This window comes from Talpa europaea (genome assembly GCF_964194135.1).
Source record: "Talpa europaea genome assembly, chromosome: 10".
Lineage (NCBI taxonomy): Eukaryota > Metazoa > Chordata > Mammalia > Eulipotyphla > Talpidae > Talpa > Talpa europaea.
In genome coordinates, this window is record NC_140077.1 from 77,958,765 (window position 1) to 78,030,853 (window position 72,089).

Consider the following 72,089-nt stretch of genomic DNA (forward strand, 5'->3'; position numbering starts at 1 on the left):
CATAGATGAACCTTTGGGCATCTTCTTCCAGATGCCACTCAGATACTTCTTGGTAACATCATCCAAAGCCCAAGTGAGCTTTTATCAGAAATATATCAATGTTTTTAGCATCTTCCACAGTTACAACAACAGCCTGGGCAAAGATCCTCCTCAGATAGCAGGCCTTAGAAGCAACTTTAACCTCTTTATTCATCAGTTGGATCAAAGATATGTTATTTAGAGAAATATGAAAGTCCATTGGGGTATCCAGTTCCAGAAAAGAGAGGATTAATCCATCATGAAGAATTGCTCTGGCAACTAATTTATCTCCACAGTCAGCTTATCTAGTGTTTCCAGAATTTTTCAGCTACCTTGAAATGAATAACTATTCTTGCATCATTTAACCCAACTAGAGCTAACAATAAATTAAACATTGTAGTTGGGCCAACATTGAAGCAAACTTTTGGTTTTTGTCACGATCATCATGGTACTGAGGGGGATATACTTCTGTGTCTGGTCTTCAATCCAGGTTATTAGAAATTTATCTTTATCTGATCTCTCCGAATTTTGTTAGTCTTGTTGCTTTTAAGTAAGCATCCATCACTTTGTTCTTGTTCTTCAAGATAGTAGATATGGTGGCCTGTGGCAAGTGAAAATCATCACTGATTTTCCACTTGTGTGGTCCCTAATCACTATTAATTTTGTTTCCAAGTTAATGGCTTGACCTAGCTTTTTACTAGCACTTTAGCAACAGATTTTGTATGCTTAGGGGACATGGTGAACAAACAATATAAGATTAACTCAAGCACAAGGGAAAAACAATGATATTTAGAGAGACACTGTAAACACAAGATATATGAGGTTGTTGCTGGCATAAAATGCCATGACATTAGGATGACTACAACATCACCAGGCAATAGGAATTTTGAAACCACCTCTGTATATGTGGTCTATGATTGGTTGAAATATCATTATGCATAAATTACACAAAATTATATCATACAATTAGCATTATGCACGTGAGTGTATTATGTCCTTTAGCATTTAAGAAGGCAGATCAATTGAGATTTGTAAAGAGAATTTCTTTGTAAAAACCATTGGATTTCATTCCAAAACTGCCTGCTCTTTTTTTTAACAGTGGCAAGTTAATACTAAAAACGTGATATTCAGTGTTGTGTACTGCTAAGTTCTAATGTCTTCTCAAGGAAGAAAGCAGAGAAGGAAGCAATCGTTCTCTTGACTACTATCAAGGCACTAATCACATTCATGAGGGCTCCACTGTCATGACTTCATCTAATCCTAATCACCTCCCCAAAGCCCCAATTCATAATACCATCATCTTGGGGAACAGGGCTACAGCACATGGTTTCTAAGAAAAACAACCATTTAATCCATAATATGATAAATCAAGTTAAAAGGTAATGTGTAAAGAACAATTTAAATATCAGGAAGTACAAATATCTATATGTGGAGTATAAAGACTTGTAAGTCATAAGAAAAATACAATAAGAAAATAGGCAAAAATATAGACTTATCAAAATAAAATAAACACATATATGACTACAGTGAGCATTGAACCAACAATCACACATAAGCAAAACTTCAATGTTTGTCTTCTCGTTACAAACATAATTCAGTTAGTTTTCTACTTTATAACACAACAGCAATGACAATGACAACTAATATTTATGGCATGTGTGCTTTGTGCTAGACTTTTTTTGAAAACTGTATGTAATATTATCACCTTCATTTTTCACATGAGAGAGCCATAGCACAAAGCAGATAAAAGTGGTGGAACAAGAAGTCTAACCTAGAAATACATGACTCCAGTGCTTCATCTGTGTGCACACAGCCTCTGCTCAGTTTCAGGACCATATTTTATAATCTGTGTTCATAAACCTGACCAGATGGCACATGAAGTCATGAAGTACATCTTGAGTCACAGGATAAGTTATGTTTCATATGCTTTCACCATCATAGTCAATATGTTACAGGTCTTAAATTATCTCCTGTAAACTAGATTATCAGTCATATTTATTAGAGTTATAATAGAAAATGCCCCTATTCAATATCTGTGCTGAGGTTTTACATGTTTTTTATTAACTACAAAACAGGTATTTCCTTGGAAAATTTAATTAAAATTTTATCCTAGTATTTCTTCACATATAAAGTAGGTGATCAACATATTTTCCTATTGCTCAGATGCTGTTATAATTTTTACCTTAGAAAAATCTAGATGGTTCTGACAATTTAGTATACATGTTAGTTACACTAACTTTGTCTTGACAAGTTGAATTTGGTTGCAATTCACATTTATTGATATCCAGCTTCCACTGACAGCAGAAATCTATGCATATTTGTTAACAAAGTAAAAAAGATACAACTTGATTAGGGACAAAATAGTTGACCCTTCCCTATTGAGTGTCATAGTCTCATCTTTGCAGACATCTTGTATAACCTTGTATAATTTTTCTGAACCAAGTTGTGTAGATACTTTTGTCAGTAAATACAGTTTGCAAGAAAAATATTCCTTTGGGTCTTTTATTTCTGGGTAGAAGTTTATCTTGAGAATTAATGAACAAAGAAAATGTGGTGTGGGGAGCTGGTACTCAAAAGAAGTATGTTAAACAATTAAAAATAATCTAACAAAAATTTATAGTGAGTAGAGCATTGAATTAGTATCAGATTACTCAAGTTCATTACCAAGCTCTATAATCTTAGCAAGTTGTGGATCTACTCTGAACTTCAGTCTCCATATCTGAAATGTGGGAATAATAATATTATTTACCCCATAAATCAAGTACTATTATAAAGACTTTGTAAGTATTCTATGAAAACCACTTAGCAAAATATAAAACACATATAAAGTACTTTAAGTGTTACTATTTTTTTCATAGTACTGTAAACACAGTAAATATAAATATTATTACCATTATTGTTATTGTTAGGAACCTGTGATGTTATGGGTAGTGCAGATATGATGAAGATAAATAAAATATGTATATATTCTTCCAACCTAGGACAGAAAACCTACTTAATTTTGAAAAAAATTTTGGGTTTCCCTAATAAGTTATCATGGTATACCAAATATTACATAAGAAGTGAATGAGAAATTAATCTTGTATGAGCATAGAAAATTGATATCAAGGATTTAGATAATGTTGTAAAAGTGATAGAAGATGAGAGCAAAATAAGTACCTTTCTAGAGCAAAAGAGTATGGGAAGGAGGAATTGACCGCAATGCAGGATACAATACACTTGGAAGAGCCTTGGAATGGAGCAGTTTTAAGATATTGCAGAGAGACACAGATTGCGATGGGGAAGTAGGGAAGTAGTTACTTAGAAGGATGTACATTTAGGGCTGTCAGAAAGAAAAAAAAGCTCAGAAGAAAAATCAAAACATCATGAATTTGGGGGTGATTTAAAAATGCCTAAGCATTTCCATTGGTCAGTCATCTTACATTAGATTTCTGAGTTGTGTCATTCATGAAATAAAACTTTGAGTGTTTTATTTAAAGTTGTAAATAGAAGTCACCCATTGTAGTGGTAACATAAATAAAACAAACATTACAACTCCTATAAATCATGCACTGAAAAGTGGTAATTCACTTTCTCAACATGTGCCAGTATTGATAGACATTTTTCTTTGGAAAAAAATAAAGCAGATTGTTAAGCATAAAATGGATATTATTCATAATTGTCCCCCCAAAATTAAATTTTAGAAGGTCTCTTTACAATAGACCATAAAGTATCAAATTTATTCACAGCTGATATATATATATGTATGTATGTGTGTATATATATATATATATATATATATATATATATATACATACACATACACACATTTACTGTTTCCCTCCCATGGGAATAAAGTATTTTCTTAAAAAAAAAAAAAAAACTTGAAAGCCATGTGAGTTGTTAAGTAAAATAAATAAGCAAGCACAATCTTTTTACAGAGGAATTACGTAAGAATGATAAAGAAAATTATTCAGCGCAACAATTAGCAGCAACAGTTGTGAGGGTTTACAGTCTGGAAAACATCTCTCTTTTTTTTTCTACATATGGGAATTACTAACAAATCAATATCATATTTGACAGCCAGCTTCAAAGCCAGAGTTTTTAGAAATCTATATTTATTTTAGTATATCAAAAAACAAGGAGGAGATGTGGTATTTCTAAATTATAAAAATTATACTTATATTAATATGAGAGTAATTAGTAACTATGGGATAAAGCTAAATCAGTTTTTCTTGTTTATGTTTTCCAGTTTTTTACATTTATAAAGGTGAATGAGAAAAAGTACTCCATATTGTCAGGCAGTGTAAACTACATTAAATTGTTTTCTTGAAATAACCAAGTATATAGATTTCTTTTTCTTTTTAAGATTTATCCATTTATACAAGAACGGGGACACAGGCCAGATGCGTGGGTGGGGTGGGGGAGGGTGAGAGGATTCACCAGAGACAGAGCTGGGAACAGAACAGGCAGACTGACTAAATACACTGCTGAGGGGAGCAGTGCATGAGACAGGAGAGGTCTGCTGCACCGTGTGGGATTCTCGCCTGCCGGCTGGGATTGAACCACCACTGCAGAGGCTGCAGACAGCCCCACAGTGCGGTGCTCAACTGCCTGGGCCACCAGGGAGGCCCCCAAGTATATAGATTTCAATTCTGATATTTTAACACTCATAGAAACAGGAGGTTGTGACATATTTCTCCTAAGTAAATAACATATAGTGATAAAAATCATTTTCTCAAAGGTATCATTAAAACTCAGACTGAACTTCTTTCCATATTTCAATTGGTTATTTATTATACCTTGTATTTATAGGAAAGAGGCATGAAAGAAGTGTTTAATTTTACTCTCATTATAACCAATCAGACTATATTAAGTTTATATCTAGTATGAGGTAGTATACCAAGTCAGCATGGCATTAACTAATGAAATGTAGTGGGAAGTTTCATCCTGAAGCCTTACTTTGAAGATAAACTAAATAAGAAAAATTTTTAGTAACCTTTATACTATGGTTTTGCATCATCCTTAATTCATGCATAAATTTGGTTATTATTATTCTATAATAAGTTTGGTTGATTTTTGGACAACCTCATTGGCAAAAAGAGTTTTTGTAAAGTTTCCACTTTCTAATATCTTCTTAGAAGTTAAAATTTTCCTCTTGTCTAGTAATTTCCAGCTTTTTCCATTTGGTTGCTATTACCATTTATTTTTCTTATGTTTCAACTGCAAGAGTCGCCAAGTTAAGATGTCTTTTCAGGACATTGAGATGGAGTGCCAGTGGTGGCCTCAGCATTGCCACTGGGTGGTTCTCTGCCAGTTGTCAGGAGCTCAAGTTCATTCTTTTTCCTTGGCATTTAGAACAAGTCATATGACTCATCTTTTCTACAATGCTTAGAGGTATTGTGAAGAGTTCATTTTAACGCACAGGTTTTAAAATCAGAGGGTGTGTCTGACAATGTGAATTTCAAGGAGGTATTTAGTTGAAGCATGAAGAGACTAGACTGTATGTTTTGTTAAAATAGAATAAATTTAATATATGCGAAATAGCAGTAGTGTTGATCAAATGATTTGACTGAGACATGCTAGGACCTTTGTTGTTTTTAATCTGATCCTACCCCCCCTTTAAAAAAAAAATAGAAACAGCATAGTACAAGAGGTCTGTTAAGGCACTTTCTTTTAGGAAAAGTATGGTATAAGAACAACACAGTAAAAAAAATAAAAAGGTCATAAGACATTTAAGGAAGCATCAGGGAGGAGGCTGGTGAAGTTTCCTGTGTATATGATTTTATGTAACATTAAATGTCTTACTTAACCTCTATGCCTCATTTTTTCCCATTCATAAAAATGACAATAATTACATTTACCACCTGTGTACCTCAAAGGAGACAGAGAAAACTAATGAAATGTCTGTGGAGGACTTTGAACTTACAGAATAAAGCTTTTATGACTCCATAAAGTACAAAGTAGTATCCTGCACTTGAATTTTTCCTGGCACTTACCTCAATCTCCAGTTCTTTGCACACCATCAGCTACTGTTGCTCCTAACCCCCTTCTCTTCTGATCATGGGCAGAGCTATTCTAGAGAAGCATGAGGCTACTGCTAGTTTTTACCCAAGGTTAGGAAGGCTTTTTCATTCATGGCACCTGAAGCTTTTATTCCTGTTGCCTGATTTCCTGTGCACATTAGGTTATTTTGGAGGGCTGGAAGCATGGGCAAATGACATGAGAATCAGTGTGAGAAATGTCAACTCAGACATTCCCAAATGACACTTTTAATGCTGAGAATATATTATTATAGAGCCAAGTTGGAAGGCTACAGTGCATCTACTGCTATTGTGAAAGAAAAGTTGGTCCTGCCAAAATGCAATCTTATAGCTTATAAATATATTTTTTATTATTCATATTCTGTCACCCTCTCTCTCTCTTTTTAACTTTTGGTTTTCCTTGAAAGTAGAGCCAGAAAAAAAAAATTTCTGGCTGTTGAAATCAAAACATGGATCTTTAAGGTAGTCAATCCTACCTTAAGTGTATTGATTTACAAAATATCAATGCTTGTGAGAATTCTGAGATGAGCCAATGCTGAGTGTCATGGTCAAATCACAGCAGTGGGTTACTCCAGTTTATTACTATAATACTGAAAAAGTTGCAAAGAAACTGAGGGTTCATGTGGCTCAATCTCTAGGCTTTGATATTTGGTATTGGGCTCATTTATTCTGAAAACATCATTTGAAGCATTAGAATATAAATAACTTTCTTGATCAATGGTGTTGCAATAAGCAGTAATAATTAGCTCATTCAATAATTTTACTGAATGTCTGCTTTGTGCCAAACAACATTGGGGCATTCAAGTGAAATAGGAAAACTTAATCCAGGTCCTCAAAGAGATGCAATTCTCATTTGCCAAAAAGGAATCTCCACATATCCAACATTACACATAGGCAAAATATTTAAACCTACACTGTTTTAGACCCTGAAATGGTGCACTTGCAAGAGCAGACAAACACACTTTTCCTTCTTGATTCTATAATGCTTAAAATGCTGATGTCTATTACTGGATTGCCAGGTTTTGCTTAACACTTTGAGCTCTGTTAACAATGTGAACTCCTTGTGGAGTAACTACCAGTTCAGATTGTCATCATTCATTTTCTCGCCCCTGAGGTGAACTTCTCATCTTCAGAAAGAATCAGCTTCTGATGTGGATGGTGTTTACTGCAGTTGAAGTAAAGATATCCCCAAACCATGTCCATAAGTCGGGTTTGGGGAAATGAGATGGTTCAGCAAGTTTCTTCTTGTCATAGAATTTCATTTATAAATAATCATGTTTCAACTTATTAATGTTTATCTAATTTGATTTTTCTCCTTAGCCACCAGTCAGTTTCATAAATAGCAATAAATAACAATTATACTCAAATCAGTAATGTTTTCTTTTAGTAGTTATGGACATAACAAAAGTTAAATTCGGCCTGTGTTTCTTATGTCAAAGTACATATGAAAATATGTGAAGTCTTGAATGTGAATTAGGTCTGCAACTAATTGGTTTATTGTAATATAGTATGTGCAGTAAGATCAGTGTCTTGTGTTTTAAACATTTACATATTTTTAAAAAAATCTCACTTTTTTGGGTAATAATGAAATCAGTAATATTTTCCTATTTTGAAAACTTGATTTTTAGAAAATATATACGTGTATATATAACAATAGTGAAATAACCTCTTGGTATGATTTAAATATGGTCAAATATGAACAATTTGAACATTGAAATTTCCAATATTTTCATATATATTTTATTAAATCATTAGCTGTGAAACATAACACACATGGACTAATTAGAAACAATATTGCATTTGGGTGTGTAGTATGTAAAACCAGACTTTAAATAGCTTCTGTTCTTTCCCAGGTTCAATAAATGTACATAATAAAATACAAATGAAATTTAATTTTACATGCAGTATTTAAATTGTGAGCCACAATAAAAAATGGTAGCTGGCAGGTGTTTCAGGGCTGATGGGACAGAGTCAAGTACATTATTGGGTTGTTTTCAAATTATTATAAATCATTAACAGATATTTACTCATTTTCAATAGTAATGGAAAATGTGCTTGTAGGGCTAGAGAGACTGAAGACAGTGTCCCACCCTTCAAGTAGTTTACAGTATAGTATGAATACAGACAAGTGGCCAGTCACCTATATATATATATATATATATATATATATATATATATAGAGAGAGAGAGAGAGAGAGAGAGAGAGAGAGAGAGAGACATGCATGTGTTTTTCTAAACCAGTTTTCAAGGACAGAAAGAATAAGCAACTTTCCCAAAGACATATTTATGAAAGCATGAGATAGAGATGTTCCAAAACTATACTAGGTAGTTCATCATGAGTGAGTTGTAGGGCAAGAAATGGGGAGTGTCAAACATATTTATATTAAGATGATTAGGTCAGCATCAAGGATGGATCTAGTGTGGAGAAAATATGAGAATAATGCAGTACTGGTACATGTGCCAGATGAAGGCACATGGGTCAATGACAGATGGAGTCAAAACTGGGCCATGGGGGGAGTGGCCATATTCCCACATCTCACAAGTGCGAGTATTGTCAGTAAGTTTTTACATATGTGTTAGATTTGTTTAAATGTCAACACTGAACTATATTAAATATTTCATAATTCTTTGGATATTTCTTTACTTTTATCTAGAAAATGCTTCAGAAATAGAAAAGGACTGCATTTTCTCTGGCCCTGTTGTCAGGAAAAATTTGAGAGTTCTTATGCCGACACAGGTGAAATATTTTGTCCAATTTTATATAGTTAGCTATAACAAGGCAGCAACATTCTAGACTCCTAGTCCAGTGCTCTCCTCAAGCCCCTGCCCTGCTTCTATATCACTTATGTCAGAACAACAACAGCTAACACAAGCATACTAGTTGTTTAATGCTTACAACTCGATGACGAGAAAAGAATGAGGCAGTGTTAGACTTTTTTGAGGAAGGAAGAAATAAGTGTTAAAAAGTAATGGAGTGAAAAACTCATAGTTTCAGTTGAAGAAAGAAATTAAATACCTGGGAAAATAGATTAATATTACTGTGGAGGAACTGAAAGGAGAGCCATCTAGGCCTGGGGTGGTAGCAGAAGAAAAGTTTCCCCTTGTCTTCTAGATTTGTTAAGAATATCCATATTCTTATAAATGTTTAAGATGTCTTCATCTAAACAAACATCCTATTATAGGCCTTTATTATGTAGGTTAACTTGTAATTGCAATTATTTAAGTGAAAAAAGCAGACAGCGGAACAAATCTAAATTTAGCCACTCTAAGTGGGTAGTAAAGAATGTATGTATATACATCCATCCATACATACATATATAAATAAAACACCCTACCTGACAAATCTTATTGATGGATGAAAATCTTAAGAGTTTATGCGATGGTCACACAGATTCTCAAATGGCTAATATTTGGGCACCTGCAGGTTAACATTCAGTAAATTTACAACTTAAAAAGATCTGCCCAGTTTGGACAAATTATTTTCCCATCAACAGTATTAACCACTGCCACAGCTGAAAAGACAAACAAACCACAAACATCTGAGAAAGGGATGAATTAAGAACACAAGGAGGAGAACTTCTGCAGACTGCAACCAATACAACTTTCTCTTTCTTTCTACTGGATTATCTCCAATCCACCCTAAATTGCTGAACTGACATGTGGTAAACTTGGAAGCCCCAGAAGAGGCGAAACACATCCAGCTGTGCATATCTGGCAGTCTGCTGTTTCACCTGGTATTTTTGGATAGCAGGACCCTTGCCACACTTTTGGATCAATCAGTTGTAGTAAGCTAAACATTTTCCCAGTTTCCTGGCACAAGCAGTGAAAAATATCTCAGGAAAGATGGAGTTCATAGAGCAGACTTATAAGTCACTACTCCCTCACTAGCTTTACATCATTTAAGGTACAGGATTGTAGGATTTGTTTGCTTTATTTCTTTGATTAACTTTGCTCCTCTGCAAGGGAAAACTAGCTAATAGTTTAGGAGTATTTTATGAATTTTTTATGTTTCTATAATGAAGATTTTAATTGACTTGAAGGTTAAAAATGTGACTTGAAGTTTCCCTGCACACTAATTAAGTCTACCTGATATTGCAGTGGTTGAAGCAGTTGCCCACCTGGAACTCAGAGTTTCTGTGATGTTCTTGCCTTACCAGCTATTGCCTAATCCTTTTCATCTTCTCAGGTGCTCAGTCGATAACAATAGGTACAATTTTAGTGACACCCTTTGGGAAGACTTTCTTCATTTGTATTTAAAAGATTTGTAGCCCATTGAAAACTTTAAAAAATATATTCAAATTACTGTATCATATTGCAGGATACAACAAATACTATAAGTAAAAATAATAGTGAACACAAAGAAAATTGGGTTTATTTGTGGTTGGGGGATCTAGAATGAACCATGGATGATGTAAAAAAAGAGCAAGTTGCTAAAAAATAGAAAGAAAATTAAAACAGACTCAATATGGAGTCAGTTCATGCTGGGCTCACAACCAGACTTAATACCTATTAAATTTTCAGCCTCTCCAAAAATGTTTTCTTATACCAATCAATCTGAAGTTTCCTAATCAGCGTCAGTGAGGTAGTCTGCATAGTAAGACCCCTCTACCTTTCTCTGACAAGGTGATTTTACCTGAATTTTTTTTTTCTTTTGCTAAATATCTTGTTTCTCCCCTCTCCCTCCCCAAAATACCCTCCATGTAGTATCTATAATAGACATGATATTGCTCAATTCATGAATCATTTTAATGAGCCAATTAAATGTCAAAATTGTGAATTTTGTTTTTTAAACAATATTAATACATGAAATGAACATTAAGTAACAGATGGAGTAAACTGTGTGAAAAAGACACAAAATTAGAGATACCAGCCTCTATCTAGGAAAAACAGTAGTTCCCTGAGCTAGAGAACTGGAAAGTGTACACTTGAGCAAATGCACACTTGAGTAACGGAATGACTATAGGCACTTAGGGAAAAGTTAGTCAGCTGCATCTTGTGGGATACTGAAATCCATAGGAAGGAATGTGTGTCTTTTCCTGTGGCTAAATCCACCGCCCCCACCGACTCCCTCTTTTTCTGAGACTGGAACTGAAAATCAAATTTACAGCAGACAGATTAGTAAGAGAAAAGCCCAAATTGTGATAACATACTGTAGAGAATTCACATGGTTGTAATTCTAAAGAATAATGAAACAGACCAGGAATATTGGTCCTGCATTTTGGGACCTGGGGCATAGAGAACAGAAAGGAGGAAACTTCACATGAAAATCAAGGAGTGGGTTGGTTATCTCATTCTTACTCTGAGAATAAAGATCAGATTCTGAGAGAGAACATCTGGAAGGGACCCTCTTAGCTACAGTACATTCTTCTAGGTATGACTTCTTAAGGCCAGGTAAAGGACTTTGGCAAGGACAGAAGCCTACAGGGCCTTCACTGCTATGAACCCAAAACAATATGCATTCTTTAAGTAATGGTAATTGTCCTTCCAAGGGTCATGAGACTTGACTGGCCTCTAGTTTTTTTACCAACAGGATGAGAGGCCTACTCTAGATATGTGATGATCTAGGATACTCTAGATATGTGAACAAAAGCCTGTCTGACCCTTTTGGAGAGATTGACCCCAAATCATGAAAGTTCAAATGCCATAGACAGGTGTGTAAGTCCCTGTACCATCATTCTATTCTCTGTAGATGTATTTTCTATGGCTTTTCTTCATGAACCACAGTGAGATGAATTGCTTATTTCCTCCACAGAGCACTAATTTTCCTTTCTTTTTAACTTTGCTATTATTTTTCCTGAACTGTTTTTGTATCTCCACTTCTTGTGTAAATTGAAAACCTTTTTTTTTTTTTAATGTTTTCTCAGCGAGAGAACTTTTTTTTTTAAAGATTTATTTATTTATTTATTTATTTATTTATTTATTTATTTATTTATTTATTTATTTATACAAGCACTGGGTATAGTCAGAAGCACGGGAGGGTGACAGAATTCACCAGAGCCAGAGCAGGGAGCAGACCAGGCAGACTGATGAAACACACTGCTGAGGGGAGCAGCGGGCGTGGCAGGAGAGGTCTGCACGCCTTGTGGAACCCTGCCAGCAGCCAGGGATCGAACCAGCGCTGCAGAGCCTGCGGGCAGCTTTGCAGCCCAGCGCTCAACTGCTGAGCCACCAGGGAGGCCCTAAATTGAAAATCTTACTTGGGATACCAAGTTTTTCTTCACTTCCTCCCTGAGCTGATTGAATGGTAGAGACACTCGTTGACAGAACTTATTTTCTATTTTGTATTAAGGTTAAGTGTGGACATATCTTACAGTCCAAATTATAAAAAATATTGAGCAAGATCTCTATTCATTTCCTTTTGTGTATTCTTCCAGAAATTAGCACATCATACACATACGTTATCAGTAAATGTTAGCTGGGTGGGTAAATGAATGGGTGGATAGAAAGACTGGAGCACAGAAATGACATGATTTGGAGAGTTAACTAAAATAAGTTATTTAGTGAGATGAAAATTTTTTCAGGCATAATAATATCACATTGATTTATGAAAATAAGAGTTAATAAGGAAATCTATTTAATAAAATATATTTTATTTTTTAGATTATTCTAAAGTACAAAATATGTACTAATGAGTTGATCAGTTATTAAAACATCTGTTTCACAGACAGACATTATTAAAAAACTGTTTTCTTCAAATTTTTAAGAAACAACACAAATGAGAGAATAACATTTAGGGAATATTTGCTGTATTAAATCTTTGATTGCAAAAATTACTTTAGGGCCTCCCTGGTGGCCTAAGGGTTAAGTCTCAGAGCTACAACTGTGGCCTGAGTTCAATCTCCAGCCAGGGAACTAACCCATACATGGTGCAGCAGACCTCTCCTGTCTCATCTGCTGCTCCTCATTGCAGTATATTTCAGTAAATACACTTGTTCTGCTCCCCACTCTGTCTCTGGTGAATCCTCTAGTCTCCCGTACCTATGGCCTGCACCCAGTTCTTCTACACAAATATTTAAAAAGAATACTTTAAACTATGTTCCGTGGTTTTGCAATTAAATTTTGAAAAAAAATATTTCAAAATTTTATTTGGTAAATATATACTGAGATTTTTTATTTGTCTGTTTTATCCAATTATATTTATTGAGGTAAAGTTAGTTTACATCATTGTATCTGCCTTGAGGGTTATAGATTCAAATCTCCACAAATGTATGTTTTCACTCTGATCACCACCAGTGCCTCAATGACACTTGAGATATAATGTTTAAAATTCTGAGTTGACAATATTTTTTTCACAGTGAAAAAAACCTAGGTATAGTACTTGTGTTTTAAATACTTTTGATAATTAGGGCATAAGTAGACAGAGACAGAGAGAGATTAAATAGAATTATATATGGTTTTATATTTGTTTTCTACTTGAGAGATAAAGTATCTTCCCATAATATTCTCTTCTATTGCTTCTAAATGTATATGTAATATAAACAATCAAAAATATACTGGAATCTGGGCCTCCCCGGTGGTGCAGCGGTTGAACGCTGGGTTGCGAAGCTGCCAGCAGCCTCTGCAGTGCCGGTTCGATCCCCGGCTGCTCCCCGGCCACTGGAGGAGAGTCCCACATGGCGCGCAGACCTCTCCTGCCGCCCGCTGCTCCCCTCAGCAGTGTACCTCGGTCCTTCTGCCTGTTCTGCTCCCTGCTCTGACTCTGGTGAATTCTCTCACCCTCCCGCGCTTCTGACTGTACCCAGTGCTTGTATAAATAAATAAATAAATCTTTAAAAAAAAATATATATATATACTGGAATCTGAGAGTGCCCAAACTTGACCACCCCAAAATTCTCAGAACTCATCACCTCAAGATGCCCCATTGTCATATACAGAGTAATTTGAGCTAAGAGCATAGAAATCCTTAGAGGATCTGCCTTTGCCTAAGTCCTTTGCCCTTCACTGATGAAAGAAGAGCCTATCGTGTTGTAAACTTCTGTCTTTAATGAGAAACAATCACTGCTCCCCCTTTATGACCTACAAGAACGTAGTGGAGGGGGTGTCTTATCCAGTTCTAGATTTATCAGTGAACATGTCCTCCCTATCAAAGAATCTCATTTTACTCTCACAGTCAGGATAAGGTAACTTCTCTCCTTGTACATCATATGAAATCTCCCCTATCTGTCCTTGACGCACAGTTCCCAAAATGTGTAATAACTTTTCCTGGAAGACTTCATTATTATTTTGAATTTAAACCAGTCCATTGGGGCTGGGCCAGTCTACATTCCTACCAACAGTGCAAGAGGTTTCCTTTTCTTCCACATCTTTGCCAACATTTGTTGTTTCTGGATTTTTTGGTATGGGCCATTCTCACTGGAGTGAGGTGGCATCTCAATGCAGTTTTGATTTGCATTTCCCTGACAAGTGATTTTGAACATGTGCCTGTTGGCCATTTGTATATCTTCTTTGGAGACGTGTTCTTTTAGCTCTTCTGCTCATTTTTAAAAATGTTTATTAATGAAGTACTTTTGTTAATATTTTGACAGTATAGGATTTCTCCCCTTAGGTGTGATCATCATAGCTTTCCCACCATCAGAGTATCCATAGTTCTCCACCATAATCTGTTGTTCTCTTCCTTTGTCCCCCATTTATTGGAGAGATTTTCCTCTTTCTATTGTATATTATTGACTCCTTTGCAGTAGATAAACTATCTGTAAACATGTGGGTATATTTTTGAGCTCTCAATTCTATGCCATTGGTCTGTGTGTCTTTGATTTTTAATTTGATATGGATGAGTCAGGGTGGGGCAAGATAGTGTTCCCAGTACCAAACTGCTTTGATTCTATAGCCTTGTGGTATGGTTTGAAGGTGGGAAGTGTGATACCTTCATATATCTCCTCTTTTGTCAAGTTTGCTGTGGCAATTTTAGGTCTTTTAAAATTCCATATAAATTTCAACAAATTTGTTCTGCTTCTTTGAAGAATTCCATTAAACCTTTGATATGGATTGAACCCATGTGTTGCTTTGGGCAATACAGACATTTTACCAATGTTAATTTTAATCCATGAGCATGCCGTAGCTTTCCTTTTCTGTGTCTTCCTCCATTTCTTTACAATTTCTCAGAGTTTTCATTGAGTAGATCTTTCATTCACTTTGTTAGGTTTATTCCTAGGTATTTAACTCTGATGCTATTGTAAATGGGATTGTTTTCTGGATTTCTTTCTCTTCTAGTTCATTATTTACATATAGGAATACATGGACCTTTGTGTGTTGATTTTGTAGTCTGCATTTTACTGATTTGTTTCTGATAGTTTTGGCTTTTTTTGGTGATGTCTTTAGGGTGATATATACATAAATGTTTTTCATGTCATCTGCAAATAGTGATAGTTTTACTTCTTTTTCAATTTAGATTCATTTTATATCTATCTCTTGTCTAATTGCTTTAGTTATAATTTTCAATATCATGTTGAACAATAGTGGTAAGTTGCACATGCTTATTGTGTACCTGCTATTAGAGGAAATGACTATTGACTATGATGGTTTGGCAAACATGGCCTTTATTATGTTGAGGTATGTTCGCTCTATCCCCATTTTACTAAGAGTTTTTGTAATAAATTGATGCCTTAGTTGTCACGTGCATTCTCTGCATCTATTTATAAAGTCATATGGTTTTTAACTTGATATGGATGAGTTGGGTGGGGCAAGGTAGTGTTTGCAGTACCCCCAATATACCTTCTCTCTGGGATTTGTGATGAAAGACTCATAAATCCCCGTGCTATCAGTGCACCTAATGAGCTAGGCGCCTCTTACAGGGGGATGTGAAAGAGGAGTGCAGATCACAACACCTGCTCTGCTACTGTCTTTACTGGGGAGCCAATCTCTGTGGAGCACCCCAGCTCCTCCACAAAGATTTCCCTTCTTTCAGGGACCCCTGACTAAGCAACAGTGCTGCTACCAGTGTCCCCTATGCTAGATCACACCCTCCAGGATCTTCTTTATTGCCTGTTCAATGTAAAATGTATATCCTTATTGTCAACGCCATTGAAATCTATACTGGTCTCTACTGTGCAAGGGATAATTGGCCCTACTCCTATCTGAAGGACTAGCTTCCTGTACTTCAGGCTCCCTATTCCATGACCTACAGCCAGTGAGGATCAGGCCCTACAGTTGCCTTTTTTGGGGCCTGGCATGTCTGTATCCCTTGGCAGAACTACCTCCACTGCTTGCCAGGACCTACCAGGTCTGGGTTGCTCCCAGAACCCTCCCCAAGGCTCACTGGAATCCATGGAGCCTACCACAGCAGGCATGCTTCCAGGACCTGTCCTGGGGCTTGCTGAGTTCTTTGGAGGCCTACTGTGGTGGGTCTGCTTCCAGGTCCCATCCCAGGCCTCACTGATGTCTGCCAAGGCCTGCAATGTAAGGGTCTTGCCAGTTCCACTGTGCTGCTTACAAGGTGTTTTGGACAGCCAGGACTCACTTTGCCTATCTGGGTAGGTTACCTGCTTGGCCTGTTCCACTACTCAATGGGAGCTCCCTCCTTCTAGTGAGTACTGTAATCATGTTTTTCCTTTAGGAGTTTTCTTACCATCACAAACACACACACACACACACACACACACACACCTGTTTTCTAAAAGAGAATTCTTTTTTTTTTTTTAAGATTTATTTATTTATTTATACAAGCACTGGTACAGTCAGAAGTGCGGGAGGGTGAGAGAATTCACCAGAGCCACAGGGGAGAGCAGAGCGGGCAGACTGACGAAGTACACTGCTGAGGGGAGCAGTGAGTGGCAGGAGAGGTCTGTGCGCCATGTGAGACCCTCACCCAGTGGCCAGGGATCGAACCAGTGCTGCAGAGGCTGCAGGCAGCTTCGCAACCCACCGCTCAACCGCTGCACCACTGGGGAGGCCCTAAAAGAGAATTCTTTAAAAACTAAAAATGAAAATACCTCTTGATTTAGCAATACCACTCTTAGCATGAAAACACTAATTTGAAAAATTTTATGCACCCCTATGTTTATAGCAGAATTGTTCACAATAGCCAAGACATGGAACAAGTGTAAATTACCATCGATAGATGACTAGGTAAAGAAATTATGGTATATTTGTACTCAATGGATTACTACTCAGCTATTAGAAAAAGATGAGATAGTGACTTTGGCAACTTGAGGTGAGGTGATTATGCAAAGTGAAGTAAGTCAGAAAGAGAAAGAAAATTACAAGAGATGACTTCTCTCATTTGTAGAACATAAATAACCTAAGAAAACAAGCTGACAAAATATAACAAAAATAAGTCAGAAATAAAGTCATAAGCAGATATAAAAGACTCACATAATTAAAGTAAAAACTTTATACTAGCCCTATAATAGACTCACAAAGAGTATGTTGTATGTTTTAGAATAAATTATTGACAATTGTCATAGGCCAAAGGAAGTAGAGTAGATGAAATTAGAGTACATGAAATTGTAAAATTTGGGTGTAATCTTAAAGGATCTTTTCATTCAATGGTTTAAAGAAATGTCTAAGTAATTCAAATCATCTTTTTTAATTGAAATCTTACATAAACTTCTATATAAAATACTAATGAAAGTAGATATATCTTGGTTAAGGCAGGAAAATGAGTTTAAATCCAATAAAGTTTCTAATATTACAGAGGAAATAATTTAAGTCAAAAGATATTTTTAGTTTACCAAAGGTAATCAATAAGTTAACTATGAGTAAAAATACATATTTAAATTCCAATCCAACCATATATTTTTAGTAAATTATAATGAATCCTGTATAGAAATATGACAATAGGAAAATTAAGTTGTTTTGATTCAAAGACTACTTAATTTTCTAGGGCTGCCATGACATGATACCACAGACTTGATGGCTTAAACTTCAGGTATTATTTTCTCACAGTTCTGAAGATTAGAAGCCCAAGACCAGCAAAGGGTTTCATGCTCTCTCCTTGGCTTGTAGGGAGAACCCTTCACATGCTCTGCCCTTTGTGTCTCTGTCACAATCCTTTTCTTTAGGACATCAGTTACATTGGATTAGGACCCACCCATCTGAGCTGTTTTACCTTAATTCCCTCCAAATATAGCCACATTCTGAGCTAATGGAGGTTAGGACTTTCACACCTGTTTTTAGGGGGAGGGATACAATTTAGTCTATAACAGTGACCAATCAAAAACTGACCAGGTATGGATTAATGTTATACATTCTGAAATAGAGAAGTAATCCGCATAGAATTTGGTGGTGGCCCTCTAACTTGTTAGTGCAGTGAATTCACATTATGAGGCATGGCATACTGGCCATTGGTAATCACTTCTGAGGTCTGTGGAAAATAATTTGTCACCACTTAATACAGTATTTAAGTGCCTCGTGTATTATACAAAATGTTTTATAGACATGTAAAATATAGAAAATCAACGTGGGTTTGAAGTTGATTCTCTAAATTCACTGACAAACAGTGAATATTTTTTTTTTCTTAAAAGAAAAGAACAGTGATGTGAAGAGACCTCCACAGCCTGCAGCCTCCTGGGGTATGTCCCTGCACAGGGCGAGTGACTAGTACCCATGTGCCGGTAACTGCCGTAGGCATTTCCACTTACCTCTACCATAAATGCTTGGTTTGTGTGATTCCGGCATGCCTGTAGGACAGTGATGTGCTTGTGACCCTAGTCCCCCAGATATGCAGCAACAGGATAAAGGCTGAGAACCAAGCAGTAGTAGTTGTGGTGCTAATACATCATCTTCGTCCAGGGGCTTCCTTCTTTGTACTAGAACTCACCAGTAAGTACAGAGACCCACATGTGTTTGTATGATAACCTATGGTTAAAAAAATAATCCCTGTGCCATCGTTATAGATTGCTCGAGCCAAGGTTAGACTGTTCTGAATTTTTTTCAAGCAATAAAATAAACACTAGACACAGTGAAAGGGTAGTACATTTCCTAAGGAACCAAACTCCACTGTCAACTGTTTTGGACCTTGAAAGCAGCTTGGCTGAGAACACCTGATGGGCTGTATGTAGCAGGTGGCATGTGGCAGAGGGCACTGTGAGAGAGGCCTGGAGAGAACACAGACCTAGCCATAGCTCAGCTCCAGCAATGCCAGGTCCAGTCACAGGAGACTTTTCCATGCCAATGCCTCTGCTGTCACCTGTTTCCCAGAGCTCAGAGTTTGTAGTGGAGAAAAACCCTTGCTTTAAAATGTACCTGGAGGTCACCGTGCTGCAAATCTGATAAAATCTTCCCTCCATTGTCCATTTCTTGGTTTCCATCATCTTCCAATTCTTGCTTGAGATTCCCCTGTGGTGGGGTCTCACAATAACTTCAACAACTCAAATTCTCATGTTACAAAATAACTGAGGTCCCTACTCCCTATTCCAACTATCATTTACAACACAAATTACCTACGGGCTAGCCATTAAGCTAGATATTAAGATCTTGACAGTTCATTGAAAAAATTTTTACCTTGGTGAGAGTCACTAATGAGGAGACTATCCTCACTCTCCAGGGGCACTTGCATTTCAATAATGGAAATTTGTTAGTGCAAATGAATTGCCAATTAGTGGACAGCATTGCAGTAAGAAGGGTAAAAAGTTTTCAGACAGTAAGGAAATAGTTCTGAAAAGAAAAACCTCCATTATTCCCCTTAAGTCTCATTCCTTTTGACTCACACATTTTAATTTTAAATTTCTGGCAAAATTAAGAAATTCAAACAATTTCAGAAATTTCATAGACTCTGAAAATAACCTCATTGAAAATTTGCTTTTTAAATTTAAATGTGTTTCTTCTTCCCTTTTCCTGGATATTATACAAGTTAACTGAAGAACATTTTCATAAATTCCAAATATTTTTCTATTGAAAAACTTGAGGCTATCTTATATTAAATAATGCAAGATTTTTGTTTTTTTTTTTCCACAATTTGTTACTAATAGTTTAAATGTTTTGTTTTGCTTTTATTGGAACCGTAATAACACAAAACAACAGCATCAAGGATTTTTGAGTTGGACTTTATTGCATTAAATCCATGTTCTGCTACTTACTGCTTACAACTTGGGGCAAGTGACTTTATCCTCACTCTGCCTTAATTTCTTCCTGTGTAGTAAAAGTACCTATCTTGTGGAACTACACTGAGGATTAAATCAAATAAGGCATATAAAGAGTGTTTGTCATAGATCTTGGAACCTGTTGCTATTATCTCCTTATACTTCCTTTTTACTTCCAAAAGCTGAGTTCATTTAATGCTCAAAGCCCATATATAATTTCCATACAGAGGAAAACAAATCTGGGCCATGCAAGTAGAATAGCTTAGGAAGTGTCATAATATACCCACATGTACTCTCAACTTAATAGCATCTAAACATTACTTCATTTTCCATTTCTTGTTACTATACTAACAGTTTATAAATAAATACAGAGTAACCTCAGAGGGAGGGCTGGCATGTCCGGCATAGGTCCTAGCCAGCTGGGCTGAGGGTTGCTGGCTTTATGTCAAGAGCAAGCCCTCCACCCCCACTCCCAATCATTAGCTGCCAGGAAATGCCTTCCTTATTAGTCATTATTGCCTGAGGATTTTTAGAGTGATAGAGTGTTAATACTGTATGAAATGCTGTAATTGCAAAGCTGGATTAGGAGATTTGTACTGTACTTCATTATTCTACTTTGAAGTTTACCACTAAAGGGATCACTTTGTCAAAGAAAAAAAATATGCAATATATTTCAAAAAGCTTCCAATGTGAGTATGGATTTAGTACTAAAATTAAAAGTAAAAACAAGTGGTACTAGAATGTGAGAGTTCATTCTAACAATGGATGCATTTATTGGGGACCTACTACGTGCCTAGCATTGCTCTAATAAGGGTGAGACATGGCCCGTTCCTACCCATTTACTTGGCATTTACAGTTGTATTAGAGAGGCAAAGCTATGGCTTAAAAACAATGGAAGAAATAGCACTACTCTGTCACAATTGTATATCAACATAAACAATATTGTGTTTCAATCTGCTTGGTAAACAAAGTCATTTGACTTAGGCCAGACATTTAAATATTGTCTTACAATCAGCAATGATATTTAAGAAACTCTAGACTTGATTTCAAATGTTTCACTTGAGTTCTAGGATAGCAGGTGCTCTGTCAAAAGCCCCTTGGTAACCAGATCTCAAAACAGCAAAATGCTCTTAAAGAGACCATTTTATGAAATGAAACATTTCTGCTAAGAAAACTTAGAACAACACAGAAACAGCCACAAAATGTACCCAGAGGGACAACTGAGGGTACTAACTTCAGAGACTCTTTGTGCAAAACATTTTACTAGGTGTCAACAGGAATAAAAAGATACCCAATAAATGTTAGATGAATCAAGAAAGGGAGAAGGCAGTGGGCAAGGGGAGGGCCGTGCTAACATCACTGACCACCCAGACCTACTCTTTACCAGGTTCTAGGCAGGAAGCTAATCATATAAACTCGGCAGGAGAAGAGTCCATCCTGCAAGATGATTCTGCTGTCCTTGATGCTTTATATTTCATCTTCAAAAAGCAAAGAACAGCTCTGAAATAGGCCTGACATTGGGCTTTTCAAACAAATGTTTTAAAATTAAGCTTACTTCAACATTATCGTTGAGGATGAATGGAATGAAATCCTATTTCTTGGTTTCTAATGGGCATTTTATTTTGGGCACTAAATTACAGGCAAATGATTGGATCCCAAACATATTTGATTCTCTATAATTACAAGTTGTGTTTAAATAGTATATGCTTCTTTTCATATAATTTTTAAGAACATTCAACACTGAAATCCTTAGCCAATAAAGTTCGCTTCTCTTCTTTATGGTGGATGTGAGTTGTGTCCTAATGGTATCTTAAAGGGTTTGACTTATAGCATGTACTGACTCTGACTCTGATATCTTTCAGTAAATATCTTAAACTAGAATGTGGCCTACTCAGTCAACTATGGCAATAGGAACCAATATAGATAACTAAGATACTTCATACCATTTTAAATAGATTTTTCTGATAGTTTCAACTTCCTCTAGAGGCTTAAGGGGAAAAAAGGAAAACTCAAATTTTAATTCTTCTCCCTATGCCTTGCATGGACTGAATGTTTATGTCCCTTCCCCCTCAAAATCATATGTTTAAATCCTAACTCCCAGTGTGATATTAGGAGCTGGGAGGTGACAGATGATAAGAGTAGGAACTTAAAATATGGGATTAGTCCTCTTACAGAAGAGACTCCAGGTTATGCCCTAACCCCTTTCTGCTATGTGAGATCACAGCCAGAAGGCAGCTGTCCATGAACCAGGAAACAAACTGTCTTTGAAATCTGACCATGATGCGATCCTGATCTTGAACTTGCACTCCAGCATTGTGAGATAAAAACTTCTGTTGTTCATGAGCCACAATCCATTGCAAATTACTATAGCAACTTCAATAGACTAAGACATGTTCTATGTCAAGTATTTGTTTTCTAATAACATAATGCAAACAATAGCAGGAAGGGAATGATGAAGCATATGGTGGACAGACCCTGGAATGGCAGCCAATCTTACATAACCAACCAATACAGTAGAGACTTGTGATTGGTTTCTAGTCAATAAATAAGAAAGCGGAGATGGTTCAAAGTTCCTGTGATTATATTATAGCCAATTGACTCTTACTGGAGTGACAGATTCTTCTTGCTAGGATGATGAACTTAGCAGTCATGAGAGGAAGCATATGTGGTAAGGAAGTTCTGGAGGGGAAGGTGTCCTCTAGGACTGCAGGGTGGCTTGAAAGGACAGTCTGCTGAAAAGTCTGTCCCTGTAGAATGCAAGGAAATGTATTCTTCCAACAACCTGAATGGGCTTTTAAGTGGATTCTTTTCCAGTGGTGTCTTTAGGTGATAATGAAGTCCAGTTGACACCTTGTTTGCAGCCTGTGAGACTATGTGCAGGGGACACTGTTAGTCCTTCCCAGACTATTGCTCCATGGACACCATGATATAATAAAAGTGTATGTGTGTTTAAGCTGTCAAATTTGTTGAAATTTGTTACACAGTGATAGAAAACAAATGCTAGCATACAAGAGTGTCTTTGAAAGTGAACTGTGAGCAGAGACCTTAAGAATTCTGAGATTCTGAGGAACACAAGAAGGGGCCCTAATTTGCTCTTGTACAGGCTCCTTACAGAATTCTGGACTTTAGGAAAATGGAGGGCATGGACTCCAAAGAAATGAGGAACACGTCACTGGAAACTAGAGGAACAGAGACCCTTACTATGTAATGGTAGAAAACAATGACATTTCTCCTGCAACACATGGAAGGCAGACCTTCTCTGTTATCAAGTTAGAGAGACAGTCAGCTAAGGAGAGTTCTCAGCCAAGACCCTAGGGTGCTGTTTGATCTCTTTTTAGAGCTTATAGCAAAATTTGAGAAGAGAAAAATAAATTAAGAGAAGTGTTAAACAAAAAGGAACCAGAACTTGATGATTTGAAAATTCCTGGCTTTTCCAGATGGTAATTAAGAGCCTTTATTTTTTTTCTTCTTGACAGCAAAGCATGCCTTAGAGAAAAAGCCAAAAATGCGATTATACTTTTAGTAAAACTTCAGGAATATCAAAGGTCAAAACACTCAGTCACAGAGTGCTGACTTATTATCTTAGTTTCTGTAATAGACTAAGGTATGCCTCACAAATAATCTGTCAGTCTAGAGGGCCTCTGGGAAGCTGAAGGGAACTGTCTCTCAGTTATCTCAGGAGACTAATCTATAGAATTTCTCTAAAAAGGAACTGTGGATGTGTTTCTTGTTTAATGAAGTGAACCCCTTGAAAATCACAGGAGACCCACAAATTTCTTGAAAAAGTTACTTCAGCAAACATCGCTATGCTTGGACTGAAAGTGACAGAGAGCATGAATTGGAAGGAGGCTGCTGAACTTCCATATTTCTGCTGACTGGAACCAAGCTACTACTTAGTTGCAAACATGTTATGACATTGCTAAAAAAAGAAGGATGACCAAGAGGATGTAATAAGGAATACAGAGGGTCGAGTACACAGCAATGGAATATTATTCCAGGCCTTTGTCCATCAAGGAACCTGGTAGGAGTTCGGCTGAGTTTCAGGACTGCTGTGAACCAATGATTCCTTATCACTGCCCTCTTTTCTCCAGTTTGAGCTGGAATGTCTGTAGCTAATATCCTCTGCCTGTGCCACCATTCTATATTGGATTTGTTGCGTGTCTCTTCATCTATACAGACTCAGAAATGGAAAGGATTAGTATTTACTGGATTATAAGCAGGAGTCTCCTCCACACCTGTACCTGATTTACATGAGATTTGGGACTTCAAGTTGATGCATAGTGGGAAGAGACTCTGAGATCTTGGAAGTGGTAAATGTGTTTTGCCTGTAGGAAGGATATGAATCAATGGGAGAGCCTGTGGCGTCTACTCTGTGGGTGGGTAGTCCCCATGTTTACCCTGTATGATCCCCTACCCTTGAGAAGGGCACAACTTGTGACTTTTTTCCAAGAGAATATGGCAAAGATATCCTGTGATGACATTATGTTATAAAAAAAAAAAAAACAACAAAAGTTTCAGCAGACTGGAGTGAGAGACTCTTCATACTGGCTTCTTGAAAGATGTGGTTCATGTTGAGGAATAAAAGGCTGACCACAAGGAACTGAGGGTGGTTTCCACCTGAATGCCGGCTTCAAGCTGGTGTCTCAGTTATCAGATCTCTAGGAAATAAACTTACCAACAACTTGAATGATGTTGGAAGTGGGTTTTTATCTAATAAAGCTTCTAGATGAGATGGTAGCCTAACAAATTGATGATAATGTGGCAGTTTTAAATAGCATTAATTTATTATCTCAGTTTCTGTAAGGCAGAGGTCTGATATACCATATCTGGATTATCTAGTCACTACTTTTTTTTTAAAAAAGACTTTTTTTTTAAAGAGGCTTATATTTTTATTTATTTATGATTTATTTATTGGTTTTGTTTTGTTTATACATGCACTGGGTATAGTCAGAAGCGCGAGAGGGTGAGAGAATTCACCAGAGCCAGAGCTGGGAGCAAAGCAGGCAGAAGGACCGAAGTACACTGCTGAGGGGAGCAGCGGGCGGCAGAAGAGGTCTGCGCGCCATGTGGGACCCTCCTCTGGTGGCCGGGGAGCAGCCGGGGATCGAACCGGCTGTGCAGAGGCCGCGGGCAGCTTTGCAACTCAGCGCTCAACCGCTGCGCCACCGGGGAGGCCCTAGTCACTACTTCTTAAAACGGAAATCCAGCTGTGGGCAGGATTGATCTCCTATCTGGAGATAGTAGGGATGAATCTACTCCCAGCCTTTTTCAATCATTGACCAAATTCCTTGCAGTTTTGGTACTGAGATCCAGGCCTCTCTGGTTGTATGCCAGAGCCCACACTCAGCTACTACATATTGTGTGTCTTCCTTGTCATATGGCCCCTTCACCCTCAAATCAGCAATGCTCTGTGGAACCCTGTGTGCTTTGAATCTCGGACTTGCTCTTCTGCCACCAGTGGTGCTTTAAGGGTTCATGTGCTTATATCACACCAACCCAGGTTATCTCCATAATTTAAGGTAAGCTGAGCCACTATAGAACATCATCATTATGAAAGAGATATCATATGCTCAGCTTCCTGGAATTAGGATGGTACAGGTTTGGAGGGAGATGAAACATTGTAGAAATTGTGCCGACCACAGCATATTCAGAAAACAGGGCAAATTAATCATTGTTTTCTTCATGAAAAATAAAGGTTGGGCCTTTTGCACAGCATTAAGAATCACTTTAACTTTAGTGCTCTTATTAAGAAAACAGTATAATTCAGAAAGCTTTTCTTTTCTGAGTTTAAAATAGTTACAGTTTGCATCACTTATTTATATCAGCAACATTTCCAGTTCATTGGGTCCCTCAACAATAGAAGCAGTGATCTTACCATTTTCTTTTCTCCAACCTTCTGCTTAGGAAAAAAGATAACCCATTCTAAGGAGATTCAATTATATGAGAGAATTATATAAAATAATTGCTTTCTTTTGTTAAAATTTAAGACTAAGTATTCCAAAGGGCGAAAAAGGGAAAAAAAAAGTAGTCTTCTATTTGGTCCACTATCCAAAGAAACACAATTTTCAGACTCTCCCCCTCACACTCCCCCATAAACCTTCCTTTCACAGCAGCTTCTGTTGCAGGGAGCCTGCCTGTCTCAAGACTGCCCCTAAAGGCAGGACCTCCTACCGGACTGTGTCCAGAGATAAAAGCAGAAGGAGAAAGAAAGGCAAAAGAGAAGGAGGCTTATGAGTCCTAGGAAACTCAGTCAAGATTGTGCACTTAACTGAATTAGTGTTTCATAGGCTCATAAAATGCATGCAAAAAAAGTCAGAAATGTTGACTTTCTAATCTAGTAACTATTTAGAAAAACTCTCTGATGAAATTACTTCCTGAACTATTTTGCCTTTGAATTAATACAAAAAGGCAAGTTATTTATCAAACATCTTTGGTTTAACAGTTCTTTCCCCAATAATGACAATGGTCTAGGATAATTGAAGGTGAAAGTGGATATACATTTAAACTCTGTGTTCTCAACTACACTCTTCATGAAGAAAAATTTACCTGTAGCCCAAAAATGTTTGAAAGGCTCCTAGTGCACCTAAGGGACCTCTGAGAACTGCAAGTACCTGGATGGTCACGCAGGCATAAGATGTTTAAAGGAATTACTAAGTAGCAGTAATGATGGAATGACTCATTCAAATTACGTGCCAATATATTTTTTTAATTTAAGCTTTATTGAAGTAACATTGGTTTATAATATCATGTAAATTTCAAGTGTATAACATTATAAACTACTTTCTAGCTTTATCATACAGTTCACTCCCTTTAACCTATTTGCCCACTTGCTTACCTCTTCCATTATGGTAGGTACCATTTTGCTCGTTATGTAACAGTTTATGTTTTGTTTGTTCCCTCTTTAAAAAAACACTGCATTTGTATGGGGAATATAAAAATAAAATTAAAAAAAAGAAAAAAAGGTGACTGAAGTAACATTGATTTACACATTTATGTTTTAGGTGTATAGAATTAGAATTAAACATCTGTATATGCTCCATAATGATTGTCACCAAAGGTCCAGTTTCCATCCACCAAAAATTGACCCACTTATGTCTTTTACCTACCTTGCCACCCCCTTTCTTTCTGGAAACTGCCATTCTGTGTCAGAATCTAAAGGCTTGTTGTTTTTTTGTTTGCTATGTTTCTCCATCTTCCACATATGAGATAAATCGTAGTGTTTGTCTTTCTCTGTCTGACTTTTTGCAATTTGCATAATACCCTCTAGGTCCATCCATTTTGTTGCAAATGGATGGGTTTTATCTTTTTTAATAGCTGAGTAGTATTCCATAGCTGAGTAGTATTCCACTGTGTCTATATCCTGCATCTTTATACAATTATTTTTGATGCACATGTAGTTTGTTTTCAACTCTTGGTTATCATGAACAATACAAGGGTAATGGGGTGCATAAATGTTGTTGAATTAATGTTTTTGTACTCTTCCAATAAATACCTATAAGTGGGATGACTGGATCATATCATATGGTATTTCTATTCTTCATTTTTTAAGGACTTTCCATACTATATTCTATAATGGCTGCATGAATTACATCCCTACAATTGTATACAAGGGCTTCCTTTCCTCTACATCCTCTCCAACACTTGTTGTGTCTTATCTTTGAGTAATAGCCATTCTTCCAGAATGAGGTGATACCTCATTGTTTTGATTTGCTTTTCCTAAAAAGGAAAGATGATAAACATCTTCTTATGTGTCTGTTGACCATTTATATGTCTTCTTTGGAGATGTGTCTATTCAGATCCTTTGCCCATTTTTTAATCAAGCTGTTTTTTGTTGTTCTTGTTTAATTGAATTATATGTTTATAACTTGTTTATATGTTTGGGATATTAATCCATTATTGGATATATGATTTGCAAATATCTTCTCCAAGTAGATTGCCTTTTCATTTTGATGATACTTTTTTCTGCTGGATAGCAATGTTTTAGTTTGATGTAGTCCCATTTTACATTTGTTGTTCCCCTTGCCATTGAACTCAAATCCCCAAAGACTTCTCTGAGTTTAATGTGAAGGAGCTTGTTGCTTATGCTTTCTCCTATGTATTATGCAGTTTCAGGTCTTATATCTAAGTATTTAATCCATTTTAAACTTATTTTTGTGTATGTCTATTTCATGCTTTTGTGCATGATTGTCTACTTTTCCTAACATCACTATTGGAGAGACTGTTATGTTCTTAACCCCCTGGTCATAAATTAACTGTCCATATATGTGTAGATTTATTTCTGGGCTCTCAATTCTGCTCCATTAGTCTGTGCATCCATTTTAATCCCAAAACCATGATGTTTTCCTTGTTATTGCTTTGCAGTATAGTTTGGATTTGAGGAGTAGTTTTGATACCTCCACTTTTTATCTTTTTTTTTTCTGAAGAATTTTTTGGCTATTGGCAGTCTTAGTAGTTCCAAATAAATTTCATTATATTGTGTTTTATTTCTGTCACTGGAATGTCACTGGAATTTTGCTAGAGAGTGTATTGAATCTATGTTACCCTAAGTAATGTCATTTTAATTATGTTTCTTCTTCCAATCCATGAGCATGAACTAGCTCATAATCCTTATATTTTCTTCTATATCATTTTTTAATGATTTATTTATTTATTTATACAAGAACCGGGGTACAGGCCAGATGCGCAGAAGGGTGAGAGGATTCACCAGAGACAGAGAGGGGAACAGAACAGGCAAAGTGACGAAATACACTGCTGAGGGGAGCAGCGGGCATAACAGGAGAGGTCTGCCGCACCATGTGGGACCCTCGCGGGCCGGGATCGAACCAGCGCTGCAGAGGCTAAGGGTAGCTTCACAGCGCTGTGCTCAACCACCTGGGGAGGCCCTCTTCTGTATCTTTTAACAGTGTTATAGTTTTCAGTGTACATATATACATTCATTCATTCATTTCAAAATGTGAATGAAGACTATAACTATTTCACCTCCATGGGTAAATTTATTCCTAGGTATTCTATTTAGTAAGACTATAATTGGAATTATTTTCTTGATTTCTCTTTCTGCTAGTTTATTGTTTGTATATAGAGCTGCAAAAGATTTTGTGTATTGCTTTTGTAGCCTGCTACTTTACTACATTACTGTTTATTAATTCTAAGCCATTGTTTTTAAACTTAAGTGTTATGTATTCCTGTTGCATTAATTCCTTTATTATAATGCCCACCTTTGTCTCTTAATTTAGCTTTTTTTGGCTGGAAGTCTATTTCATTTGAGATAAGTGTAGTGGTTTCTGTGTTTTTGTTGTTTTAGTTTGGAGTATAATTGGCTTGCAGTACTACATCCCACCACTTCATTCAGTGTCTAGATTTTTCTTTATATGTTAAATGAGTCACAGTTAGGCCGCTTATAATATAGTTGGATTTTGTTTTTTAACCCAACTATCTACTCAGAGGCTTGTGATTGGTGAGTTAATCCACTTAAATTTAGGATGATTGTTGATATATGAGGACTTATTATTGCCATTTTGTCTTGTGTTTTCTGCCTGTCCCTTACTCCCTTTCTTTGTGTTTTTATCTGCCATTTTATTTTGATGGATTTCCATGGTATGTGCTTTTGTTTTACATTTTTGTTTTGTGGTTACCATGGTTACTGTGTGGTTATATCTCGTTTTTCAAATAAGATTTTTTTCTGTTGATGTTCTATATTCATTTGCCTCTACAGGCTCCAACTTTTCCATTCTCCCTTTAATATTCATGTTGTGATAAATTATCTTTTTATAGTGTGAAATCATTAGCAAACTCTAATGTCTATTTTTAATGTTTCTTTCCTATTATCCCTCATAAATTATATAAAATAGTGTTTAATACTGTGTTCTGAGATAGTTATAGCTTTCTATTTATTGCCTTGTTTAACTTTTCGTAAACTTTTTTTTATTTTTAATCTCATAGAAGAGTCTCCTTTACACATTTCTTATGAGGGAGGTCTCATGGCCATGAACTCCTCAGCTTATGTCTCGGAAAGCCTTCATTTCTTTCTTATATTTGAATGATAGAAGTTCTGCAGCATGGAGTATTCTTGATTGGCAATGTTTATATTTGAGCACTTGAATATATCATATACTCTTGGTCTATAGAGTTTATTCTGTGAAATCAATCACAACTTATAATTTGTTTTTTAACAGGGCTAGACATAGAGGCCACCCATGAAACAGAAACAGAACTTATTGCTTTGAATAATTATACCATTCTTTACCCAATATGTGGTAGGATCAGGATCACAACATATGAACATCTGATATTAAAGATAAAATAATTTTCAGGACTGTACTGGATTCATCTTTTGTAGGGATGTTTCTATGCTTTTTACTTACTGCCATCTTCTTCAATTAATCCATCTCTTTTCTGTCAGAAAGTCATAGGTTTCAGTAATTTTGTATCCATGGTAAAAAGGAAGTACAATTAAGAATATATTGAAGAATAGCCATTTAAGATATTATACCATTTAGCCTTTATTCATCTATCTTATACCACTTAGCCTTTATTCATCTATCCATATCTATCTAAAATTTCTGTACATGTTCATTTACTTTTATTTTATTTTTTTGCCCATTTTTATTGTTGATTTTTATTGTTGATTTTGATATGGAAGAATTCTAGTCTTTTTCTGACTGTTCTGTGATCTAAGTTAGAATAGTATATCCCATATCTTTAATTGTACCAACATGTGTGTAGTTTATTACATTAACAGCACCTCTGGTCTTTTATTTTTTATTTTTATCCATAACAAATAATCTTCACCATATGCTCATATTCAATTTTATGTATATCTATTTACACAAATAAAATTTTCTTCCTTTTTGTTAAAGCAGTTTTTTATTTTTTTTAATTTTTTAAAAAGATCTATCTATCTATCTATCTATCTATTTATTTATTTATTTATTTGTTTATTTGTTTATTTATTTATTTATACAAGAACCGGGTTACAGGCCAGATGCACAGGAGGGTGAGAGGATTCACCAGAGACAGAGTGGGGAACAGAAGAGGACGACTGACAAAATACACTGCTAAGGGGAGCAGCGTGCGAGACAGGAGAGGTCTGCAGCGCCATGTGGGACCCTCGCTGAACGGCAGGGATCAAACTGGCACTGCAGAGGCTGTGGACAGCTTCACAGCACTGCACTCAACTGCCTGCACCACCAGGGGAGGCCCGCAGTCTTTTTTTTTTTAAACATTGCAATTTTCCTTATTGATGATTCTAGTCTTCAGTCTTTTTTATCACATCTAAATTGTATCTCTCCAATGACATCTAATGAGATTTATTTCCTGTCCTTTGTTTCTTACTTTGTTATCTGAACTGGGTGTATGTCTGTAGATCTGTGCTATCATTTGTTTCACAACTTTCATCTTAATTCTCATCAGAAATTCCTGAGTCCTCTACCAAATGACTTTTTTTTCAAAAGCTATTGTTTATGTTTACATTTTTATCTGCATGACAAAGCTCCACACCTAAATTCATTTTAAATAGCTCTTGATCAAGTCAGAACATGAGGGAATTTGTCAAGCACATACTTGCAAACTTCTGACATGTACTAATGCATCTATTGTCAGTAGTTCATGCTTATGGAATTTTTATAAAATTATATCCAGTTTTTTGACAATGTATATACATAGACTGCTATTCACTTTAATTCCCTACCAAAAATGTAAATGTCTTCAGATACACATTTTAGATTTGTCTACTCCTCTTTTCCCATGTGGAATAATAGAGTGAATAGTAACTAATTTGTTTGATTTTTTTCTAGCTAGTCATTACACTTGACACCCTTCTCAGGAGGAATATTCATTTAGTGACTACTACTTTCATTTCCACCACTGAAGTATCTTCACCTGTCATCAGTTTGGTGAAGTAGCAAGCCTTCACACTTTTTTGATAGGATTTTTTAATATGCTATTTTATTATGAATGACACGAATCCAACCAGAGTATTGTAAAACCTCAATGTGTCTGGGAGAGCTATAAAAATGAAGTTAGAGAGGCCTCCCTGGTGGCGCAGCGGGTTGAGCACAGCACTGTGAAGCTGTCCGTAGCCTCCACAGTGCCAGTTCAATTCCCGGCTGGCCGGGGAGATTCCCACATGGCGCAGTAGACCTCTCCTGTCTCCCTCTGCTCCCCTCAGCAGTGTATTTCTGTCCTTCTGCCTGTTCTGCTCCCTGCTCTGTCTCTGGTGGATTCTCTCACCCTCCTGTGCCTCTGGCCTGAACCCCAGTGCTTGTATAAATAAATAAATCTTAAAAAAAAAAATCCTTAAAAAAATGAAGTTAGAGGTAGTCAGGTGATATCTGTGCATCATGTGTTGTTTTGCTTAAGACTGGGCATGCTTCTGGGCATACTTTAGGAGTCAAATTTGAGAATAACTGTACATTGTGCACTGGAACAGCTTAAAAGCAGATTGCCTTACAAGGCAAGATAAAGCTCATCTAGAAAATTCCAAATCACAATTCATAAAGAAATTTCAGAGCTTTTCATTATCCCACAATCTTCTCTTTTTCTGCTGAATCATGTTTTTTTCATGTGTTCTTCAGCCACTGATAGTGCTTTTGTTTTTGAATTTCCTCTTGGATTAATTATTTTCTCATTTGGCCTCAGAACATTAATTTGTCCTCCTTAATGAACCAGACAAAGAAATATAAATCAGAGCTTTTCCATTAAAAATGCACTTTCTTGCATTAGTAGTAGATATAACGAATGGTTAATTCAGATGCACATCCCTCACACTGCACTTCGAACTTAAATGGGCATACCGTGTGCACACATGCAGTTTGATGCACTCTGCACAACACTTATTTCTACCCTTTGCCACTACAAAATGCCTGCAGGCACAACCAACAATAGATTTTGATCAAATCTATGTGGTAATCTGAAGCTCTACTCACAAAGAGATGCATTTAAATAAGTATCTATTTCCAACTCTGCTCATCTCTGGTCTACTAGTTATTTGAAATTTAAGTAAGCACCAAAAGATCTTTGCCTTGACATAGGTAAAACCTTACGGATCAGAAATACCTGGGATAAAAAAAATAAAGCACAGAAAGGAATATAATTTTCGTAGAATAAAGTTAGGACAGATAATATTAGATTTGAAAGTATAATAACATAAAGTAGAAAAATTAAAAGCAAATTATAAAAAGGCAAGATAATACCATGACTTATCAAAGTGTACTTTTTGAAAATCCTTTTAAAAACAATTTTATAAGTAATTTTTTGTACAGCTTTTTATATCACTTATCAAGGGATCATAATTTTCTTATTAAATATTGACTGTGGTAGAAAACTTAAGTGAAGTTCTTACTCTATGCACTCTCATCCCAGTTTCCACGGAAAATGAAATTTATTCAAGTTATTTTGCTTTTCTGTCATCTTAAAGAATGAAACACAAGTTTCTTCTAGATTGCTTGATTCAAATAAAAACAGTCTTCCATTGACCAAAATTCTCCTGGTGGCTAAAAAATAAGTAAATTTGAGTGAGTTTTTCCTCCCTTCCTTCCCCAGGTGGAGTAGTTGAATTGATATGCTGCTTGCCTTCAAGACAGTCAGATGTTGTGATGGGGCTAAGAGTTACATTCATAGCCATCCTTTTCACCCTGCTTCATCTCTGATCTAAGTTATACCAAAATCATTACAAATTCACCCTGACTGTACACAAACATCTGCATATCTTCAATTTTTCTCTCTCCCTCCCTTTAAGAATGCCCATCATTCTTCGTCTTCGGTTATTAATGTAACTCATTATAGGTTTCTCCAGCTGTCTTCAAAATGTATGCTGAATAAGACATGAGGAGGAAAGTTTTTTTTTTTTTTAAGATAGCTTTGCTGGTCTAGGCAAGTCATTAAATGAATTTAATCAGAAAGCAGAAGAAAATCTTCCATACCATACCACTTTGTTACTTAGTCATCTGCACTATGAAGTAGAAAAAAGGATACTTCTTTATTTGAAAATTATTATCGATATTCTCATCTAGTTTTAGAAAATGCTTCTACATTCAATTTTTTTCTTCCTCAATGATAAAATTAAGTAAAGGATATTTCTCTCCCAAGATTTTCATTACTTGGGCCTCCCTGGTGGCACAGCGGTTGAGCGCTGGGTTGTGAGGCTGCCGACAGCCTCTGCAGTGCTGGTTCGATCCCCTGCCACCAGGCGAGGGTCCCACATGGCACGCAGACCTCTCCTGCTGCCTGCTGCTCCCCTCAGCAGTGTACTTTGGTCCTTCTGCCTGTTCTGCTCCCTGCTTTGGCTCTGGTGAATTTTCTCACCCTCCAGCACTGCTGACTGTACCCAGTGCTGTATAAATAAAAAAAAAATTAAAAAAATAAAGTGTTAAAAAAATTTTTTTTCACGACTTATAATAAGGACTTATAACTTTAGCAAAAATGTTCCTTTATTAAATTCAATCATTTATTTTCAAGTGTATATAGGCATATATATGTAGATATGCACATAATTGGTGTATGTACATGTTTTCAGCGTTAACTATATCACCATATAATTATAGATGATGAATTACTTTATAGTACCTCATAGACAGATGCCTTAATGAAATATAATAAAGAACTAGAGAACATGTGACTAATCATTGCATCCTTAAAGTAGTATATTATTCCCTTTTTTAAATGGCTGTAAGCATGGCAATTCATATTTTTCTTTTCTTTTTTTTCTTTTTTGAGGTTAACACTGGTTTACAACACGGTGTATGATTTAGGAAAATAGGGTCACACCTCCTCAGATGGATATTACAGCCCACTCCCACCATGTAAAAATCCACTCTTAGGCAGATTTAACACAGTAGGTGGCCATGAATATGTATAATTTCACTAGGTACTTGAAGACATCATTAGCTACTCCCATGACTTTCCTCACCCAATGGTTAATACCAAATAGCTAATATCGCACCCTTTACTTTGTTTTTGGTCACTTCTTTGTTTCCTTTTCCTTTATGCCAGTTATTTAATCACTAAGTTTTCATTTATTCTTTTATTCCTTTATTTGATCATTGAATGAAAGCCAGGTACTTTGCTAGGAATACCAAGATAGTAACAGTGAAGTGTTTAATATTTATTCTCCTACAGATCCTACCAGAAAGATGTTCAATAATTTGAGAACTGAAATAAAGAACTGACTCCTCACTATGGTCAAATCATGTACGAATAGTATTTGAAAACGGGGTTAAAGAAGAATATGAAGGTTTGGGGTAGTTGATTTGGAGAAGAAACACCAAAGGGGCAACAAATAGAGATGTTCAAGGCATTGAGTAAACCCCATTAAGTCACTATTTTTTTCCAGAATTCGCATCGTATTAGAAAAATCTAGATTTGACATTACTTAAAATGGTTTTTCATTTAATCATTAAAAAAATCTTTGAGGGGGGCGGAGCAACATGGCGGCGAGGAGACGCTGCGAGTAAGATCTCCCATTAAAAAAAGTTAATAGGGAGGAAAAGCGGCAGGTCCCAGTGAGAACTGGGACACGGAAGATAAACGGATGACTCCAGCAAACTGCCCAAAGAAGAAAGTTGCCATAAAAGAGGACGAGAAGGGAGGGAAGCGCAGAACCCTGCTCCCCTCCCCCGCCCACAGAGGCGGCACTCTCCGACCGGCAGAGAGGAGGAAAACAACAAACCAAAACGGCCAACAGGAACAAACCACGCAGCAAGCGGGACTGTGAGTGGAAAGGAACTATTGCAGCCTCCACACCCCGTGAACGGGAGCTGAGGCGAACCCTGCAGGATTTGCCGCAGCGGTGAGCGAACGGCTCCGGGCGCCATTAGAGAAGAACAAAGACCCCGGGAGACGCGCACACAGCCCAGGCTGCCGGTAAGCTGGCGCTGAAAGCAGCGCGCTCGGCGCGCTTGAAAAGCAAGTGCAGACCTGGATCGCGGCTGCCCAGGTCCCCGCGCCTGCGACCTAGGCTTGCGGGGAGACGACCTAGGCTTGCGGGGAGACGCGCGGAGGTCCTCACTGAGGTGAAGGTCCCTCCCTGAGTAAGCAGGAACCAGGCGCCCAGGCACGGGAGCGGTGCAAAAGGCGCCATTCCCGCGCCACTGAACTGGGCTACAGCCCGCGTCCTGGAACTGAGGGCTTTGAACTGAGACCCGGGGCACGAAAATTCGGGGCGTGGGTTCTCCACGACGGTGGGGCACAAGGCAGACACAGCACCCCAAAGCTGTTGAGGTGTACCCTACCATTCCCGCTCTGTTCCCTGTCCCACGGGGTGGGGGGAGGCGAAAAACAGCCCCCCAAGGACAATAGGAGAGATCTCTGGCGCCACCTAGCGACCAGGAAAAAAAAGTCACTAACACCCATAAAACAGGAAATTTCTTAAGACTGCTTGAAAAAGGCAGACGGCTTCTGGAGGACCCAGTGGCCAGCCGGGAAGTTATTCCACACCAGGCCCCTTCCGACCAGCAGTCTGAGCCCACAGAGGGAGCAGGCACCCACGTCCGGGGCAGACCGGGTGCGCAGAAGAGTGTGCCTGAAACCGGAGGCGCAGGGACTGCATCCCGCTTCGCCATTTGAGAACAGGGACATTTCTTCAGTAAAAACTGCCTAAAACCAGCAGAAAGCTCCCCCAGAAGACAGAGATGGCTCCTGGAAGAGCCAGAGGGGAGCAGAGAAGTTCACCCAAGATGTCAGTCAGTCCGAGCAACACAGTGTCCCAACGCATACGACAAATTAGAAAACAGACAATAGGGAGTAGAAGAACCACACGCAACCTAACAACTCCTCAGGAAAGAAGCACACCACAAAAAGAAAACCACTCCCCAGATTGCAACGACAGCAACTTGGAAGAACTTCTGAGCCTTCCAGAAAGAGAATTTAAAATTGCCCTGATTAAAAAAGTGGCAGAAGTCATAAAGGAAAACAATGATCAGAAGAAGGAAATTGAGTCCCTAAAGAGGGAAAACAATGGTCAGAAGAATGAAATTGAGTCCCTAAAGAGGGAAGTAAAAGAAATGCAGGAGATCAAAGAATTAATGGAGGAACTAAAGAACTCCGGGAAAAGCAAGGAAAGCAGAATAGATGAAATGGAAGAACGAATAAGATCTCTTGAAGACACAGAAATAAAAAGAACCAAAACAGAAAAGGAAAGAGAAGTACGAAGGAAAAAGAATGAAGAAAGACTTCGGGAACTATCTGACTCCATGAGGAAAGGAAATATAAGAGTTATAGGAATTCCAGAAGGAGAAGAGAGAGATGTAGGAACAGAGAAAATATTCCAGGAGATAATTGAAGAGAACTTCCCAAATGCGAAGAAGGAGCTGAAAATTGATATACAAGAAGCAAGAAGAACACCAAACTTCCACGACGAAAGGAAAAACACAGCAAGACACATAATAGTAAAGCTCCCAAGAATCCAGGACAAGGAAAAAATAATGAAGCTGACAAGAGGGAAGAAACAGATAACATTCAAAGGAAAACCAATCAGGCTGACATCAGACTTCTCTGAAGAAACACTACGGGCAAGGAGAGAGTGGAGGGACATAGTCAACAGACTCCAAGAAAACAGATGCCAACCAAGAATACTCTATCCCGCAAAGCTCTCTTTCCTCCATGAAGAAAGAATATGGACCTTCCCAGACAAAGAGAAACTCCGGAATTTCATTACGAATAAACCCCCACTCCAAAAAATACTACAAGGAATCCTAAAGCCAGAACCTCAGAGGGACGAATAACAACGAAAGAAGACCAAAAAAAAAAAAAAAAGTTATTAAAGAATAAATAAAATCAAAGGAAAGACAAACATAATGGCAAATACAGATGCTAACATATCAATATTAACTCTAAATGTAAATGGACTAAACTCTTCAATAAAAAGACACAGAGTTGCAGCCTGGATTAAGAAACAAAACCCAACCTTTTGCTGTCTCCAGGAAACACATTTAGCTACAAAAGATAAAAATAGGCTCAAAGTCAAAGGATGGAAAACAATCCTACAAGCAAATGGGCCAAAAAAGAAAGCAGGAACAGCTATACTTATATCAGATAAAACAGACTTCAAACTCAAAAAAATAAAAAGAGACCCCAATGGTCACTACATTATAATTAAGGGGACAATACTTCAAGAAGAAATAACACTCATTAACATATACTCACCAAACGAAAGAGCACCAAAATATATCAGACAACTGTTGTCCTCTCTGAAAACAGACATCAGAGAAAACACATACGTAGTGGGAGACTTCAACACACCACTATCAACAATGGATAGATCAACAAGACAAAAAATAAGTAAAGAAACTAAAGCTCTAAATAAGGACCTAGAGCATTTGGGCTTAACAGACATCTATAGAACACTAAACCCCAAAAAAACGGAGTACACATTTTTCTCAAGCGCACACGGATCATTCTCCAGGATCGATCACATACTGGGGCACAAGACAAACATCAACAGATACACCAAGATTGAAATCATACCAACCATCTTTTCTGACCACGAAGGCATCAAACTAGAAATAAATCATAAAAAGAAGGCAAGGAACTATCCTACCTCATGGAGATTAAAAGCCACACTACTGGAAGACCACTGGACTAACGAGGAGATCAAAGAAGAAATTAAAAAATTCTTTGAATTGAATGACAAGGAGGACACCAATATCCTAAATGTATGGGATGCAGCAAAAGCAGTAATAAGAGGAAAATATATAGCAATAGAAGCTCACATCAAAAAACAAGAAAGAACTCAAAGAAACAACCTAATCTCGAAGCTCAAAGATCTAGAAAAAGAACAACAAAAAAACCCCAAAACCAGTAGAAGAAAAGAAATAATAAAAACCAAAGCAGAAATAAATGAAATTGAAACTAAAAAAACAATCCAAAAGATCAATGAAACCAAGAGCTGGTTCTTTGAAAAAATAAATAAAATAGACAAACCCCTAGCTAGGCTCACAAAGGAAAAAAGGGAGAAAGCACAAATACACAGGATCATAAATGAAAGAGGAGAAATCACAACGGACACAGCAGAAATCAAAAGAATAATCAGTAACTACTATGAACAGTTATATGGAAACAAGTTCAACAATCTAGAGGAGATGGACAAATTCCTACAACTCTACAATCACCCAAAGCTAGATAAAGAAGAAATAGAACACCTAAACAGTCCAATTACAAGCAGCAAAATTGAAATGGTAATCAAAAACCTCCCCAAAAACAAAAGCCCAGGACCTGATGGATTTACAAATGAATTCTACCAAACATTCAGAGATGAATTAGGGCCTATTCTTCACAAACTCTTCCAAAAAATTGAGAAGGAAGGGACAATACCAAACACGTTCTATGAAGCCAATATTACACTAATACCAAAACCGAATAAGGACAACACAAAAAAGGAAAACTATAGGCCAATCTCCCTAATGAACACTGATGCAAAAATCCTCAATAAAATTTTAGCTATCAGAATCCAACAATGTATCCATAAGATAATTCACCACGACCAAGTTGGATTCATTCCAGGGGCACAAGGATGGTTTAACATCCGAAAATCAATCAACGTTATCCAACACATCAACAAAAAGAAATTTAAAAACCATATGATAATATCAATAGATGCTGAGAAAGCTTTCGACAAAGTGCAACACCCATTCATGATAAAAGCCCTTGAAATTCTTGGGATACAAGGAACATACCTCAACATCATAAAGGCCATCTATGACAAGCCAACAGCCAGTATCATTCTCAATGGTGAAAAGCTGAAAGCAATTCCATTAAGATCTGGAACAAGACAAGGATGTCCACTCTCACCACTGCTTTTCAATATAATACTGGAAGTCCTAGCCAGAGCAATAAGACAAGAGAAAGACATCCAAGGAATCCAAATAGGAAAAGAAGAAGTCAAACTATCACTATTTGCAGATGATATGATAATATACATAGAGAACCCCAAAAACTCCACAGAAAAACTAATTCAACTCATCAATCAATTCAGTAAAGTGGCAGGATACAAAATCAACACGCAAAAGTCAGTAGCCTTCCTATACACAAACAATAAATCTGAAGAAGAAGAAATCAAAAAAACCACCCCTTTTATTATCGAAACAAAAAAAATCAAATATTTGGGAATAAATCTAACAAAAGAGGTAAAGGACCTATACAAAGAAAACTATAAAACACTGTTAAAAGAAATAGAAGAAGACACAAAGAAATAGAAAGACATCCCCTGCTCATGGATTGGAAGAATAAACATTATTAAAATGGCCATCCTACCAAAAGCAATATACAGATTCAATGCTATTCCAATCAAAATCTCAATGGCATTCTTCAGAAATAGAACAATTATTGATGAAATTCATATGGAATCACCAAAAACCCCGAATAGCCAAAGCTCTCCTGAAAAAAAAAAGAAGGAAATGGAGGCATCACACTCCCAGACTTCAAACTCTACTACAAAGCCATAATCATCAAAACTGCATGGTATTGGAAGAAGAACAGACATACAGACCAATGGAATCGAATAGAAAATCCAGAAATAAACCCACAGATTTATGGTCAACTAATCTTTGACAAAGGAGCAAAGACTATGCATTGGAGCAAAGAAAGTTTGTTCAATAAATGGTGCTGGGAAAACTGGGTCGCTACATGCAAAAGAATGAAGCTTGACCACTACCTCACACCATACACAAAAATCAACTCAAAATGGATTAAAGAACTAGACATAAGACCTGAAACCATAAAATACATAGAAGGAAATATAGGCGAAACACTACGGGATTTGCACATCAAAGACATCTTTACAGACACATCACCCAAAGCAGTGATAGTGAAGACAAAGATAAACAGCTGGGACTACATCAAATTAAAGAGCTTCTGCACAGCAAAAGAGACAATAACAAAAACAAAGAGAAACCCCACCAACTGGGAGAACATTTTTGCACCCAACACTAATGATAAAGGACTGATCACAAAAATCTGCAAAGAGCTGATGAGACTCAGCAACAACAAAGAAAATAATCCAGTCAAAAAATGGGCAGAAGAGCTAAAAAGAAACTTCTCTGAAGAGGAAATGCAAATGGCCAACAGACATATGAAATAATGTTCAACATCACTTGTAATCAGGGAAATGCAAATCAAAACTACCATGAGATACCATCTCACACCAGTGAGAATGGCACATATTAAAAAAACTAGCAACAACAAATGTTGGCGAGGATGTGGAGAAAAAGGAACTCTTGTGCACTGTTGGTGGGAGTGCAAACTGGTCCAACCACTATGGACAGCTGTGTGGAGATTTCTGGACCTACTAAACATAGAGCTTCCATATGATCCAGCAATTCCACTCCTAGGTATTTACCCAAAGGACACAGAAACATCAATTCCAAAGAGCACCTGCACTCCTATGTTTATAGCAGCACTGTTTACAATAGCTAAGCTTTGGAAACAACCCAAATGCCCAAAAATAGATGACTGGATCAAGAAGATGTGGTACATATATACCATGGAATATTACTCAGCATTCAAAAAAGATAAACACATGCAATTTGCAGCAACATGGATGGCACTGGAAGGGATCATGCTCAGCAAAATAAGCCAAAAAGAAAAAGAAAAATACCGGATGGTCTCACTCATAGCAGGAATCTAGAAAACTTAAATAAGGGACCAGGAAAATGAATATAAGAATGTGAAAATCAAAATCAACAAAAAACTATGAACCAGAGACTCTTTTTGGGGGGTGGGGGGCGGGAGGGGAAGGATTGGGGTCAGAATGGGGCGTTTGCAATTGTATGGGGGAATATAAAAATAAAATTTAATATTAAAAAATATCTGAGATATATATATCTCAAAATTTTTATATCTATGTATATATATTTAATATATATAAATATATATTATATATATTTTATATAGATTTATATATATATATATATATATTCCCTCCAGGAAATGTCAGTTATCCAAATATTGGACACAGATCTTCAGATTTCTAAACAAAGTCTTTTTACTCAACATTACTGTTGCATATTTTGTTTTTTCCTACAATGATTCTGTTTTGTTTAAATAAAAATAAAAACGCCTAACTTAGTGTCTAGGAAAGTCTTCTCTCCCATTTGTTTAATTTGCAAACTTTAAGTGGTAGTTTGCAAAGATTGACCATGGGGCAGGCTGGAGGATTGCTGGAGGAAATAGAGACTGGAAATGCGAAGCTACAGCAATTCCATTTTTTAAACTTACAACAAATATCACTTTCTCCCATACTTCCCTTTATACCCTCTTTCACCTAGATAACACATTTAGCATGTGGGGAGACACACATATAACTGTTTTTATGGTTGTGTTGTTATTTTATGTATATTCAAATGCATATGGTGGTCCATGATCCACATCAGAGATAATATAAAGTATTTTAGATTATTTTAGTGGTAATTGAACGGAACTTACAGAATGAATATGAGATCAAACGTGAGGGAAGAATCTATAGAGCCTGATAACTTGATTATATATCAAATGGAGGGTGTCTTAGGGAACCGTGGTACCATGAACAGAAGTCCCCACTTTTTATCGTGAACTGAGCATGAGTCAACTTAGTAGAAAAGGATTAAAGAACGTTGACATTAGGCGAAACCCAGAAATGTATAGTGCAATGAATATTCCCCATGCTCAGGTCCGGATTTCTCATTTCACGTGTGCAGCACCACCTCCACCCATGCAACCCAGCCTCAGTAGCCTGCACCCCAGGTGCACCCACCCAGCTCCTCATTCAACATGCCTGCACCCCTAGTCTCCCCATCTGGTAGAGGACAGCGCGGTTTCTCCTTTCCCCCTGGTGGAGTGCTCTAAATCTTGCTACCAGTCTTCACCCCTCCCTGAAATCTCCAGGCCCGCTCCCAGTTTAGGTATTGTCGGCTCCATCACCATCAAGAGCAGCGCCTGCGCCACATGACGCCCTGGGGCGGGAGCAGGCCAGGGCAAGCTCCCAGTGAGGACTAGCTGCCTGCTGCTCTCTGCCCGGCCGGCCCCCGGTAAATCCTGGCAAGAACCGGTAGAACCCCAGGCCTGCTTCCCAGGGTCGGCAAGGGAGAAACTCAGGCAGGTGATGGTTCCTCTGATTAGATGGCTGAGCGGCTTGGCCAGCCTGGCTCCTCCCACTGGAGCCCCACCTCTCCTCCAGGGCGCCCTCCTTTCCCAGACCCCACCTGGAGCCTTTAGGCCTCCTGAAGCTGCTGGAGAAGATGCAAGTTTCTTCCTAGGCCCCCTCCACCCACTGCCTAACCCACTACTACCTTTTCCCACTGGTAAAGCCGTTACTGCTCCCCGTCTTGAAGCAAGACATTTCGAGCCCTGGGGGCTCTAGACTGGAAGCTCTTTACTGAGGCCTCTGGGCCAGACTAGACCCGGAGATGTGGGGTTAGCAGCTCTGTCTCCACCTCAAAAGCCCCCTCCTCTGCCAGATCAGCCCTTTCCGGGCCCTGCCCCAATCCTGCCACCACTGAGGGGCCCCAAGCCCGCTAAGAGAGACAAGAGGAAGCAGGCAGAGAGCAAGAGTCATGGGCTGGAATTCCGCAGCCTGTGGATGCTGGAGAAGGCTCTGTGGAACAGGAGTTTCAGTATGTATCTGCTCATCAGTTGTACAAAGGTTCAAACTGGAGGACACCCAACAGCTAGACTGGTGGGGCATTGGTCTGCAGAGATAATTCGTGTGTTCTAGGAAGATATGAGATCTTTCTCTTTTATTATCTTTCAATGTTTTTTAAACATTAGGAAGATGCACATATCAGCTAACAGCTATAGTCCTTAGTAGCTCATAATTTTATATTAATTATGCAAACATATTTGAAAAAGTAGTTACATGATAAATTATTGTCATGCAGACAAGACAGCAGGGCAGGCTGGGAGGCCAGGAGGCTGGCAGGATTATCATTCCTTGGGCTTTCTCTGGCATTCTCTCATTATCCTATCTCTTTGTAGTCACTTGTCCTCTTATAGCTTATAGCCTGGGTCTCCAGGCTCAGGTTGCACACTTAATGCATGCCCACACCATATTCCAGGTGTCCACAATCAGGTGTCCACAATCAGGCACATTCCCAAGTACCTCCTGCATTCAAGGCCACAGGTGATAGCCACAGAGGCTAGCAGTGTAAAAGCCTAAATGTCACTTACCCCACAATTACCAAATAATGTTATTGTTAAATAAATGCAAATGATTGAATTTAATCCCAGTTTTTTGATATTAAGCTCTGTGTAAATTGTACTTTTTCATGAAATAGCCTATCAACTTCAGTGTGGCTTGAATGCCACAAATATTTTGTTTTTCACACCCAGGTTCTTGGTTGCAAATGGCAGAAATCAATGCTACTTATGGGAAGTAGTAGAGGAAAAAAGATTGCAATGATTTATGGTAGCTTACAGAACCAATGGAAAGTCAGGAAAGCACACTCTGGAAAAATGTGCTGGAAATAATCGAGGTCAGGGAACCAAGAAATCAGATGTCTCCACTGGACTATTGCTACTTTTTCATCTTAATTCCACCACTGTCACTTAATAATTCATATGCGTGGTCATCCCTTAAGCTTCAAAGTTCTGATCAAGAACCTCTGCTATATACCGTCCATTAATTGACAGAGAACAGAATAAGCAAACCATTTCCTTCCGTTTAGCTTCCAGGGTAGGAGATAGGGCCCTGCCTCAACACCATTTTGGAGATTTCCAAAAAAAGTATAAAGTGTTTGAATGTCAGTTAGCCACATTACAATTTAGTAATGGAATTGTATGTTAGGAAAGTTGCCTTTTCTTTCTTTCTTTCTTTCTTTTTTTAATACAAGAGCTGGGATACAGGCCAGAGGTGCGGGAGGGTGAGAGGATTCATCAGAGACACAGCAGGGAGCAGAACAGGCAGACTGATGAAATACACTGCTGAGGGGAGCAGCGAGTGCGACAGGAGAGGTCTGTTGTGCCATACGGGTTTCTTGCCAGCTGGCCAGGATCGAACTCTCACTGCAGAGGCTGCAGACAGCTTCACAGCACTGTGCTCAACCAGCTTCGACACCGGGGAGGCCTGGAAAGTTGCCTTTTCTCGAAAATACCTGAGTCATCTAACAGTTTCAATGAATAGCAAAGTGAGCATATGCTCATTAACATGCTTGTTACATCTACTTTTGTCACAAACCTTAAATTTTTTTAAAGATTTATTTTTATTTATGCATACAAGAACTGGGATCTAGGCCAGAGGTGAGGGGTGGAGGGTGGTGATAAGATTCCCCAGAGATGGAGTGGGGAGCAAAACAGGCAGATATACTGAAATACACTGCTGAGGGTAATAGTGGGCAAGACAGGAGAGGTCTGTTGAACCATGTGGCTTAGATCACTGGCAGCTCACTGGTTGGGGTTCGAGCTCGTGCTGCAGTGGTGATGGCCTGATAGTGTTCAGACTTTAACTCCTGCACCACCAGGGAGGCCCACAAACCTTAAATTTGTAAAAAAACAAAACAAAACAAAACAAAACAAACAAACAACAACAAAAAAAAAAACAAAACCACAATCTGCAAAGTGCAATAGGGTAAGGTCAATAAAGCAAGGCATGCTTATAGTTTATAGTTTAGTTATAGAAAAAGACATTCAAAGTATAAAGGTAAAAAAGAGTTTTTCTTTGTTAAAGTTATACATAAACAAGTGTACACATATATACACACACAGAGTGCACCAATAGGTATTCCAGTATTTTATAACACAGCTAAGAAGACAAGAACAATGTAACAATATAACTGTACAATGTAACATGTATGTAAAGATTTTTAAGTGCTAATTTGAATCTTTAATTAACATAAATGATAAAAATGTTAAATGTTTCTTTAAAATACTTATTTGCAGTAAGAGGGCAAAAAAAGTGTTTTGTAGCCTTTAAAATCCCTCCATTAAAATAGAGCTAATAGACTAGAGTAGAAAAGAAAAAAACACTTGGTAAATCTGCTCATTTAAAACAAAACTAAGATATCCCTGCAAATATTAAAGTGTGGGGGATAGGGCCTCCCTGGTGGCTCAGTGGGTTGACTTCACTTTGATATCTGCTAGTAGTCTAAACTCTTAACATAATCAAAGGGAATTATTTATTTATTTCAACCTAACACCATAAATGTTCTCTCCAGCTTTCTCTACCCTAGTAAATGATATCACTGTTCAACCATGTTTACCAGTCAAAAATCCAGAAGACATTCTTGATTCCTCTCTTACCCTTTATTCAATACTAGAGAGTTCTGATGCTATACCATCAAAATAGACTCCAAATCATTTCATTTTCTTCTGTTTCCAGTTCTGTTATACATCATTTCTGAGTTAGGGTTTTACAGTTACATTCCTAAGACTCTGTATAGCCACTTGTATTTTTATAATCTATTCTTCAATAGATTGGTCAACATTTTCAAAATGTAAATCAGTTTAGTTATAAGCACCTTCTGTAGCTTCCATCACATTCACAAAAATGGACTCTCACTAGTCAGTCCCAGATGAACTTGTTGCTGTCTCCTCTGTATCATAACTCATGTAACTCTCCCCTTACTCCTTTGGCCACACTAGCATGCTTTCTGTTCCTTAAACACAACAATGTAATCCTTATGCATGGAACTTTTACCATTGGATTTTTGCTTTCAATTCATTCCCCTTACTTAAAATATTCTTCCTTCTAATTTTGGCATGGCTGTTTTTCTCTTGTGATTCAGGGACCAATTTAAGGCAAACTTTCCAGAGATAACTTTTTCTAGACACCTAGTCTATATTTGTCACTCTTTCAAGCATTTGTTTACTTTTGTATCCCTGCTTAGAATGTAAGATTCAAGATAATAGGGACTAGTATTCTAAGGTCATAGAACTATGCCAATACTAAATACATAAATAATAAATAAATAAGTAAATATTGAATACTTGAGTGGAAATGTCAAGCTTATGAAATTTATGATATATCTACAGAATAATTGTTTATTTAAAATGAGACTGAGCAAAGAAAATATATATTTGAACCTACATGATCATTATTTCTATTTCCATTAATCATACTACCTTGGAAGTCAGACCAGAATCAGAAGGCTTACTTGTTAATCTGAAGTGAGAAGTCATTTCAGGGAATGGGCTACTTGTGATATTTCTACTTTCAGGTCATAATCTACTAGTGAATCTTACTGAGAGTCTAAGCAAAAATCATCAGAAAGCTTCATGAACAAGTAATTAAGATAAAGTGAGTAAGGGAAATCAATTTATGTCATCAAAACAAAATATAATGATAATATTTTATTTATTTTATTTTATTTTTATACTCCCCATACAATTGCACCCCCCTTATTTTGACCCCAATCTCTCCTTTCCCCACTCTCCCCCCCCTTAGTATGTCTCTGGTTCATAGTTGTTTGCTGATATTGATTTTTTCTTTCTTATAGTTATTCTTTTTCCTGGCCCCTTATTTAGGTTTTCTAGATTCCTGCTATGAATATTTTTCATTTTTCTTTTTGGCTTATTTTGCTGAGCATGATCCCTTCCAGCTCCATCCATGTTGCTGCAAATTGCATGAGTTTATCTTTTTTGATTGCTGAGTAATATTCCATTGTGTACATGTACCATGTCTTCTTGATCCAGTCATCTATTTTTGGGCATTTGGGTTGTTTTCAGAGCTTAGCGATTGTAAATAGTCCTGCTGTGAACATAGAGGTGCAGTTGCCCTTTGGAATTAATGTTTCTGTGTCCTTTGGGTAAATACCTAGGAGTGGAATTGCTGGATCATATGGAAGCTCCATATTAAGTAGATTGAAGAATCTCCACACAGCTTTCCATAATGGTTGGACCAGTTTGCACTCCCACCAGCAGTGCAGGAGAGTTCCTTTTTCTCCACAACCTCGCCAACATTTGTTGTTGCTGGTTTTTTTAATATGTGCCATTCTCACTGTTGTAAGATGGTATCTCATTGTAGTTTTGATTTGCATTTCCCTGATTACAAGTGAAGTTGAACATTTTTACATATGCCTGTTGGCCATTTGCATTTCCTCTTCAGAGAAGTTTCTTTTTAGCTCTTCTGCCCATTTTTTGACTGGATTATTTTCTTTGTTTTTGTTGAGTCTTATCAGCTCTTTGTAGATTTTTGTGATCAGTCCTTTATCATTATTGTTGTGTGCAAAAATGTTCTCCCAATTGGTGGGGTTTCTCTTTGTTTTGGTTATTGTCTGTTTTGCTGTGTAGAAGCTCTTTAATTTGATGTAGTCCCAGCTGTTGATCTTTGCCTTCACTATCACTGCTTTGGGTGATGTGTCTGTAAAGATGTCTTTGATGTGCATGTCATGTAGTGTTTCGCCTATATTTCCTTCTATATATTTTATGGTTTCAGGTCTTATGTCTAGTTCTTTAATCCATATAATGGTAATATTTTATAATTAAAGTCATCCTGCCACTTAACAAATTGCTTCTTGAGTTTTCACACATATCACAATTTGTCATATGTTGCCCAATTGAATTACATGTATATATTCTATACCCTGTCTAATACTGGGTTCTTAAATAAATGAATAGGGAGAACATACATGCTTTATTTTAAAATTTGCTTTGGTTTGTATAATTAAATTGAATAACTCTTATGTTGTTATGCAAATATCAGATGTTTTTCTCCATTTAATTAGATTGTCTTTAATTTTTAGAAGTTCTCTGTATGTTCTGGATATAAATTCTTTGTCAGCCAATGAGTTGATGGACTTTCTTTTTGCCTATTGATAGTATTTTTTTTATTTACCATAAATTCTTGTTTCATAAATTGCAAATAATAAAATCTTCACAGTTCTTTTTGTGTTCTACTTAAGAAATAATTTTAACTCCTAAGTTGTGGCACATATTTTCTTGTATATTTTCCAAGTTTATTATTTGATTTTTATCATCCATTTGGTAGTGTATATTATGGTCCCTTCTCAGATCCCATTTTTTTCACATGGATGCTTCATCCATCTCAAGCTATTGTGAGTGTCAGCTGCTAATGGCTCAGACTCACTGGGGATATAAGCCCTCCCCTCAAATCCCTGCCTTGGCAATAACTGGCTGATACAGGTGTATAAAATGCCAACCTCCTTTTCTCAAGGGGAGGCTCTAGGGCCGTACAATTTTTGCTTCAGAGACATAAACTGAGGATCAAGACAAGACTTTATCTGAAATGAAATCTCTCATTTTTTTTCCCCAGAATAACACGCTACCAATATATCCTGCACTAAATCACTGTGTTAGTCTCTGCTTTCAGAGATTTTATTGGAGATACATGTCAAATTAAATTTTTGTGTACAGTGTGAGTTAGGAGTATTTGACTGTTTATGTCCCCTCCTCAAACTCATATGTTGAAATACTGTCAGTGTGATATCTGGTAGTGGCACTTTTGGGAGGTTATTAGGGAATGAAGGTGGAACCCCCAAAATGTGATTAGTGCCCTTAAAAAAATACCCCAGAGAGTCCTTTCACACTCTGTCCACCTTATGGGGATAAAATTAGAATTTGCAGTCTGCAATCAGGAAGCTAACTCTCACCCTCACCCAACCATGCTGTTAACCTGCTCTCAAACTTTGAGCATGTAGTAAATAAATTTCTGTTATTTATAAGCCACTCAATCTGTGGTATTCTGTTATGGCAGCCTGAACTGACTATAGAATCCTGGGAGTGTTTCCCTTTTTTCTACATGGGTGTCCACTTATCATAGATTGGCATCATTAGTTAAAAGATTATCCTTTCTCACTGAATTGTCATGGAACCTTTGTCATAAACTATGTAAGAATCTGTTTTGAGAACTCTGTTCTGTTTTATAATTTACTTTATCCTTATGCCATATTCTATCTTAATTATACTGTTGCTTTACCATAAGTTTGATATCGTACAGTGTAAATCCTCTAAGTTTGTTCACCTTCTTCGAAATTGAAATGGTTGTTCCATACATGTCCACCATAATTTTATAATCATTTTTTTTAATTTCTAAGAAAAAAGCTCCATTGAGGTTTGCAGTAGGCAGAGTAGTAACCTCAAAAATATTTCCACATCCAAATCATTAGAACCTGAAAATGTTAACTTATTTGTAAATGATATCTTTGCGGACGTGATTAAGTTGAAGAGCTGAGATGTGAGCAACCTGGTGTATGCCAGTGGACCCTAAATCCAATGACATGTCCATTTAAGAGAGTGACAAAGAAATTAGAGACACACAGAGGAAAAGACGGTGTGAAGACAGGCAGAGATTGGAGTGATGCCACAAGTCAAGGAATGCCAAGAAATGCTGACAGTCACCAGAAGCTAGAAGAGGCAGGAAACAGATTGTCCCCAGAGCCTCTGGAGGGAGGGTGACCATATTGACAGCTTGATTTCAGACTTCTGGCCTGTAGAACCGTGAAAAAAATAAGTTTCTGTTTTTTTAAGCCACCCAGTTGTAGTAAATTTTTTATAGCAGCCACAGAAACTAATACAAGATTTTACCTTGTACTTTTTTTTTTTTTTCTATAGATCAATTAAGGAATACTTAACATTTCAATAATATTAAGTTTTTCTGGTCCATAAGCATAGTATATCTGTCTGTTTGTTTACATATTTGTACATTTCTGTCAACAGTGCCATGTAGTTTTCAGTCAAGAGGTATCTGTTTGTGTATATTCCTATTGCTCTCTAATTTTATTGCAATTTCCGTTCTACTTTCTTTGTTGTTTATGGTCTCATTTCTGGAATTGGCCACTTAGTAATTTGTCGTCTTTTTTTCTAATTAGATCTTCCTTGCCTTACAATGGGACTATGTCTTGATAAAACCACTGGAAATTGAAAATATCCTAAATTGAAAAATGCCAGCTGAGATCTGTGCTGCCACTGCTTAGCCTCAGAAGGATCGTACTGTGTATCCACTAAGTACGTGAAGTTGAAAAATGGTAAGTCAAACCATAGTAAGCCCAGGATTGTCTGTGTTTACATTTTAACATTCATTTCTACAGATTTTCTCCTAGGTACTATTGAAGTAATTCCTACTATTTAAGTAATTCTGTATGTTTCATTATTATTCTGGTTAAATATTTTCCAATTTTCATTTTGTTGTATTCCTTACTCATTGCTAATTAGAAATGTATTGACTTATTTCCAACTGTGTGGGGATTTTCTAGTTATAGTTCTATTCAATTTTAATTTTGTTGATTTCTAATTTAGTTTCTGTTGTCAGAATATCTAGTCTTTTCAAATTTGTTCATGTTAGTGTTCTGACACTAACTTGATTTCTTATTTTAAAAGTTGCATAAAATTATATCTGCTCTTCAGTGTGTGCAGGCCTTTATAAAATATCAGCTAAATCCACTGATTAATATAAATACTCTACATCCTTATTTTATCTCTTCTACTAGATTTTTAAAAATATATTTTTTTATTATTCTTTTGGCTACCATAAAGTTAAAATATGTATCCTTATCTTATTAGAGTTGCCCTTAAATTAGAATGTTTACCATTTTTGGAATGATGTAAAAAATATGAATGTTTATTTCATGTTTAACATGTCTCCACTCCCCCAACCACACTTTTTGGTATTGTTGATATAAATTTTCTTTCTTCTTATGTTATAAACCCACAGGCATAATTATCATTCATTTTAAAAATCACCATTATTTATTTGTATTTCTCCACAAGTTTAACATTTCTGATGCTCTTCTTTCCTGCAACATTATGCTTCCGTTTATTTTCATTTTACTTTAGCTAAAGGAACTCCATTAGTAATTACTTTTGTTCTAGTCAACTGAGACACATTTTCAGCTTTCCTTTTAGGGGTATTATCTGAAAATAGTTTATATCATCTCATTTATTTGAAGGATATATACTGAAAGATTAAAATAACAAACTGGCAGATTTTTCCCTGTTAGGCAGAGGTAATTTCTTCCAATTGGCAGTTATAACTCCATTGTCTTCTAGGTTCTGATGTTTATCTTCAAAAGTCAGTAATAGGATTTGTCACGTTTTAAAAAACAGTAATATCATTTATCTATGTCTGCTTTTAAGATTGTGTCTTTGTCTTTGATTTTCATCATTTGAATTTTGATGTGCTGAAGTGTTTTTATTCTTTTGAAATATTCTTAGGGTTATCTGAATTTCTTGAATCTGTGGATAAACATATTTTCACTAACTTGGATATTTTCTATTTATTTATCTTTTCATGGTTTATACGTTTTTATTCTAGGAAGGACACTGCTATTAAAAGAATCCTAGAAACTTCAGATTGTAATTTCTCACCCCCATATCCCCCTTCCAAATTATTGTTACACATTAGTAATTAAGCTGCACTGATTCGGAGCTGCATTTTAGTAAGAATTAGTCGGCCTATGGCTTTTCTCTATACCTCAAGTTAAACCCACTTGCACTATGAATTTAAATAATGCAGTGCTTATTGCTGCAGGTCTCCTTCTCTCTCTTAAACTGTCAAGGATTATGGGAAATTAAGTTATGTCCTACAGAAATGCAGCCATACTGCTTTTGCTGCTTTAATCTCTAATCTCAAATTCCTTATATGCATTTATTGTTAGTTGTGAGGATTTGAATGAGCTTATGTATATGAAATATTTAGTACAGTGTTTGACATATAGTAAATTCATAAGAAACGTGAATTGCATTATAGTTGATTGTGTAAATTGTTCCTTCAATTATGTATGATTTTAGTGAGTATCCTTTGGAGTGAGTTAGTGAGCTGTTATTTGCTTGCAGATACACATATAGGTGTAATTATGCAGACTATATGGATTATTGTGCAACACATGTTAAATACATGTTAAAGCTGAAGTTGATGGCTAAAACCAACCCTAGCCTGTGACAGAGTATATTGACAAGATGGCTGCAAGTCTCTCATTTTATGTACTTTTCCTCCAATGTGACTTTCACTTCCCTCCCATCGAGGAAACTTTGGTGACTTATTTCAACCAGTCAGTTATGGCAGAAGTAATTCACTGTGGTTTCTGAGGCTAAATCTGTTAGCCCTTCAGGCACATAGGAGTGATCTGCCTGCCCTAATATTGCCATAGTAAAAGAATATCAAGCTAGTACCTATGACTAGAACCATTGAGGAGTTCTGAGACTACAGAGAAGGCTTGCCCAGCCCCAGATGCTTTAGGTGCCCACTGTCTTGCTCTAGTTCTTTCTACTAACTGATGAACCTCATGAGACACCCTGAACCAAAACCACACTTCTATCTTCTTCCCCCATTTCTAATCTACAGAAATTGTGAGACATAATAAAATAAGTGAGTTTGTCTAAGGTCACTGTGTTGTGGAATGATTTATTATGCAATAATAGATAACCTGAATGAAGTTCTCTAAGATGCATTTTTTTGCTCTATGCTTTACTTTGGGAGCTTTCATTCTCCTTTTTGAATTAGTTCTCCCCTCCTAGCAGAGGGACAATACATTATTCACGTTGTCATCATAACCTCTTAAACCCTCTTTGCCTAGACCATGCTAGACTTCCTCATGTGCAGTAAAATGGATCTATCTCTCTGGAACCTGCAAGATAATTGGCTAACTAGCAAACAAATTTACCCTAAAGAATTTATGTTTATTTATATCTTAGCATATTTCCCTTTATAGAGAGGCATTTTAATATCATTTAAAATTTTCTAAACTGTTACTTAAAATAGATTGTTTGGATTTGAGATAGCGTGAAGGTCCTTTTAGGGAAAATATTTTTGAGAGTTGAAAAAAAAAGGTGTAGAATGTTGCAACTGTATCTACAGTACCTGAAAAATCATACTATCTGGTCTGCCTGTGGCTTGTTAGATCTTTTATCCCTGGGCAGTTAAAATAGATAGCATGATGGCTACTCATTTTGCTTTTGGTTTTTCATCCGAAAACATAATGTTCTAAATGTTTCTAAGACATTCTGAATTCCTTTTATTTTATTAGTTATTTTATTAAAACTGATGTAATAATTTTAAGTTGTGATTGTCTTTGCATAGGCTTCCATGCAATGAGATTCAAATCAACTCTTTAAGCTTAACTGTATTAGGAAAGCTACTGTACACATGCTGATACTACTGTTAATCTGATTGCTGAAATGAATTGACCTAAACTTCTACTTTGGTGAATGTCCTTTAAACTACTGAACAAATGGTATCTAAATCAGCAGTGTTTTTCATCTCCTAATTCAGCCCATGGTATATTCATACATTTTTCATGTTACATTTAATTAACTTTGTGACAGATGTAGTTGATTCAACCTGACCTGCAGACTACAAAATGTTAATAAAATATTTCTTTTTTATCCCAGGCTGGAATCTAATATATATGTACTTTTCAAAAGAGACATATAGAAGTCAAGTAATTTGCATGACACAAATATTTTATCAGGTAATGCCGAGATGGTATTCCCGTAGGTCCCATGGACAATCCAAGGAGTTATTCTTAGGCTCTCCAAAAAGATGTCAGGCATTATCCTGCCTGTTCTTCTAAACTCTTTTGCTCTAGAGCCAAAAGGGAAATGCTGAACTGGAAATCAAATGCCACCTATTCCTAAAATTCTTTCTCTAGGCTTGTTTTTTGATTGCTATTTTTTTAGAACTATCCAAGAAAATGTTCTCGGGATTTCTGCTTGGCCTCACTCAACCCTTCTTTCTGTCCATTAACATGTTTCTTGGTTTTCAAACGTATTTCAATCTTTCTCTTTTAAAAAGAAATGAAACATAAACACATACACACAGTGTAAACACTTTGCTTAATACTTCAGACTATACTTGTCCTTTTTTCTTTTGCTTTAATATCAATCTTCTATCCATGACATTTTAAAATTAAACCTTGATTTCTCTATTAATTTCTCATGGTATTCACACTATGACAAATTCCTATCTTTTTGCCTTCCAAATGTTCCTTCAGCCTGTCTTTCCCCTTTCGGTGCTTTTACTGTCTTTGCCTATGCCCAGCATATAAAGATAAGAACAGATGTGCATTTTACAGAAAGGGGAGGGATCACGACTACACTTACTGTTTTTTATGTTGTGTCAACTGTATCTACAAACAACTGTGAAAAACTAGGATCTGTGTTAGTTCATTGAGATGTGAGCTCCTTTGGTGTTGTTAACTGGACCATGTGATGGGGAAATATGACAGCCTGGCCTTCCACATCAACACTTTTGTTAGAGACTAGCACATAGTGAATAAGGTTTTAGTGTTCGGGGAGCTTTAACTAAAACTATAGTTTAGTTCAGGCAAAAGGAGAAAACAATGAATTTCATTTAATAATATATCCAGATTTTGAAACTGAAAAGAAGTAATGAAACCAGAAAACTTGGCTTTTAAATTTTTACCTTTTTCTTGAAAATATTTACAATGATATTATGTATGAAGGTGCATATGGGTAGTAGGATGTAAATTATTCAGTAGTTTTTAGTGTCCTTTAAAATGTTTATTTCCTCAGTACTCTTTTGCTCAGTGATATTATGACTAATTTTGTTTACTAAAAATTAAAGTTAGTATAAAAGGAATTTCATTATAGAGACAAAAAGTTCTTGAATTCACTTATATTAAATATGCCTCAAAGGCCACAGAATAAATTCTGTGGCATAAAATTCTCAAATTTCAAAACAGGGTTGTGTGCATCTTATGCTGGAATGTTCATTTTATAATCAGTTATGCATAATTTTATTTATAACATACACAAGCACTTTCCTTCAAATTATGTGGCCTGAGACCAGGCTCTCTTAAACATATATAAGTCAAATTCCTACAAATACAGGGAGATTTTACTTGGCCAGTGACTGGTCTGTCAGGTTTTGCCATAAAGTCTGTCCAAGACACAGCTAACAAAGGAATTTTTCGCTTGTAAATAATGGGCCAAATACCACCCCCCACCCATGAGCCTCTTTCATTATGTTTCTTCTTGAGGCTGTTCATTCTGTTTTCTTTTCTCCATGGTTGGATTTGTTGGCATATAAAATAGCAGAGTTTCAAACATTCTTTGTGATGGGTAATCCTATTAGTTTGGAAAAATGATTTTCCTGAAATTTGGAGAACAGGATAATTTGCTTCATGCCACTTTTCACATATGCCATTATTTGATCACAAATCACTTTTAAGTTGCAAAAAAAAAATGAAAAAGGCTCTGGTCTTTCTTTTTTTTAACATGTCCCTTTATTCTAACTGGGAACCCTAATTAGTCCAGATTGTATTAAAATGCTTTGTTTTTTCTGCTTTTGTGAGAGAAGAGGTAGAACATGATGCCTCTCTTAGTAGGTCACAGAGTGAAGAGGCCTGACCCAGGGAATCAAATGTCTGACCTGGCCTGACCCTAACCTCTACTTAAAATCAAGTCTTTACTTTTATTTAAAAACAGAGGTATACTTTCCATGTATCTTTTTTTCTCCAAGTCCCAGCTGCTAAGCAGCACCCATGGCTATTAATTTGAGAGCTCAGGGTGGGAAAGTACATTTTCCAACCTTCTCAGTTTGGGGCAAGGGGCCTGGGTTTGATTTACTCATGTTTACTTAGAACAAACTCCGCTACGATGTCTATGAGTTCCATATTAGAGGAAAGCAACCCCCCAAAATCCAGAATTAGATTAATTGTGGACTTTCCCTCCACTGCACATGAAACTTAAACATTTATTTTAAAGAAATCCTTATATTGAATTAAAAATTGTTCCTGATTATGCCTCAACAATAAAAAGAGGCAAAACATTTGGAAGACATACTTAAAGTTACAGTGGGGGGAGCATGCAAAGCAACGTCAGTTTTCTGTTGGGAGTTTAGGCGGCTGGATGAGCTCCTCTAATGATAATACTATTAATCACTTTATGGTTTTGTGCTCTTACTTTTGAGGTAGATGACCAATACCCTTAATTTTAGTCGTGTTTTTATTGTTCAGCCCTGTGATTCTTTTTTCCCTGTTCGTATGGTTGTTACAGTAAATTTAATTTATGACTGTGTAGGGCGAAGCGTCGTCCAGGTCACATCCTGCAATCTTTCATGTGGAGAATTCCCATGGAGTTATTCTGTGAGATTTGATGGCACACTCTTTTACTTTTAGTTTAAACATCTTTACTTTTTAGGGGGGGCGGGGCCGTGGGAAGTTGGCTAATTCACTGTGTTCCAAATTACAATGTACAAAGCTCTTACTTACTTATTTAGGCATGTAGTATAACTGAAGACTTGAAGAATAACCTCAGGGACTCTGTCTTAGCCCAAATTTAACCATTCACATCTTTTAAAGTAAAGGCTCTTTATCGTCTCCTCACATTTTGAATTTCCCTGCTTTCTTTCTCTAGTTATCCAGGCTAGTTTTATTTAAGAACAAGGATAAGTTTTTGTTGCTATCAAATCTCACAGGTTGTGATATTTTCTGCATGAGTCAAATGTCAATCTTAATGGTAGCATGGCTTTAATTTTTTTGAGCACACACATTGTTATATTGACATTTTCTGATTCAAGTGTAGAAAACGGAGTCATAATTAAATTGTTTATGGAGCAAACATACCTCTTCAACCTATGTTACTTTTCCTATGTTGATTTTATCCCTGACCAAAACAAACAAACAAATAACCCCCCACTAAAAATATCCTTGAAAATGAAGATGAGTTACTAAAAAAAAAAAAAAAAAAAAAAAAACTTTAGAATGATGATTGTCTTTATTGTTTAGTTGTGTGAGGTGAGATGGATATAAATCAATATTCAAGTTCAAATTAAATCTAGGTGCACATGCTTTGAGTTAAAGTTATTGAAACAATTCAAAATTGAGAGAGTTCTCCAATTTGTGAAGTACATAAGCTTTGAACCATGCACAGGGCAATTTAAAATTATTCAAGCTCTTCAGATTTTCCGGAGTGCTTCAGTTGGGAAGATATCAGGGTTCCAGGAATGCATAATGCATAGAAATTTGAAGCTGCTGAAAATGCTCTTAAAAAAAAAAAAGCTCTTGTATTCATACATCTGGGCATGTGCAGACACTGAGGAATAGATTGATGTAAAATTGTTTGAGTGCTTCAATTTGTAAGTGATTCCAAGAGCCGCCCAGATCACTCAGCACATGTTCAAATGGCTTAGAATGGTGCATTCAAAAAAGGGAGAGAAAGATAAAATCAAATCTTCACTGAGGGGAAAAAGTTAATAAATAGTCCAGGAATTCAAGCATTTTTCAGAAATATATTACAGATATTGGTAAAGATGAGTTGGTATATATAGAAGACATTATCAAAGAAGAAAGTTTAATTAAACTTTCTGTCAAAGCCTCCCTTTTGCCAATTTCACACTATATTGTTGGTGAACAATTCTCAGGCACCCTAGTTGATTTACTCTCCCCTGAATGGATCCTATATCCCCTTGGTGGTGTGTTTTTGGCCCATTTTCTCTTGGTGGTAGCTCAGTGATGAAAATGCATACCATCTTGCATGCCAAGTCACTTTACTTACTGGCCAATGCCTGGAGTGCTGTGCTAAGGATGATTCAGAGACCATAAAAGAGGATCATAATTGATGTTGTCAAAGTAGATGGAGGGATATTTGGCATCATGCAGGTATTTCCTGTTCTTGTCCTATGTATGTCTTTTCTTTCTTCAAGCTCCTGTTCAGGTACTCCCTTGAGTTTTCCAAATGTATTTATTTAAATTTTCTCAGATATTATAGCCTTTGGTCTTTGTCAACACTCAGCATTTTACAACTATAAATTTAGTTTTTAAAAGAATGATGAAAACTTTAAAATATATTCATGCCCTGTGTAATAAAAGAGAACATGGTGGTCATTTACTTCAATTTCTGTTCAGGGAAGTGTTATCTTAATAGAAAATATAGAGAATTTTCACATGTATCAATATCATTGATCTTCTTGGTCTCGTGTTTGCCTTCTCTTAATTGAATGACTTAAGAAGGGCCCTTCACCTCACTGGATCAGACTAAATTTATTTGCTAAGTGAAGGGTTAAATAAATGACCACATTATGTATTTTCCTACTCTCAGATGTACACCTCTAGTAATCAAAGATGTGATCAGTGAAGGTTCTCTCTTTAAATAGAGAAATGTCAGATAAAAACAACATAAGAAATGGTAACATCTCTATCTTAGGAAAACCTCCAAATTAAATGTTGGAATTTTTGAGCTACTGTCCACATCAGTGTTAGGTGACCAGCCAGCTATTTACTATGATTTTGGAGTATTAGCAGAAGTTTTAGTTCCTTTCCTTATTGGTCCATGTTCACTAACTGGGGCTGGTACTTACTTTAAGCTAGAAAAAAAGTTTTGCTTTCTAAATTGAAAGAAGGGCATGCAGAATAGTGGAAAGATCAGATGTTTGAGAGGCAGACAGATTAGAATCTCCACTCTGTGTCTCATTAATTTTATAAGTTTCAATTGTGTCTTAGAATCTCTGAGTGCCATATCCTTCATTTGTAAAATAGTTACAACAGCTATCTCATTCATTTCGGGTGAGGAATATATTTGACAACATGTATAAACTAGGTCAAGAACTTAGTAGATGTTTATTAGCTATTATTTTCTTTTCCCCTTTTTTGATGATTTTTTTTTTTTTATCTTAGATGAGGAAACTTTAGTCAGTGATCCAAAAACATAGAGCTAGCTAGATTAGGGAGTGTTTAAATGATGGACAATGGAGGTCATTCATTGTTGAGGCAGTAAAGAGAGTTTGTAAAGTCTCTGAACAGGAGAGTGACACATTTACAGGCATCTAAAAGAAAGCTGGAGGGAGACCATACAGACCTAACCCATGGCAAATAGGGCACACAGAGTACAACTTGCAGGTGAAAAGTCCAGTGTGGGTAATGCCTGTGAAATAAAGTAAGACAAGCAAGGGAAAGTGCTGGAAGCCAGTTATCAGGGCTTTCTACATGATTAAGTGGGGGAAGAAAAATAGTGCTAATAATCAGGTTTTTAATTTTCTAATAACTAAGCCTCAAGCCCCAGACAAATTGTTTAAATCTTCACTAATCTCAGATAAAATATATGGCTTCAGTAGGTCAGAGACTTTGAAAGAGTAGGGTTTAATATAATATATTTTACATTTAATTTTTTAATTCTAAATACATAATTATAATTTCTATTTTTCACTCATAATGAAATGGACCATTTTTATAAATAAAATTATGCAAAATATAGGACAATCATAATCCATGACTGTAGGAATTGGATATAAACCTAAAGGAAACTAGAAAGATAAAAAGATGTGCCAATATTCTGAAAGCCTAGGAGAACCAAAAGACTGGTCACACTCATGGTCTGGACATAGTAAGCTATTGCTCAGGGATATTGAATATCTACTTCACCAACTCAATACAAGAGGCAACTTCCCAGAGTTTATGTAAGCCTTGGGGCCTGACCTCAAGGTATAAATCAATGGCTCCCAGACTTTCAGATTTCATGGTACACACAATTAAAAAAGATATTTAACACGAAGTGTAAAGTATTGTTTTGTCAAGTACAAACTTTTAAAAACAAAAAAATAAAGGAAAAAAAAAAAGTCACCATGTCTTATTACCAATATTTATTTGAAGTTAGAATAAATTATGTCCCCAAAGAGAAGCAGTAGACATCCTCTTAAAATAGGAGCCATCTTCTAATTTTGATATATTTAGCTTTATGAAAACCTCACTACTCTTCATTATAGCTCACTGAAAGTTTGTTACAAATTACTTTAGATCCAAAAATGGTGAGTTGGGACCCATTGATATTATTAATATCACTTAGGCCAACACTTAAAACAAGAACAAACCTATCTTTGTGTCTTGAAATTACCTTATTGCCTAACATAAATAGTAGTTTTTCATAAATACTTGTTTCATAGATAAACATGTTAAACAATCACTGAAAACTTGAACGAGAGCTCTAAAGTTTTTGGAAGGATCTCTTCTTAGTCAACGTGGAGCAAAAGAGGCTGTTAAAATCAGTGCTGATTGCAACTGGGAGTTTAGAGTCAGACCTCAAATAGATTGAGATGAAGAGAAGGCTCTAGTCAGAGACAATTATAGTAGGAGGAAAGATTTTTGTACTTTGATCTTCCCAGTACTAGAAAAACAGATTGAAGTTGTGAACGCTCATAACCCTTAGTACTAAAGTCACACTTCATAGTGATTCAGAAAATTAAAACATTTTAAGTGGGGCCTCCCCTGGTGGCGTAGTGGTTGAGTGCTGGGTTGCGAGGCTACCCGCAGCCTCTGCAGCACCGGTTCAATCCCTGGCCACCAGCGAGGGTCCCACATGGCGCACAGACCTCTCCTGCTGCCCGCTGCTCCCCTCAGCAGTGTACTTTGTCAGTCTGCCTGTTCTTTTCCCCGCTCTGGCTCTGGTGAATTCTCTCACCTTTCCATGCTTCTGACTGTACCCAGTGCTTGTATAAATAAATAAATAAATCTTATAAAAAAAATTTTAAGTGAATAAAAGTATGAATTTTCAAAACTTAAAATGGATTAAAGACTTGTATATAAGACCTGAAGCCATAAAATACATAGAAAATGTAAGTGATACCTTCTATGACATTAGTATTAGACATGTCTTCGGCACTTGACCCCAACAAGGGGCATGAAAACAAAAATAAACAATTATGACCACATTAAATTAAAAAGCTCCAGTATAGTGAAGGAAACCATCAGTAGATTAAAAAGAGCCTACAAAATCAAAGAAGATAGTTGCACATTATGCATACAATAATGGGTTATAATCCAATTTATGTAAAGAACTCTTGCAATTTAGCAACATAAATGCTACCCAGTTAAAAATTGGGCAGAAGATCCAAATAGACACTTTTCCAAAGAGGAAATAAAATGTCAATAGACATATGAAATAAATCATCATCACATTTCTTTAGGAAAATGCAAATGAGAACCACAATGAGATAACTCACATTTGTAAGAATGGCTTGCATCAAAAAGATAGGTAAAAAGTACTGGCAGGATGTGAGAAAAAAGAACCCTCATACACTGTTGGTGAGAATGTCAATTGCAGTCAGTTGCATCCACTTTGGTTTTTTTTTTTTTTTTGAGATATTTTTTATTTATGCAAGAACAAGGATATAGGCCAGAGGTACAGGAGGGTGAGAGGATTCACCAGTGACACAGCAGGGAACAGAACATGCAGACTGATGAAATACACTGCTGAGGGGAGCAGCGGGTGGGACAGGAGAGGTCTGCTGCACTATGTGGGACCCTTGCCTGCAAGCTGGCCAGGATCGAACCTGCACTGCAGAGGCTGCGGACAGCTTCACAGTGCTGCGCTCAACCATCTGCGCCACCAGGTGAGGCCCAATTGCATCCACTTTGAACAGTGGTATGGGCCCTCCTCAAAAAACTAAAAATAGAACTACCATATGACTCAGCAATCCCATTTCTGGGTAACTACCTGAAGAATACCAAATCATCAACTGGAAGAATTATATGCACTGCAACATTTATTGCTGCATTGTTACAATAACTAAGATATGGATAACTGTACAGTGAGAGAGGATTGGATAAAGAAGATGTGGTACATAAACACAATGGGATACTATTCAACTTTAAAGGAAGATGAAATTTGCCCTTCATAGCAAAATGGAAGGAAATGGAGGGGATTATGCAAAAGAATAGAAACAAATAGTGGATGATTTCACCTGTATGTACATTATTAGGTGATGCACTGGGTGAATGAACAAAAATAAAACAATGGTCACTGACAACTAAATTGAGGTTAACAATGGTGAAGAATATGGAGGATGGTAACAAGGGTGGAGAGGGTATAATGGATGGTGGTTCTTTTAAAAAAATCTTTGGAGAAAAAAGTGATATTTTCATATAAATATATCATTTTCCAGTTAAAAATAAGCCCCTTATATTATCAAACCATCAGCATCCACTTCACTGATGATTGTAGCCATTATTTTTCAATATAATAGTGCGCTTTTGCCACACATTTTAAGTCTAGTGGAATTGCTATTATCCCAAATGACAGATATATTCCAGAGACATACCTTCAGGTGTGAATGAAGAAATTTTTCATTATACAATTTTAATCATGGATCTTGTCCTATTTTTCCATTGTGGGGACCATGCTATGTAAGATCGATTATAAGTATTATACATCTAATTTTCGTATAAAAATATTATTTGTACAAAAGTGGCAGTTAGATTAATTATCAAAACAAATAATTTATGGTAAGCTTGTCTGGGCATGAGATGTTTCAGAAAATGGAAATGACATCGGCCTTTGTTGACATTTAAGAAACATTCTGCCACCATCACCCTCATCTTTCTCTACAAATAATTTACCTGGGAAATCTTTGTAGGAAAATAAGAAGAGGAGATGCAACGGCATGAGCTATCTGTGATTGGTATGGATCTTGGGAAAATAAATAAACATTGAGTCCAGAGCTTCACTGAGCTGCAGAATGGCCTAAAGAGACTTTGTAATGCCATCTATGCTTGTTCTTTCCTAAACTGTCAAGGCTTTGGGATGATTTCAAAGTGAAACCACTAAGGACATTTGACATGGTTTGAAGAAGCATAAAAGAGATTATGGATCGGTTCTTACAAAACAGATGAGATTTCCTTTTTTTTTTAATATAAAAGTCACCATTTTAAGGAGGACCAGAAAAAAATCATTTTCTCCTTATATCCCTACAGTAATTCTTTATAGGTAGATTTTAAAGAGCACTCACTTTCTATTAGTATTTATTATGAAATATTTATCTAGCAGTTTAGCAAGATAGTGTAATACTTCTATTAAAATAACTTTTTGAGAAGAAAAAATACACAGTGATAGATAATTTAGCTAGCTCAAAAGGATAGCAGTGCAAACCATGTCATTCTTAGTCAAGGTTTCTCTGCCTTTGCACTATTGCCATTTTAGACCAGATAATTATTTGTTGTGGGGAGTAGTCTTGCACACTGCGTGATGTTTGCCATCATCTTTGACCACTGCCCACTAGATGCCAGTAGTAACTCCTCAGACAGGACAAAACATTTCTGTAGATATTGCAAATTGCCCTTACTTGAGAAACACTAAGGTAATAGTTATTTGCATTTCAAAAGGTTAATATTTAGAAGAGTCAGTTTATCTGTGAGACTCACAAACCTGTACCTTTGACCCTGAACTCACTTTAGAGAGCCAGTCATCATTGTTATACCCAGTTAGATATTTCCACTCTACCTTTCAGTCCCTGTTCCTTCCATTTTCAGCAATCTTCCACATTGTCCCCATGCTAATCTTCCTACTATATTACTTTGATAATTTCAGCCCCTACTTAGACATTTAATGTGTGTCCTAGTTCATAGAGGATAAAATCTGAAGTGCTTAACCTCATATTGAAGACCCTCTAAGTTCTGGTCTCAGTCCACCATTGTAGCCTTTCAAAATTTTATTCACACTTTACATTATTTAAAAATTATCAAATCATTTTACTCCAGTGATTTACCTTTTTCTTTTTCACTCTCCAAGTATTCATCTCTTTCCTTTTTATTCTTACTGCCCACCCCTTATGCAGATCTCATCTATCAATACTTCTGAGTACAGTGTATATTCTAGTTTATTGCTTTTTTATTGTTATTTAGTGAATTTTTCATCTGTTTATATGTTGTCTGTATAATGTGATTTTAATATTTTGAGTTTGTAAAACACAATAAGTAGCTCCTACAATTTCCATGTTTGAGGCTAAATTGTATTCCTGGAATCTGAATATATAATTCTAACACATAGATAGCAAGTTAATGTAAGATTTGATTTTTAAAAAAAATGATTATGGGGGATATTTATAGAAGACCTATTTTCCCAAGTTGACTTTTTATTATTTTAAAGTATGTGATCAGTTTTATGATAGGAAAAGCTATTTTACTGTGAGCTAAGACTTTTTAGAATATCTGAGAGCCCTAGTCTCTTTAATGACTCAACTTTAGAAAATTTGCTATCTAAGAGAAAACAACATACGACATTCAGTTAATCGTCTAAAAGATGTGGTTGAGGATTCCAAAGCATATTAATGGAAAACAAAGTGAAGATTTTAGGTCAAGTATTTTGTTGGTTGATATCCTGATTCTGTCACTTGTTTTGTGACCTTGAATAAATTATTAAAACATGTAAGGCTAGTGTCTCTCTCTCTCTCTCTCTATATATATATATATATATTATATATATATGTGTGTGTGTATGTGTGTGAATACACATATATATGCAATTATAAAATGAGAATAATAATACTATTTATAAAGTTGTAGATACAATGTATATTAATATTTCATATATTAATTTGCACATAACAAATACAGGAATATACTATTATTTGCACATATAAAATATGGTACAATATTTAGTGTATTAAATGTTAAATGGTACTCAATTTTAGTAATACTAACATTTTTGTGTGTACTTGAAATATATGAATAAATACAATTAAGAGCAGCTATACCACTCCAGATATTTCCAAAAGAATAGACTGATACTTGTCAGTGTGATCAATTCAGTTACTAAATTGTTTATCTCAGTAACTGTCCAACAATTCGGTCATGGCAATTTATGGCAGTAGTTAAGGTGGTTGAAAGAATGACACACTGCATTTCAGTATCTTTGTTTGGATAAGGTCATAGTAAATTGTGGGAATTGACTCAATAACATATTTAACCACTATATCGAACACACTCTGCTAGCAAAGTTCTATGTATGTTTAAATGATTTGCTCTATTACAGTAAATAATTTGATATGAAATAAATTATCACTTGAGTTTAAAGTGTTTGTCTTTGAAGAACATTTGGAAGGTAACAATGAATAAAGTTAATTTGATTACACTTTTAAGTTAAGGCAGTATAGTCTGGTGGTCTTTTAGACTCTGGCAGTAAATAGCGCTGGAAACAGTGAATTGAGAGTTAAAAGCAAAGACTTCTGGTAGTAATTTAGACAGTGATTAGATGTAAATTCTTGGATAAATTTGTACGACTTTCAGCTTTGGTGTCTATAAATAAGGATGCTGACCACTAAGGAAAATTTTGAGTTTTCCTTGACATACCCAAAGGAGGAATGAATGGATTGTTTAATAAATAAAAAGATGTGCACCCCAAATACAGCCTCTGCTTCCTGAGCACCCAACCTGTGAGCTGTATCACACTCAGAACCAATAGTGCAGAAACAATCAACATTCAACTCTCCTTCCATCTATTCTTCCCCTGGCACAACTTCAACCCAAAATTTAGGAACTTCTGTCAGAGCTGCCTTTGTTTATTTAGAGATAGGTGTTAGAAAAATTGCAGTGGTGCATTGTTATCAACAGAGGTAAGTGGCACATTTATAGATTTTCAAAGACCTTTTTTTTTTCAGTAACAGAATGTTTAAGTGACTTGCAGAGTGTTAAAATTTAACATACATACACTCTCTCTGGTCACTCTCTCTCTCTCTCCCGCTCCTTCCATTAGTGACCAGCTACTTATGAAAGCTCTCTACATTCCTTTCACCAACTGTTATGGAATATTGTATTTTGACTCTAACAAGTCTTTAATTATGTAACGGAAGTATGATACATTTCCTAGCAAACACAAAGGCAGTTAGATCAAAGCATTTATTTATCATCAGGTTTTTGAGAAAAGGGTAATTGGGTAGGCAGAAATTACTCTTGGGATTGGAGAATAGTAGTGGGCAAAAGACTGACAAAACACAAGACTGACAAAAAGCAACTAGACCCTCTAGTGGGGTGAGAGATGAGTAGAACTTGAAAGAGTAGGTAGAGGTTCCCAAAGGAGAAGAAAACCTGGAAGTATTTAAATACAATTCAAGTAACTGAACAGCTAACTTTATTAGTGATTGAAGAAATCTGCCAGATATGGGGAAAAATAAACTTAATTATCTTTCTGTTGATTAAACCACATATTTTTTAAATAAAAAAATACATTTAACCTACTAGTTTTCTAAATGCAAGCAATTCAGTTGTTTATCATAATAATATGCTGTAAAAATTAACAGAATAAGGATTGTTAGTTTTTATTCACATTATTCTTTATAAAGGACAAAAAAAGTTTTGCAGCTTGGACATGTTTGGAAAGAGAACTTAGATGGGAGGCAAGTATACCTGCTGTCTCATCCAGCTCTAAAATTCTGAATCTGAATCTCCTAATTTTTAGCTCTGTCAGCACTGTTTCTATCATGAGATAGCAAGGTTCAGAGCCAACACTAGAGGGATATATATCTGCAGAATTATATACTCTATGAACTTCAGTATCCTACCTCATTTTAATACAGGAGAAATCAGTTAAAGTCATAATCAAAAACAGTTTTTTTAACAAATGTGTTGCAAAGAGTCTTCTTGTGAAAACATATTTGGTTGACTGGGAGAATGGTTATAAGCTGTATTTACCTTAAGAGCTCATGACTGGGAAGATAGGTTTAGTATATATACATATTAAATTTAAGCCATTGTAAATGAAGTGAAATAATTTTATTTACCCCATCAAGTTATCCACTGAGTCTCTTCACATCTGCAAGGTGTTTAGCATTACTGTTTTCTCATTCCAGAATGGACTGTGTTTAAAGCAAATAGAAAATTGAAGAACTTCACAGGGGAAAAGTAATTAAATAGTTGGAAAGGGATACATAGGTCTAGAGGAGGAACACAATAGTCAGCATGTTTTGCTGAGCTAGAAGAGTAGAATGTAAGTTTAATCAGGAAAGAGATTCTGTCTGTTTGGTTCATTGCTTTAACTCATTGCCTAAAGCAGTGCCTGGCACATGGTAGGCCCATAGTAAATATTCATTGAATGAGCCAATGACTCCAAATTTAATAATTTTTCCTTAATATGTGTGAATGAGATATGTTGGCTCTACATGCCCTCACCAAAGTTCACCAAATACAATGGAATTATATTGTTTTGTTGCAATAATTATTCTCCATGGATACCATTTGCCAGGAAATACAAGGAACAAAAGGCATGAGAGCAGATAAACAGTTTGGAAGTTTATCCTCCAGGTGGAAAATTGACATATTCCAGGGTCAGATATTCTTGTCAACAGCTCTATTTGTGGGAAATAGCATACTTGGTCTAATTTTTCTAGTTAGAAATACGTATTTAAGAAGCAACTAAAATTTTAAAAATTATTAACACAAATAGAAATGCATTTAGTTTGTAGTGGAGTGAAATATATGAAAACATTTAATAAAGTCTGTCAAAAGGCATTTTGATTATGGGGTTAATACAAGCTTAAAAATATAAGAGAAATCCACAGTGAAACAAAAAATAATGCAAGAACACTAAGTCACTTCTAAGTGACCCTTTGACCCTTAGGTGGCCATTGGTTAAAAAGATTTTTCTACTAAGGAAAGTCTGTCTATAGCAAGGTGATGGCTCCTACAAATAGCCCAGATTATAGGGCTTCGAGAATCTGTTTCATGTGATTTTTATATGAAGGTTTTAATTAAATATATTCAGGGAACTTAGAGAGATCTTGAGCCAGAAACCAAAGTCAGAAAATGTCTGTTTTTTTCCAATGACTTTGAATTAGTTATGGTAGACAGTTTAGGGTAAGGAGACTTTTTTCCTTTTTCAAGGAAATAGTTTGCTCTATATAAGAACTACCACTAAACCAAAATGAAAGGCTTATTCATTATGACTGAAAATACTGATTATATCTCAGACAAAATGACATAGACCTGGTCTTTTTGTTCATACCAAAGCAAGCTGTTTTATATATATATATATATATATATATATATATATACATATATATATATATATATATATATATAATGGCTCAGTCAATGATCCTGTGTCTTCACTGTAAGTTGCACTTAAAAAGAATAGAGTATTTCAAAACTTCTCCCAAGCACCATTAAAGTGATTATTGCCTGCTTCAAACATAGGGAAACAGAAAAAATGTTATATGATATGTCATATGCAGAAAAGTCAGAAATAGAATATTCCAAGAGAATAGGCTAACTACTGAGCAGAATTATTGCTATAGAGAAATTAGAGCTCTATAAATGGTTTATAGTATAAAAATTATTGTTTATATTTTTTATGAACGTTATTAGAGTTAACTACCATGGGCTAAACTTGCAGCTATAAAAGTTTGTTCAGTAGGAAAGATTTCCCCTAAAAAGTCCCATACCCAAATAACTGTGAAATCTGCACATTATACTACCTAGCATATAAATATAAACTCTGGAAATTAGTATATTGAGGATTCTAAGAAGTCCTGTAGTAAGTAAAACTGGCTTGATTTTGTTTAGTAGAATGTTTCTCAAGCATTTTGATTTTTTGCAAACCCTAGTGATACCCCACAGGATACTTTAATATATACTGTGCAAAATTTGGAGGATTCACTGCTGAATATAATAGCCTTGCCCTTTACCCTTTCTTGTGAAAAGGTCAGGAAAAAATGCGTTCTAGGTAAAAGATAACTAGTATATAACATATATGAAATATATTAAATAATGCACAAGGAACCAAATGATTAACATTGCTGAAGTTGAAGAGAAAGTTTCATCAAGTTGGCAAAATATGATCTGGAACTGAAAGGGTGAAGAGTAGTTATCAAGAATGCCAGGGTTAGGAGAACATTTCAGGAAGAGAGTGGGAACAAACCTACCATGTATATGAACTGACATACTGTGTCCCACCACATATGCTAACTAAGTGGAGTGGGTCTAGAGAGAAGAGTGATGAGAAATAAGTCCCTGCAGTTAATGCTGAGCAATAATTATGAAATGTCTTAAGCACCATGCCAGGGGGGTGGTGCCTTCAAGTAGAGGTGAAGGGTGGTCTTGTCAGATCCTTTGACCGAGTAAATAAACTTCCCTGGATGTTGATAAGAGTCAAGGAGTTAACATATTTGTTTTGTGGTCTTGTTCACATTTAACTTCCTTTCACCTTGCCAAATATTTTTTTCACCAATATCTTAGCTCCTCTGAGGAGCACCTAGAGGCAAAATAGCAGTTTACTTAAAAGAGTTGACTCTGTCACACAACTTTACTAAGAGTGAATGGGTTCTTTGATAGGTTCTTTGAGAATTAATCATAGATTCTTGGTCAAATTTATTTTTAAAACTTTTTAAGATGGATGGGATGTTAGTAACTTAGAATCTAGAAGCTCTCTAAAAGTAACTAACACATGTCAGTTACTTTTAGATATTCCTCCATAAAACTATTACGAGGATTGAGAGAACCAGTAAAGAAGCATTTATACTTCTTAAATGTCTCAACATTTTAAAGTTTCCCCATCTTTATTTAAACACACCCATGAAGTTGAGATCTAGTCTATAACAGTCTGTGCATGTTCAACTTTTGCACTAGGTTATTTCCTAAATCTATTTTATTTTGAATAGCATCCCCTTACTCTTAATGCAAAGTAGATGTCTTTAGATGCCTGAAACTTGGCATCTGTAAAACTCATTCAGTAGATAACTATATATCTACTCCCAGAATTAATACTCACATTTGACAACAGTCTTGCTTTACTCAATGACATTTCAGTTGATGATTGACTGCATTTACAGTGGTCACAATAGGTTCTACCATAAAGCTTAAATGTATAGTGGCTATCCCATTCATGCTTGTGTAAATACACTTTGACATTTGCACAAAGGCAAAATTGCCTAATGACACAGTTCTGAGAAGGTAACCCCGCTATGAAATGACTCATAACTATATTTCCCAGAAATATGCTCTCTATTTAAACAATCTGTTCAGGCTATTATTCTACTGTAGAAGGTTCTTCTTTGAATGAGAGGAAGAAAGACACTTCAAGTAGATAGTTCCTGGGAATTTTACATAATGTATACGTTAATATAGTTGAAGCTAATTTACATAACATCATCATCATTAAAAATCGAAAATTCCGGGGGCCTCCCCTGGTGGCACAGGCGGTTGAGAACAGCACTGTGAAGCTGTCCACAGCCTCTGCAGCATGGGTTCTATCCCAGCCGGCGGGTGAGGGTCCCACGGGGCAGGGCAGACCTCTCCTGTCTTGCCTGCTGCTCCCCTCAGCAGTGTATTTCATCAGTCTGCCTGTTCTGTTCCCCACTCTGTCTCTGGTGAATCCTCTCACCCTCCCGTGCATCTGGACTGTACCCCAGTTCTTGTGTAAATAAATAAATAAATCTTAAAAAAATCAAAAATTCCGTTGGCTCTTGAATCAGAGGGTTTTCTTTCCTGACTTGATTGGAAATAGTAAATCACAAGTACTCCTTCTACACACCTCATTCACGCCAGTCTGTAGCTCTTACCACTTATTAGTCCTCCCATATCCCCCCAATTTTTTTTTTGTGTAGACAATTTTAAAGATATCCAGAAGGATTCTAATTATGTGGAGTTTTAACTCATATTTTCAGTTCTATATATTTGGCAGAGAGATAAATATCATTACTGATGCAAATCAAACCTAAAATATAATCATTTTATACTTTATTTTTGTTTTTGTAATAAAATGAAATTCAGCGGTATTAGGAAATTACAACTGTAATCTTTTAAACAGTATTAATATAGTACCCAATTCTATAGTGATGTGATATTTTGATATGTGTGATTATTGACTTGCTACTATTTATATTTTAATGACTTTAATAGCACCTAAATATCCTGCACTTACCACTTAGTAAAGTGTTGGCTGAATAAATCAGGTAGAGATAACTGATCAAGTACATACATTCACCTAGTAATAGAAGGTATTTAGGGTAAAATAAGCATATATATTATGTTTTCTACACTTTGACAAATAGTGAGGGAGAGTTTTACCTTAATTTCTGTCCTCTGTTTGCTAATATTTTATTGTCAGAAGAATTCTGATATTAAAAAGAAGCATCCTGAAAATTCAGGATGACTTAGAATTTTGAATTCAGAGGTTTTTGCTAATCTAGGAATAATCACATTTAGCTGTGTACAAAAGACTATGACTCAGTTACCTCCTGTGAGTATAGGACTTAAGCTATAAGAAATGGAATAAAGACATGGATTATCACTGAGATTCACAAATGTATTTGAGAGAACCAGATTGAAACTCTGGTAAGTGACCTATCTTTTTTAAAAAAATGATATAAGTGGGTTATCTGTTATTTTGTATAATTTCTTAGAATTTCCTATACATTGTGGGTAGTGCTAGAGTAAAAAAAAGATTAAGAATTATAACT